The 72089-nt window shown below is 39.7% G+C and overlaps 1 long non-coding RNA gene across 2 annotated transcripts; it reads left to right on the forward strand.

Annotated features, from left to right (window-relative positions):
* The first annotated feature begins 20056 nt into the window (after positions 1-20056).
* On the forward strand, positions 20057-38937 carry LOC107310484. Of its 2 annotated transcripts, XR_001553605.2 has the most exons (5): positions 20058-20099; positions 24254-24361; positions 30404-30712; positions 31877-31961; positions 38153-38937. It is a non-coding gene; the product is annotated as an uncharacterized LOC107310484 (long non-coding RNA). The 2 variants fall into 2 exon arrangements; XR_004306288.1 differs by lacking the exon at positions 24254-24361 and having other exon boundaries at positions 20057-20099.
* Positions 38938-72089: the final 33152 nt, after the last annotated feature.

The following is a 72089-nucleotide window of genomic DNA, read 5'->3' on the forward strand; positions in this document are numbered from 1 at the left end:
TAGACACTGCAGCAAGCCTTCAAAGAATAGTTCCTTGATAATTGGCTGATAGACTTTTCCTTGATCTATCCAAAAGCCTGAAGAGTCAACCTAATCAGGAACAAGAAATCACGATTCCTTTCAGAGACAACACTGCCATTTTGAGTTTTCACTTGCTAAAAATAGTTTTTATTTCAGAGTAACTCCTGCTGGAAGCCAGACAGCCTACTGAAAGCCACCAACTGTGTCATTTGGAAAGGGACTTCTATTCTTTTGAATCTGTACACTTTTTTTCTAACATTCCCCCTTTAAGGAACAGCCAGCAAAAAATCTCCAGTTCATCTGTGTACCTACATAGATACTCCATATATTGCACAGGTAGTATAGTATACTCTAAAGAAAATTATCTGCTTGTGCCACAACATTTAATTCCAGAGATTAACCTTGAACCTACAGACAGATTTATACTCTAGTAAAATTCTGTAATGTTCCACAAAAGCCAGCAAAGCCCTGAAGAAGCTTTTAGTTCCTGCGTGCTAAGATGCCTAGGATCATGTCTTAAATGAGGACAGACCTAGCTAGCTCATGTGGTAGTGGTAAAGATTGGCATTCTGCTATTTGACCACCATCCTTAATGTCCCATGTAACTGCAGAACATCTTTTAGCAATGTTCTGCACATTACAATGTGTTCATCTGCTTAGAGAAAGCAAAATAAATAAACAAAATCAACCTACCAGCTCACAATTTACTTAAATCCTTTATGTTTCCTCACACCCCTGTGGTTCTGTGCACTTCTCAGTGCTTGCCAACCACTTAATACTGCTACTTTACTACCTCAGGTGTCACAGCTATATTTCATCTCCACGTGAAGAAAGTGTTAACGTGAAGAAAGTGTTAACATACCCAATTTAAATTAAGGGAAATGATGACAAAGAAGAATGATTACCAAAGTCAGGTCTTCAACCTAAATGCCTATGCAGTGAAATATATATTTCTTTTAAGCACCCATAACAGAGCTAAGACTCAGTAACATGTATTTGTGATGAATTTTAAGTTCTGCTGAAGACATATAGACTTCTGAAATAAAGCCATTACTTATTCAGTTACTGATGTAGGATAAGGTGGTTCCAGTGAAAATAATAAGATCTGAATTAATAATACCCTCCCTCTTCCAAATATAGTTTTACATAGTATTTAACAGAAAATGGTAGAACAAATTCTTGAAGGATAAAGGCTAGGCAAGCGTGTAAAAATGCAGCCCAGAATTTCTGACATCAGTAACTTACAGATATGACAATGAAAGGTACTTTTGATTTGCTGATTTAATGGAACCCTTATTAAAAGGAACATAATTCTGTAGCTGCAAAGCATTCAAAAAGGTGAACTGTTTTCAATGTAGGGATTTGAACCGTGATGTTATCTCCAAACAGCATAATAGCAAATATTATAAAATAGCTCTAAATATCTGTGTAGGCATTGAAATTAGTTTAGCGTAATCCATTTACATTCAAGTAAATAACTAAGAATTATATATTTTAATGAAACACATTACTAATTTTAATAAAAGTATTACTAGTGAGGTTGTAGATGGAAATCTTCTCTCCTTCAAACTGATTAACATGCAAATGGTGAATGAACAGACTAGAAAAAGCAAACAAACAGTGAAATCTGAAGACTTGTAAAGCAAGCCACCCCACTGTGGGGAATCCTCTCCATAAGGCCATTACTCTGCTGGTTTTAATCTATATAAATGACTGAGACAGATGGAAAACAGGACTCAAGCTGCATTCACTGATTATATAAAGTGATTGAACAGAAAAAGGAACTGGGCTTCCTCTGAAATCAGACTGCCATTCAGTAAATAAAACTCTGCATTGACAAACATAAATGAGCACATGCCATATGCAGCTGTAAACAGCACAGAAGATGAAATGAACCACAGCAAGCAAAAGCCAAAGAACCTGGAAGAGACCTCAGTGAATCACAGGTCTCATCTCAGAAACATCTTCCATGATCAATGTAGAGTTTTTTCCTGTGTATCCTGACATAGTGAGGCTTTTCTGGAGAGTGCCATATCTCTCTTTCCAATGCCCATTGGTGCATCATTAAAATAAAAAAATAAAAAAATCAGCTTGGTACAGCGTAACATCTTGTTAAATATTCTGAATAACAATTTCCCCAGCATTTCCAAGACCCAAAGCTGTTTCCCAGAAACATACAGTAGGTGTCAGCTGAAATAAATAATAAAAAGAAATAAAAAATATTGCCATTTTGTATAGTCCTCTTGAGGCACCAGCCTAAATTCTGACAGTGCTACAGCAGCGCTTCCACAAATCTCCCAATAAAAAGCTAAACAAACAGCACTTTCCTGAGTAAGAGATCGTGAAATAATTCTGGAATTATTTAGAAGACTGTTATTTCCTATCAACAACCAAAATTAGAATGCACACATGTGCACACATGTAAAACTACATGACTGCTACTATGACCTGACTTACCTTATTGAAAGAATAATCACAGAATTATAGAATCATAGAGTCATTAAGATTGGAAAAGATGCCTAGGATCATCTAGTCCAAGCTTAAACTCTTTGTGCTTCCCCACACCTCTGTGTTGTGAGGGCTGCTCACTTTCTGTGAACATGGACTGTGTTTCTGAAGCCTATCCATGAAGTTTCATAAAAACTAGAGGCAAAGACAGACTAGCTTATGAGTCCATAACAACTTTCTTCTCTGGATATAGTGTATAGAGTTAGGCTGAAGTCACGGTCACTGCACCTTAGTTCCACAAAAGTGCGTATTGAATGACTTTGGGAAGGCAGAACCTAAAAACATGTCTGAAAGTTTAGGTAGATTTAAAAGCCAGAGTAACGAAGCTAAAGGGTGAAGTTTTCCACAGTCATGATCATGGTCATGACCAGAAACCATAAGGTTGTGGACAAACCTGTGGTTAGATGCTAGATCATCCTCCTTGCTGCACTTTCCTATTGGTCTACCACCCACTTCCAGATGCCAGCAGGAAGAGTTTGTGTTAACACATCCCAGATCTTCTCAAAAATCTTCCTCCTATGCCATTCCATCACATCCCATTGCATCCTGTTGCATGTGATTGCATCTGATTGTATCACATTGCATCCCATCTTATCCCATCCCCGGCAATTCCAAGAAAGCCTCCTAAAATCAGATTCTCTGCATGACCATCCAAACACATGAAGTATAGTGAATGGTCAGGATTGGAACACGTGCTGATTGGAGAGGGCAGGCAAAGGGGTCAGTTGCTTAAACTAGCACAGCTGAAGTGATGTCATTAACAAACAGATCCCCAGGACCTCCTGGGGATTAGCCAGTTCATTCTCTTAGTGTGTGTATCACAAAAAATCTGAAGGAACTACTATTTTGACAGAAAAGCTTTAACCAAGAAGGGATTTTGATCACTTACATTTCTCACAAGTGCTGGAGTTCAGGAAATGATGCTATAGATGCCCATTATTGCTGTCTGAAAAATGGTATGAGAATGAGACTGTGGTTTGCCAGAGCTTTTGCACTCTCTGGCAGTAGAAGTAAAAGGAGTAAGAGGAGAACCAGTTCCCAGGGCAGATTAGTACAGAAGGAGCCTCTGACCACATGATGTATTCCACATAAACTCTTGCACCCAGAGCACTCACAATCCTAAACTTAAATATGGAATTCAAGAGCCAAGTGTACCACAGGAGGGGAATGAGGAATGAGGCAATGCTTTTCTCTGTCTTTTATTATCCAGCTACTAGGTAAGAAGGCAGAAAGTATAATGATGGACATCAGTGCTGTAAATGAGCACAGACAGTGCCACCCTGTGCAGAGCAGCCCAGATGAACAGTCTTGGGGTAGGGGGAATGATGGAAGTTAAAGGAAATTAAAGGAAAATAAATGCAGAACAGATGTCAGAGAGCACATTTTCCTTCAGAGAATAATAAATGCATGTGGTGGCCGTCCAGACAAGGTTACTAGGGAAGGAATAACAAGGTCATTTCATAAACAATTAGCTGCTCTTCAGGGTGAAAGTGAAATGCTAGCAGTGACCAAGTTGGACAGCTGACTCAGGAACAAAGAAGATATTCTTCCCTTTCCTTTTCTTTGCACTAGGGACATTCCTCTTTTAATGTTCTTGTTTTCATTGTTACTGTTTCCTTGCAAGAATTCCCTGGTAAACTTTAATCTTTCTCTCCACTAGGGCCATGAGGAAGAAACTCATTAGTGTCTGCTCTGATAGTTAGAGATGTGTGTGTGACCCCAAGGCTGCATGTGTGATGTGAATCCTTCTCTGTTAAGAATGAAAGACCACCAACATGTTTGACTCATGGGCAATGTTCAGTTTTCACTTGGTAATACATTGCTTCTGATCCTGTGCTACAGTTCAAAATGAGTTACACAGCTCCTCAATCAGGCCATAATAAGGACCTCAGTACTTCACTTAGGAAAAGGATTAGGAAATATTACGAATTTCACATTCAGGTACTGAGAAATCTGTCTAGTTTATAATTGTGTCATTCACCAGCTTATTTACCACTTTGCTATTGCTTAATTTGGCAATTTTTTGTGCTACTGTCTAAACAGTGCTTTCATTGATGAGCCAAGATGAGGTCAGGGAAGGAGGAGAGGAACATCAAGTTATCAAGGATATAGAACTGAAGAGCTTCATTTATTTTTTATTTTTTTTTAACAGAATGATATAATAAATACATTCCTAAAGGCTCATTATTATCATTGCAACTGAGAGTGCTTGGGGCAACAAGTCTCTCCTGCAAAAATCCCACTTAAAATATTGGTTTTAAAATATTGCTTAGTTTAGAAGCATCCAGCACGTCTCAACAACATCTAAATAGCTCTGTTTCCACTGTGAAGCCTGCATGCAATGTGCTATGTATCTCCTGGATAAGCCTATTTTTGAGAGGAAAGTAAAAATTTTTTTGTTGTTGTTTAGATTTTCATGCATGTATACATGCACAGCAGATCAAAGGATAGAAAGGTTTATTTTTCTTCCAAAAGTTTTGTCCAGTCCAGATAAGGAAGTAGTCTGCACTTCACATTGACATGAAGCAGGCTGAACTTCAGAACAGATCCTACTATCCAAAAAGATCTCAATCTGAATGAGAATCAGGTGCCAAGTAGAAGAATGAAAGTAAATTACTAACCCTAAGGCTCATCAGCCCTTGAACTTGGATCAAGTACAGCATAAAAAACAACCAACAAAAACACAGCAGCACTATAACCCATTGAGAAAGGAAAGCAGAGTTCATTTGAATTATATCATCTTGGCTTACTTGGCTTGGCCTTATTGCTCCATTTTTAAAAGCTACCTCTCCTACTTGAATACACTTATTGGTGCAAGGAAATAAGGGATGTAAGGACAAAGGGGAAGAAAGTCAACAAAGAAAGAGGGGAAGGAAAGCTAAATCCATTCTTCTGGACATTGAGGTGACTGATTTTTGATGACTGGGAAATGATGAGGCAGAGCTCAGCCGGTAGATTTGCCACACCCAAAACAAAAGCAGAACAAGTTAACGCTTTTTAAAATATAACTTTTCACTCAGATATTCCTCAGTCTCCCATTAGAACTGTAATTTATTTGCCAGAACTCATCCTTTGTAAATAAGTGAGACTAGGAAGAGGCTTCTGCTTTCTGAATGCACTTGCTAGAGGCTTTCCCATCCTGGTAAGGCAAAGGCTTCCTACCTTCTTTCAGTTAAAACCATAAGTCTTCATAGACAAAGTAGCTTGCAACTAAAGTAGACTGCTACATCCCATATTTTCCTTGGTTGATTTTGGGAAACTGGCTTTTAGGGGACTGGAGATGAAGAAACTTCCAGCAACAAATTTCCTGTGAAGGTAGATCTGATCCTGGGGGGACACATCTCTCTTGTGAGCTTCTGAGAAAGGTTAGAACACAGATGTGATAAAAAGGCAAAAATGCTCCAAATGCCTTCTACTTGAGGAAATCAAAAAGTGAAAAGTTTTTTTAAGTCAAAGGAAGTATAAGTTCTTTAATTACATTAGATCTTCAAAAATGTATTCGTCATAATTGAAGATTCTGATAAATTGGCTTTCTAAAATAAAGCAGTTTCCCTGTTTTTTGCTGCTAAGCAGCAAAATCAACAGTATTGAAAGTGAGCAACACCATGGTCTCTGTCTGGGGAGTAACTTTCAAAGTGCAGATACTGCACATCTACAGCCTGTGGAGGTAATTAAGCTCCAACCTAGAGAGTATGGAGTCCTTCCCAAGGCTCCCAGTTCACTTTGCACTACGACTTGCTAATAAGAATATAAAAATATGCTAAAAACATTGCACTTAGAGTAAAAATAGCTGATGTCATGGTATACTAGCAAGTAGATCTTCCTTGAGCTGGATGCATGGACAAACTATTCAAAAAAAAAAAAATAAAATAAAATAAAAAAATAGATATCAGAATTAATATGCATGCCAAAATTGCGAATAACAAAAGTTTAAAAATAAAAAATAAAAATAAATAATTATAAATAAAATATATAATCTGGAATATATATGTTTACATGAATTAAATCAGATATATAATATTTCACATAGAAACTTTCCCAGGCAGATAAACTTTATTATTATTTTAGAAGTCTGATACTTCTCAAGAAAATCTCACTGTAATGTCATATATGATTTACATACATTTCCATTCGTTTCCAAGGACTTTTTTTTACTCTCTGTAAAAAGAGATCCAGCTGACATCAATGTCTGAGTTGCATTCTTCTATATTGTTTCATTCTTCTATATGTCCTTATTCCTCCTCATTTTCATTCTTACTTTACAGAAAAACCTTCATAAACTTTGAGAGAATAGAAATAGGCAGATTCCGATTCAGACTGAAACATCATGAAGTGTAGCATGTGAAGACATTACATCTTTGTGTGCATGTGTGTGTGTTTTTAACTGCATCAGAATGACCTGAAAAAGATGCCTTTCTTCTAGTCAAATCTTCTCAGTCTATCTCATCTCATTCTCACTTCAAATCAGCTGCCGTCAGTGGAAGGGAACGGGCTATTTTAATTTCTCTCACATGCAAGATGGGTATCTTCCACTGCGTATCAAAAGCAGCTGGAGATGTGCAGTAGATGGAAATAGGCAGAGATGTGTAGGAATCTGCCAGCTATCACATGGCCCAGAGGTCTGCTGAACCAGCTGGTGCCAGTGTAAGGAAGTCCAGTGGGCACTTTTTTCACTGGCTGTGTATATACATGCAGATCCGCCACATCCAAATGGTTGCATAATAGACCTTAAAGAACAAAGGAGTACCTCCAACGAATGTAAACTCTCATAAAAATGTACAGACTGCCACTCAGACTGATCAAGTAATAGCTTGCAATTGCTAGAAGTCAGAATTGGGACCCAAAAACTGCTGTAACAAACTGAAAAGTTAAGGAAAGGGGAAAATATGGACTATGCAGAGCACTCTCAGAAACTTCATAATTTGTATTCATTGAAAGTTCTGATATTTTTTTCTGTGTCTAGACACAGTATTCACTATTGAAATTAGGACTTTTATTCAAAACCCAAGCACAGACTTTTAGAAAAACAGTCTCTTTATCAGGAAGTCAGGAACAACTGTGGATGTTTTTCATGAACGTACCAGTTTTTCAAATTAAGCTATGCTTGCAACACTTATAATCTGAAGAGGTTTCCATGCTCATCTTTTACAACAGTGCATTTTGCTTGATGATGAGATGAAAGATAAAGCTGAAAAACTGAAGCCATATTACTACATTAAATCTAAGCCTAGTGTCTGTGTCTGGCATTACTTTTTTGGGAACCTATCATCGCAAGTATGTCTGCATATACAATTACTGTGACTTGGTGTCCTTACTTTTTACCTCAGAGAAGTTTTATCTTCTTTCTCCATTGTGTCTGTTTTCTAAAATAAATAAAAGAAAACTAGGCCTGCCAAGGGCCTGATCCCAGGCAATGTTATCCTTGTTTAGGATCTGGTCCAGAATCAGTGAAGTGTTATAAATCTGATCATGATGTTATGCTATCTCATTTCATAAAGATCTCTGTATCTGGAAGTGATTTAAAGGATATGTTAGTCAAAGTATGATTGGAGTAGCATCTGCTATTGTATGAACTAGCTTCATTATAACTGAAATGGAACAACTCTTTCTTAAACTCATACTGTATGACAGTAAGTTCTCAAACACATCAAAGCCTCAAAGCCTTCCACAAATTACACATAAGGCCCACAATTTTACACTAAAATGATATTCATCATAATAAAAATATTAATAAAACATTTCTCATATCTGCAGCTGTAGCAAGTTTTACTGAACATCTTCTTCGTCAGTCACATAAATGTACCCTTTTGCATCTGGTGTATGCAGTTTAGCCCTTTTTTAATTCTTCATGTGACCTCAATACAAAACGTAAGCAGAAAACTTATCAGAGACACAATGTGAAATATGCAGTATAGGTTGCCTTTTAAGCTCTTAAAAAATCTAAATTGATTTTTTTCATAATGTACTAAATGTACATCACAGTGTTTGGAGGTTCAGTGGATAACCTCATGGGTTAAAAATGTAATAAGGCCCTCATGTCTATATAACCTTTACCTGAATTGAAATCCTTGTTACATATTCATGGTTTTTATCTTTTGAGGGATGAATGAATAGAGAATAATTATTTTATTTCATTTTGACACATGAAATAGAGGACCTCAGACCAAACTGGCCTGTTGTAGATTTGAAACAGGATATTGTGGGTGCTAAAAGTTTGCACAGATCCAAAAAGTAATTATACTAATTCACAGGACAAAGATCTGTTGAATAGTACTGAGTATGATGTCAAACTATGAAAGCCTTGGAGCCTCAAATCACCAGAGACTGGGAAAGCACCATAGAAAATATCAGTATTTGTAGTCCTAGTTCTTACACTATTCTTTAGGTATTTGGTTTTGGCACACTTAGTGCCAAGGCACTGGGGCATATGGTATAAATTATACAAGTACTCATCCCCACAGATAACTACCCTTATATCCTGGCACTACAGTTATGCCATCAGTACATTTCATCTGTCCTCCTTCAAGAATACACTGGCCTCTAAGAGCTCTTGGACTACATCAACATTGGTTTGTAAGCCAAGAAGGCATCTCGTCTTACTTATCCCCCTGCCCTTAAAGCATGATAAGTAACATCATCACTTAATGTAAGTTCAGAACTCTTGTATTGCACTGCTTGTGCTGATCCTGTTTATTAATTCTATTATCTGGAAGTAAGAGTACATCTTAAAAAAATTGTCCTAATTTTATGTATGAAATGGAAACGCCAAGGGCAGAAACACAGTCATACTTTGTTACTTCTATGGTCAAGGGGGAGATATTCTGACCTCCACAAGCTGATCCACCCTATCAAGCCTTCCTGTAACAGATTCTTTCATACTAAGTGTATTATATGTCTGAATCTCTCTGTCCTTTTCACTCTCCCATGGATTCTAATTCTAACTCAGTAGATCAGAGCAGATTGCAGTATCACTGTCATATGATCCCCAGTCTTTTCTGTAACTATATTTTTTTTTCCTCCAGGATAATAGGGCTTTTTGTGAAAAGTCTAAGCACTGACTGCCTCTTTGGTTCTTGACCAGTTGCCTTTGACCTGCAGTTCTGGTGGCTTTTTCAAATCTTTCATGTGGTATTACTTCTGTCCCACTGACCACTTCCCTGGGACAAGATCCTGTTTTGGCCTCTGATGGCTGTTAGTGTGGTAACAGAATCAAATCTCTTACAGAAAACAAAAATCACTCTCCACTACTGTTACATCCGGTATCTGGAAACAAATCTCTTAGTTTTGCAGTTCTTCTGCCATCAGCCCTCCTCAGCTTCTAACACATCTCACATCCTTAACGGTCTCAGCCTGATAAATCCACTGCTTGGGTCATGTACACCTCTGTGCTTCCAACCCTGGAGAATTAGAAGAACTTATTATTGCTTTACATTTTGCAATACACACAAATAACAGTATAAAAAGGAGGTGATTTCAGCTATTATGGAAGCCCATGTCCTGAGGAGTAAGGCTGTCCACAAGGAGAAAATTCTCCACTGCCAAGGACTTGTTCACTGGCAAAACATAAAAAAATAAATAAATGCAAGAGAAGAGTTGAGTGCATGTACCACATCTCCATCAGACATGGAGCAATTTCATCAATAATTGCTCTTGGTTTTGAAGACCTTAAACAGTGGAGCAGCAGAGCTCACTGAGTATTTTCTTACAAGGAAAATCACTTCTGAAAAATTTACATCCAAATTACAGCTAGCTTTGAGGGAAGGGCATCAGGTTATTATGCTGTGCTGAGGGTAACCGAGGTTTATCCTGTGCCCCCTGGACCTTGCATAGGTGTGTGGGATGAGAATGGAAAGCAGCAGAAATATAAGGGCTCTTTTTCCTTCTTTTGCTTTCACATGAAAAGATTGTTCAGCCTCTGTGGGATCATTTTTTTTCTGCTTGCTCTGTAAGCAGAAAGTCAGTTTGTCAGTGAACCTAGAGATTGTAGAAAGCTACCAGCTGCTTTCTGCAGGTCTGCACACCAGACCATAACCTAATAATAAACGACAGTTGGATGTTCTGTAATTTTGTATGCTCTGTATTGTCTCCTTTATGTTTCAGTAACTTCTTCCTTCTGTGTAAACCATTTCCATCATGCTAGAAGAAAGTTATAGAAGGTCTTATATCAATAATTGCATTTCCAAGCTAAATCTTTTCCCGTTGTATTGCATTTCAGATTAAAAATAAAACAAAAGCAGAAACAAACATAATGCAACAACAAAACACAACAACAAAAACAGAAAAGGAGATACTAGGAAAAAAACAAAGCAAAACAAAACAAAACAAAATTGTTTATCCTCTAAATCCACCTTACACCTTGAATCAATGCAATACACCTTGTCTACCATCAAGTTAGCACAGCATAACAGGAGCAAACAGGTAGAGTGAAAGAGGTGCCACTGAGAATTTGGTAGCTACTCCTCAGGTTTTTCTGGACAGGATGTCTTCAAACTACCTTTCAAAAATGATTGAGAGAGACTATGCAGCGGCATTGACTGTTTCCTTCAGCACTGAAAGGGGCATCCCATTAGGTCCTGCAGACTTATTTAAGCCCAATTCATTTAAATGTTCCCTAGACTGATCTTCCTCTGTTGAGAGCGTCTTCCATATTTCAGACTTTCATACTGGTGTCAGGGGCCTGGGATTCCTGGAGGATATTCTTGTGTATAAATACTGTGGCAGATTTTGGTCACAAGCATCTTCCTTATTCATGCAGGGTGCCTTCCACCTTTGTTTGACTTTCTGTATATCCAGATGGGCCTTTCTTGAGGCTGAAGGAGGTGAAAATCAAGCAACTCTCCCAGATCCCTCATTTTTCTAGGGCCATCTCCCATGAGATTCCTCTAAGCAAGTTCCTGGACAGGGCAAAATATTTTCTACTGACTTTTGAGGCTTTTTTTTTTACTACAGTATACTCCTAAAGAGCATCTGTTACACTTTTAAGAATATCTTTTTGTTGCTATTTCTGCTCTTGCATGACTCCTTTACAACAAAAATAAAAAACAGCAAACAAACAAATCAAACAAATAAATAAATATGGAAGGATCAGAAATCAAATATCTCCTTTTTTGTTTCAACTAAGCTACAGCATTATATTCCTTCTAGTTACATGAGTTATACATGTAGACCAGAAGGACATTTCTAACTCATTCATACATGCTTCAAGAAGTCAGATAAAATCTGATGGAGGCATTTCCATATCATTTCTTACTGGCTGGCTACAGTATGCCTTCTCTTCCCTATTACTGCTTATAAATTCCGTCCCTGGGAAATGGTACCTCCTTCTCATTCACTGCAGTTGCCACAAAAATATGATTTCTACTTGTGGCATTAGACTTAAGCAGTGAAATGTTTAGACTCACAGTGCCTATGGCACCTTATGAATCTGGATCACCAAAACAGATTTGATTATTTGGGCCACAGTAATATGGAAAACCATGCAAGAACTGAAACTATACAAAGATAAGCTGCATGCTGAGATGCTAAAACCTTTAGTCACTTTATTGCAACTCATTTACACAGCTCTGAAAAGGCCTCACCAGTTCATAAAATCCTGTAATCTGTTCATATGATACTCGGCAAATTTCCCTGTTCTTTTGCCTTAAAAGTGTTCAGATTGTCTTATGATGAGGATGAATGAAACATATTTAGTTTTGTTCAGAAGTTTCATGAGAATCTTTTTGGGCCACGTCTCCAATCACAGAGATTTATTTAGCCTTGTGCTTATACTACAGCAAAAACCTATACATAGTGTTTAGTGTAGCAGCAACCCCTTTTATCATCATTACCATCTGAAAGATAAGGAGAATCTATTCTTATATAAATAAATAGCAAAGTGTGATAAAGATTAAGTTGAAGTAGAGCTGACATTGAGCAGGGAATAAATCAGTTACTTACTGAAAAATACCTTTTGTGTGACTTCATGAATTCTCATTTAACACCCTCTGTCCCCTCAAAAAAGCAAAGATGAAAGAAGACAGAAAATGTACAGCCTTCAGAAAAACTGAACGGTGCTTTGTTTGAGATAACAGGTAAAAATGATTTGAAATCATTATAAAATTTGTAAAAGTTTACTAAAGAACATTCCTGAAACTTTTACTAGAAACGAGTAAACTTTTCAAAGTTTGAATTCTTGCAACTCTGAAATGACGGTTCCAAGTAAAATGTGGACCTGTAGCCTAAAAACCTAGTTGCCTACATTATTCATGTTGTTAAAAATGTCCTGCGTCCCTAACAGAATAGGGCATTTAACTGAGAAAGGCTTGGGCTGGAAGAGACCTCAAGGATCACTGAATTCCAAACACCCTATCACAGGCAGGGCTACCAGCCTCTAGATCAAGTACTAGATCAGGTTGCCCAGAGCCCCATCCAACCTGGCCTTAAGCTCCTCCAGGGATGGAGCATCCGCAGTCTTTCTGGGTAACCTGTTCTAGCACATCACCACTCAGAAAAAAAACATAATACCCTGACACTAATCTAAATCTCCCTTCCTGTAGTTTAAACTGATTCCCCCTTATCTTATCACTATCTGCCCTTGTAAAAAGTTGATCAGTAATGTAATATCATCATGTGGCAGCAGCCATGACCTCAGATCAAAAATCTTTACAGCATTTATGTTTTTCTTGAAAAGAAAAAAATCATGATGTATTTTTAGGCAGGCCATGAAATTGTAGCAGGCTGACTAAAGCCAAAGTGCAGCCAGACAAACCAAAAAGCTATGTGCATGTATACATTTTCTGATCTTCTCCAAGGTTTATCAGCAATGAACACAGACAAAACTCATTTAGATTTGCATACTGTCAGCAGCTGGCCAAGTGATGATGATTCTGGTTGCCTGTAAAGATAATTCCTGTAGTTATATGTCAGAATAACTTGCATCTCATTGTGTGTGTTTTGCAGGATGGCATGAGCCATGAACACTTGTAGTATTTATTGTTACCGTATGCTAATGCATAAGTGAATGGCCAAACAAAGACTAACAGAGCTCATAAAATAAAAAAGTGTTGGTCAGAGAGGATTTTTGGCATCTTTCACAGTTTCTCATGCATGAGGACAGAGCTCATTCTCTGGGAAAATATAAATAATAATAAGAAGAAAAAATACATACCATATGCAGAGGCAACAAGCATAATACATCACATAGTTTCCCCATAGAACAGCTCTCATACTGTAGGAAATGCAATTGTCTGTGGAAAATGAATAAGAAGATGCCAAAAAAGAAGCAAGACGTTTGCTGAGCTCCATCACAAGGATTTCACAGTTCTCGTGACCAGAAACGATTTCACACATTTCTTTGGATTAAGCAAGAAACGCACCCATTTTCCTCTAAGAATTCCCAAGACAGCAAGGAATATTTAGCTTCCATAGAATATACAGTGGAACTTCTAAGCTTCTTGAGAGTAGCCATAATCAGAGTAAAATCATGGATGTTCGGAAACAGTTAGCAATTCAATGAGCAAATGCTGGAAAATGTCAATCCATTTCTACTTCATGTAGAAAATTCAGAAAAATTCACATGGGCAATGAACGTTTTATCACATAAAAACTGTGGAATTTAATTTCATTAAATACACTGTCGAGAATTGTCTCCTGGTGACACAGATTTCAATTGCAAAAGGAGAGCTGCCCACAGCTGGCTGCCAATGGTTCAGGCTGGCTTCCCATGGGTTGGATTGCATATGCTCCACTGGGTGAAACACTGGCTAGATGGCCAGGCTCAAAAAGTTGTGATCAATGAAGTTAAATTCAGTTGGTGGCCAGTCATGAGTGGAACTGGGGCTGCTTCTATTTAACATCTTTATTAACAATGTAATCAAGGGGATTGAGTGCACCCTAACTAAGTTTGCTGACAACACCAAGATTTAAGGGAGTGTTGATCTGCCAGAGGGGAGAAGGGCACTACAGAGCAATCTAGATAGACTGGATCAATGGGCCAAGGCAAACTGTATGAGTTTCAATAGTCATCTTGCCCCTGTACTCAGCATTGGTGAGGCCTCACCTGGAGTACTGTGTTCAGTTTTGGGCACCTCAGTACAGAAAGGACGCTGAGGTGTTGGAGCATGTCCAAAGAAAGGCAACAAGGCTTGTGAAGGGCTTAGAGAATATGCCCTGTGAGGAGAGGCTGAAGGAACTGGGGTTGTTTAGTCTGGGAAAAAGGAGGCTGAGGGGAGACCTTATTGCTCTCTTCCAGAATCTGAAAGGTGCTTACAGTGAGAGCGGGGTTGGTCTCTCTTCTCACAGGTGACAGGTGACAGGATGAGGGGAAATGGCCTCAAGTGGCACCAGGGTAAGTTTAAGTTGAATATCATGAAAAAATTCCATACAGAAAGGGTTGTTAAGCATTGGAATAGGCTCCCCAGGGAGGTGGTTAAGTCACCATCCCTGGAACTGTTTAAAAACTGTTTGGATGTGGTGCACAGGGACATGATTTAGCAGAGAGTTGTTAGAGTTAGGGTACTATGGTTTGATGATCTTTAAGCTCTTTTCCAGCCTGAGAAATTCTATGATTCTATGAGAGAGCAACTCAACCTTTGGCCCCATAAAATTCTCATAAAATGATAAGAATTTAAAACAAACAAACAAAAAACAACAACAAAAACAAAAAAAAAAAAGAGAGAAAACACGAAAAGCAACAGCACCCTAAGAAAGAAAACACAAAAAGCAAGAGCAACCAACAAAAACACCAAAATGCTCCAAAACAACACTTTTAATCTTTACTGATCAAGATTTCAAGCTCTGAAGAATCCATTGTATACTCCTATGCAATGGATGCTATTTTCATTGTCTTGCAAATTGGTCCACTCACTGTCTTATATTCCAATTTAGGCTGAATTCAGCAGTAACAGCTGCATCCCGTCTAAACAGAGGCTCCAAAGGAACTGTGTAGCTTGAATGGGTCTTTGAGAATCACCCAAGCTATGCAAGGTGTCTGTATTCAGCAATGGACTTTACATCCTGTCAACTCACTCTAGAGTTCGGGTTCCTTTTATGGAAGAAAGAAAGTGAGATGCAAAGGACACAAAATTGAGGGATACGTCTTCAAGCCCCTGGGCAAGCTTTGAACACTCATTACAGAAAATAGAGGGAAGGCCCAGAAGATGACAAGCTATGAAAATTAAAGCCATACTAGGACAAAATACCTCACTTATTCCCTCATTAAAGTTTTCCTTGACATAAAATCACTTGAGCTGAGGGCATACATTTCTAAAATGGCTAAAATCCTGCTGGAGCAGATAGAAAACTTACCACACCTACTACATAATTCCAGAGCATGCAAAACTTTCCATGAGAACTGTACTTTTTGTTACCAAGCCAGAATGTGTTACCTAATTGTTTAAAAGTGACTAGCGATATTACAGAGACTTTATCTTCAGAAAATCAGGTTACTCTGAAGGAATGCCAAGTTAGACACTCAGAAGCCAATGAATTTTGACGTGCAACAGACTTTTCAAAAAAGCATCATTGGTTTTGATCAGTTGTATTTTCTGACTATAATCTTTTCCATATCTATCTGTATAATAAAAATTGTACTTTCAGTTACTACATAGTCAGCTAGGCACAGGTCACATCATATATTTCATATTCTTTTTAGCAAAAAAATATATATAAATTAAGCAAAAGAGAGGGAGGAAATTGATTACTTCTGTGCTGTACTTCTGAATGTCTGTGATTTTTTATTTAAGGAAAGATTAGGTTTTATCTGAGGCTGGATTGTGAGACACTGCTGTTTCCATTTAATCCACCCTGTAATAAACGAAAAAGTAACAACTTTAAATTCAAGCTTTCAAGGGTAGGATTTGTTTGTTGCAAATTGTCTGACAGAGATTACAATAACATGTAGCCAAAGCAAGTGTTGGAAAAAACACATTACATTTTTTGTAATTACGAACAGAGGCTTTACTATAGTTGTCACAGAAGTAGGCAATAGGCAGTGATTCGGGAACAAATCATTCAGTGAACTATCCAGCATTTTGCAACATTCAGGTGAAGTCCTAAGGGAAAGGAAAAAAAGGAAATATCACTCCCATTTGCAAGAAAGGGAGGAAAGAGGACCTGGGGAAATACAGGCCAGTGAGCCTCACCACTGTGCCTGGGAAGATTATGGAAGAGGTCCTCCTGGAAGACATGTTAAGACAGTAATAGGTTAGAGAGAGATAAAATGCCTTACAGTGGAGTAAGTATTGTTTTGCCTTTTAAATGTCCATACCAGCTCCCACCTTTATACTCTCTTCTGGAGGTAGCTATTGCAGCACTGTGCTACATCACTAACTGGAGAAGAAAGCACAGCATGTTTGCCAACTCCTTCCCTTCCAAGTTAAGAGACACAGTGTAAAAACACTATTGTGGATGTATAGACAGAAAAATGTCCCTTCAGTGGGTCAAAAAATATTTTCAGGAAACATTCAAATCCTCTGAAAATCAGCCCCTCCTGATATTACTTGTGGCTAGCACCAAAACTTCCATAACACACTGAGATGTTTTAGAGTGAGAAAAGAGCAACACTTGCTTTTTAATGAATTATTAAAAAAAAAAAAAAAAAAAGAAAGAAAGAAAAAAATTCTACCAAGTAGAAGCAGTTCTCACATAGCAGCTTATTTTCAATACCAAAGCTGTATAACAATAGGCTCATGCACCTTTGTCAAGTGCTCTGAGTATATGAGCTTTCAGGAGTGGAAGATTTTGGGCTTGGTATATTGCAGTGTCCCTGAAACTCAGTGTGCAATCAGCTGAGCTGACAACAACTAAGCATCCAAGCTTAGTCTTCTGATTAGCAAAATAAGAAATACAAATTGACTCTAAGATTCCTCTGGTTCTCTGGTGTCTAACCATTAGTTTGAGGCTTTATTGTAGCTTTGTATTAGTAGAAGATGCATCTCTGTTCTCTAACTTGAAAAATGAAGGAGAATATAGTATTCTGAGGCATATTTCCAACTAAAATTCCAACTAAACAAGTTCAAAACATACTGACAGACATGATTAGCAGACAGGAAGCACAGATGTAAATTTAATCTCTGTAGAAAACCACGGCAGAAAATATCAATATCAGAGTAACTGGATTATATAGAAAACTGAACTGTTATGTACTGTTGCTTTCACTTTTATATCTCCATAGTAACACACCCTAATAACAGTGGGAAGGTAGTTACAATGTATGTGACATATTTATGGGGATTCTGTTGGCAAATTAATTGACGTTTTCCCAATAGATGTCCTCAAATTTCTGTGGGTTATGGTGGTTCTAAACAACTGCAGTTGTACATAAAAGTTTCTACGTAAATGAATATCTATGCTCTCAATGAGTGTGTTCAATGAAAGCTTTGCTGTGATTGTTCTCAGAATTGTATCCTTAACATCTGTTAACATCAGTTAAGCCACTCACTCCACTGTGAGTAGGAAAATGATAAACTGCTGACTAGGTTGAGCTCTGTAACAGTACTTCTTTGATATATACATGTGCATATATATGCACTAAGCAACCCTAGTTGAGCTGTAAGTTTCCTTGTTCATTGCAGGGGTGTTGGACTAGATGACTTCTGGAGTCCCTTACAACTCAAATGATTCTATGATTCTATATTCTTTTATATTTATTAAGTGTGCATGTGAATATATATACATATATATATAGTGTATATATACATGGAATAATTTTAACAAGTGCAAAAGTTCAAGGACCTGAAAAATCTTTTGCATTTGAGGAAATTTTGGATAGATCAATACACAAGTCATAATGTCATATTTTAGATTTCAGACGTGAGTTTACAGCCTTGGAGTTACTGAAGATGCAACCGAAAGTATAATCTTGGAATACGCAAGTATGGCACACATTAGATGAGATGAATTCACTACCAGATGCAGTGATTAATGTACAGCTTTGATATGGGCTCAGATGTCAGCAGCAGTGTATGAAGGGAAGGTCTACACTTCAAGGTCATGCCTTGCATCTGGGTAACAGACTGCAATAAAGAATGATCTTCCCTTATGTTCCAGTTTGAAAGGGATGGAAATTACATTATTTCCATACAACGGCCTTTAAACAAAATGCTACTGGTTTTGCTCCTGCTGAACTAAGCGTGTTAGCTAGCCTTGCAATACAAAACAATTTACAAAGGCCAAGCTAATGTACATCTACAGTAATTTTACTCAACACTATTTTCAAGAGATTGGAAAAACACGCTGCTGACAACAGAGGCTTTTAGGCTATATGTCTATACTTACACACTGAGTCAGACAGACTCCACCCTACTGACCAGACCATTTTACCTCCAAAGCAGAGTGGTCACACCTGAAGCAGGAATGAGAATGGTCCCATGCCTCTTCTAACCTTAAGACACACTTGGGAACTGTATGCGAGTGTGCTCCTGTGGTTGAAGGTTGCCCACAAACAGGGCAGCCCCTTGCTCCACAGGGACTGTCAGAAGGAGTGACCCACCCTGTCAAATGCAAGAGTAAGTCCCACCTCTTGAAACATGTCCTAATATGACTAGCGAGGGACTTGTGCCATTCAACTTTCCTCACTGCTCTCAGCTTTCTGCACTCCTTAATACTCCCAAGACAGATGAGTGGCTGACAGGAGCCTGCTGCAGCAACGGAGGGGGACAAGTCACCCCAGAGAGTCACCAGGCCTGTTTTTGATAGTTAGTTTTTGATAGAAGTTGAATTTGCTCTAAGCGTTCTGTTTTTCTCCACTGACTATAAGCACACTCCTCTATTTCTGTGTACAGGCACACAGAAATAGTTCACGTATTTTCTATTTGGAAATTTGCCTGCTCTGAAACTGTGTAGATCATAGAGATCACCATGACCACCCAATCTGCTCTGTTCCTTCATAATCTGTTAACTTGAGCTATTTTAGAAAAACTACTTCTCTGATCTAAAAAAAAAAAAACCAACACAAAGTTTACCTAAATTTCCACACTGTTAAGTATGACTGGGGCAGTTTTGAAATTTCCAGTACCAACTTCATACGTCACCTTGACCTTATCTTACAGACTGAGCAACACAAAATGTATTTTTCTTCCTAGTGTCAACACTTATAAATTGTGGTAAAGAGCCTAACATCCCTCTCCATGGGGGTCCTGGGTTCTTCCTTCTATAAGTTGTTGGTTGTTTTTGTTTGTTTGTTTGTTAATTGTCATTACAAAGCCACTGTAAGTCAAATTTCAACATAAACAAATAAATAACATGTGTCCAGGTGGCCAAGAAGGCCAATGACATCTTGGCTTGTATCAGAAACAGTGCGACAAGGAGGAGCAGGGATGTGATCTTCTCCCTAAACTTACCTCTGGTAAGGCTGCACCTTGTGTACTGTGTTTGGTTTTGCGCCCCTCACTTCAAGAAAGACACTGAGACCCTGGATTGTGTCCAGAGAAGGGCAGTGAAGCTGTGAAGGGTGTGGAGCACAAATCTTATGAGGTGTGGCTGAGGGAGCTGGGATTGTTCTGTCATAGAAGAGGAGGCTCCAGGGAGACCTTATTGCTCTCAGCTCCCAGAAAGGAGGTTGTGGTGAGGTGGACATCAGGCTCTTCTCCCAGGTAACAGCAATAGGATGAGAGGTGATGGCCTCAAGTTGTGCCAGGGCAGATTCAGGTTGGATATTAGGAATAAAATTTTCTCCAAAAGAGTGGTCAGGTGCCAGAACAGGCTGTTGAAAGAGGTGGTGGAGTCACCATACCTGGAGATGTTCTAGAAATGCGTAGATGTGGTACAAAGCAGCATGGTTTAGTGGGAAAATATTGGTAAGTGGATATTGGGCTGGATGAACCTGGAGGTCTTTCCCAACCTTAATGATTCTATGCTTGAGAAACAGATAAGTGCAATGTTAAAAATGTTAGATACTGTGTATTATTTCTGTGTCAGGGTGGAGGCCGGTCACAAGCGGTGTCCCTCAGGTCAGGGTGGATAGTTATAGGAGAAGGGGGAATGGTTTTAAACTAAGACAGGGGAGGTATAGGTTAGATATTAGGAGGAAGTTTTTCACTCAGAGGGTGGTGACACACTGGAACAGGTTGCCCAAGGAGGCTGTGGATGCCCCATCCCTGGAGGCATTCAAAGCTAGGCTGGATGTGGCTCTGGGCAGCCTGGTCTGGCAGTTGGTTGGCCCTGCATATGGGCGGGGGGGTTGAAACTAGGTGATCATTATGGTCCTTTCCTACTCAGGCCGTTCTATGATTCTATGATTATTTTTATTATACATCCATTGTTAATAAATGCAGGTTTTTTTTAGAAGTCCAAATTTATTCAGGCAAGGGACAGGCAGAGTTTACTGAATTTACAAATCCTCATTATGTCCTTACCATGTCTCCCCTTAAAATTTACTGAATCTTAATTCCAAGAGGTAAATTAAATACCAGCATAATTACATGCAAATTTTCAGCCAGCCACTGTGTACCCTGGCAGTGAATGCATACTTTCATGAGTAGAGAGGCTACCTGTTTTCAGTCTAAATTTAGAGAGGTGATGTATTTCTCTCACAAAGTGTGGATTGATTTCTTCTCAAGAAGCAGAAAGCTGGTTCTCAGGAATAAATATCTATCACTTTCCACTATTACTAATTTTCAAGGGTACTACTGCTGTTTTCATGGCATTAAGGAGGATATGACCTCTGCTGATCTCTGTGGTCCTCTTTGAAGTGCATTGGTGGCCAGTTATTACTGTTTATGTGTATTTACACGGCTTGAGGGCTAAAGGAAAAGTAGGTCCTTTTAGTGCTAGGTGCTGTACAAATAGATCTGAAGGGTGGTCCAGAGGATGAGTCTGTAGTCCAGGAATGGCATCAGAATGCAGTGCTCTGCAAGGTTCCTAAAAAGAGAAAACTAATAATATTATTTTAACAGTACATGCATATTTACTTCAGTTGTTTACAAACTAACTTTAGTAACTATGACGGAAATGTTTCAAAGAGAAAAAGTTTATGTAGATGCCCTGCCATGAAGGAAAACCTATGTAAGTTGGTTGCCAGATTTCTTTTTTCTTCCAATTTCTTTTCCTCCTTCACCTCTGCAGGAGTCGCATTGCTTCCACAGAAGAATGGCCATACCTGAAGTGAAACACTGATTCTGTTTAACAGTTTGGCCATCATACATACTATACACAAACAAGAAGTTAGTAAGAGAAGGCAATTAAAAGTACCCAAAAAAAGACAGAAAAGAATTAATCTTAGAGTCACATGGATTGGAAACAGGACCCCCTTTTTTTTTTTTCTGCTGATGCTGACTGGTTTGCAAAATTACACTTTTCCAGCAATTTGTCTATGCTATTTACAAAAGCCTCAAATTTTCAGAACTTTTGACTCTCCAGAAACCCTAAATCTTCCCTAGATCTGTACAACTTTCAGACTTTCATTGCACCTTATTCAATAATGTCTAACTAAAATCCAGTAATTACATTCGAAAAAATCCTTGAGAACTTTTCCTCTCCTGCCAGAGAGAGATCCTTCACCCCAGGCACAACTTGATGAGATTAGGAGCCACTGACACAAGGTGAGACAGAGTGGTGTGTCCACCCAGAATCACTCCAGTCATTGATGCAGTGTAAGGGATAAGGTCTCCTGGACTCACCACAGAGCAGGATGGTCCTGCATCCCATCCCAGCCTTGCTAGAGCACTCATTTCCCTGAGAGATGGGTTTGTATGAGATACTTGGAAAGTTTTCTTAAGTTATAGAACCATAGAATGATTTGAGTTGAAAGAGACCTTTGAGATCGTTTAGTTCCAACCCTCTGCTATAGGCAGGTACACCTTCCTCTAGACCAGGTTGCTCAAAGCCCCATCCAGCCTGGCCTTGAATGCCTCCCAAGCAGGGGCATCCACAGCCTCACTGGGCAACCTGTTCCAGTGTCTCAGCACCTTCACAGTAAAAAATTTCTTTCTCATATGTAGAATAAATCTACCCTCTTTCGGTTTAAAGCCATTAAGTTTGTGGTCTTCATCTTTGGATGTGTAAATGCTTTCAGAAAGTGCCCAGGTTTCTTAGTGCCCCTGTACTCATCCCAGCCATGATCAGCAGGGAGAGAAACACAGATAAAAGGCAGTGAATCCCATCCAGAGCAGATGTCTACATTATCATGGGGTGTATAGCCTTCAGAAAAGTCTGTGGTTCACTTTAGAGAGGCTGAAAAGCAACATATTCAGGTAGCTGGACACAGCTGAGATGACTCCATCTCAACTCTACACTGTTAAAACAGTGATAACCTTTCTCTATCTGGCATACAGGATGTGAAAAAAAAACACCCTACATACAATGAGGTACTTCAACACTTAAAAAATAGCTGCTGTTTTGTGACTGTGCCTACTCAGAGTAAGAGACATGCCGGTAACAGTCCAAGAAACAGATCAGCAGCCAGTGCAGCTGCCACAGAAGCACTTTTTACTACGCTGCTGCTCACTGCACTGTGCATGGGGCCTGACAAAACATGGGATTTTTAAGTGCTTCAGCCCTGTTATAATTATCATCCCTCCGGGGTTGGTTTGCATTATGCTCCGAGACAGTCATCATGACCTGGTTGGTTGTCGCAGGATCTCACCTGGGTCATCATACAGGGGCCCCAGGCTGGCAGCCTCTCAAACGCAGCTGTCCGCCACAAAATGGGATTCATTAAGTGAGCTGTCCAAGTGGTCTGGAACGCATTAAGGTAAAAGGAAACAACTCCATACAGTGAATTTTCATTCACTGAATTGTGTCACAGTGCTTATCAGGTATTTGTGTAAGCTGGCTCTGCAGTAATATCAAGCTGATAACAATTTGCAGCTCCATTAACTGCTGTTAGACGGCAGAAAAAGCAATCATGCTGCAAAAAGGCAGCCACACAGGAACAAGGTTTGAAAAAGCCATTTACATGCTAAGTGAATTGCTTTTGCAGATATGTGTAATGATGGTAGCATTTTCCCAACCAGATAAATTGTCTGCTCTGAATATTAGAGGTTTATTTTTACTCGTTCAGCATTTGTGATCTGTATGTCCAGTAAAGGGCAGAGAAACAGTGCTCTCCTACAAATTGCAAGGAGGCAGCTTACCACCACTTATATTTTTTAAGTCTTTTTGTTGGTTGCTGTAACTACTCCTTTGTGTCTTAAAATATTAAAATATTGCAAGCAGTCCCTACTTCAAAGGGTTTAAAATTCAAGTGCATGTATAATGTAGTCAAAGACTACGTATGTCAGTGAGATGGAGATGGAAAGAGTAAGTTCATAGGGACTTCAGGAGAAATGTCTCAGCCAAGTTGTTCTGGCTCATATCACAGATGATGAAGTGTTGGAATTAAAATAAGCACCCTATGATAAAACTGTGTTAAAATCACTTCTTGGAGACCCAATAATAAAACACAGCCTAAAAGGTGAAGCTGGATGTGGGATTATAAATGGGCTTCAGACAAAGACATTGCAGTGGGTCAGATAATTTTGCATGGGAATGTGCCTGTTTTAAAGACATTTCTGGTCAGACCCTGACAGAAAGATCCATTTGCCTGAGCAGGGTGATCAGTAGTCATATGGTTAGGAAAGGAACCTTTACTCAACAGAAGGTAAACTTCGGTTTGGTTTCAAATCTTAGGCTGGGGTAGCTTGATCTCACAAGCAGGATGATGTGGTCATCAGTTCTTGAAGAGTCTGAGGGATCTTTCTTAAAGGGAATGGGAATTCTCCGGAAGGTTCCAAGCGCAGTGAAAAGGTTTCTTTCACTTATTATGCAGGACTTGGACTGTCACTGTCTGCACTCCAGAAAGGACGGGAAGTGACAAAGGATGCTAAATTGCCTTTAGTAGATGGGTGGGTGAAATGTTATAGAACACTGAAACAAGGTAACTGGCAAGGAAGGCTAATATGAAGATGAAGGAATATGCTGTAAACAGACTGCTGTCAAGGGAGATTTTAACAAGTTCATTTCAACAAATTGAAAAGGAGCAATGCTGAATGCTTGACGCTGATTCTTTTCACTTGACTTTCATGGATATTTGCATTTCCTTATATCCATACTTTTTTGTGCAGAGGCAACAGCACAACGTTGCAGTCCTACACTGCTTAATTCAGAGCTCTTAGGTCTTGAAGGTTGTCCCTCCTTTTCACAAGATGTCAGATTTTTTTCTCTTAGCTTCAAGCATCTAGTCTAAGCTAATTTTCCAGGTTCCTTCAAAATCAGTGTAGAGATAGACATTGCCTGGAGGTGACTTATCCTGCTGTGAGACAGGTACTTAACATCATATAGATGAAGGCCAGCTGCTTGCTTAGCTGTTAACAGATATTTGTGGCTTCTTTTCATTCTGATTGTCACCTTACTGGTCTTGATAAACCATAAGGGCTTTTGAGCAGCCAAGCTGAGCTAAGATATAAAGCACCAGTGTTTGTCTATGTCAGTCATGAATGCTTAACACAGAACACAAGGGCAGTGTAGGGATATATCTCCCCAGTGTATTCACCAAATTCCACAATTGAATGGCTCATGAACTTTCGGAGCCAAAGATGGAATCTCTGTGCTGAGTAGATTGCCATGATTTTTTTCTGCCATAAGTTTGGTTAGTCACCATTTGAACTCTCACAATTAGTGCAACTGTAACATCACACTTTTTGGTGAAATGCTTCCTTTTTATTATTGATGCTGTATTGAATAGACTTCTATATGTTACATCTGATACCCTTTACTGATTGTGTTAAGAGAGAACATTTCATACTGCTGTTTTGCACATATCTGATAATTTTATATACTTCTTGGAGGAGTTTCCAGGCTGGTGAAACTTTGCTTCTTCTACAACACAGTATCTTTTTTTTTTTTTTTACTATTTCTGATGAACTTTTATATTTAAGATACCTGTATCTATAAAAAATATATTTTTATCCTGTGGAAGAGAGGGAAGAAATGAGAAACTATGTGATGTATTTGAGATGAGGGCACATCATGTGTTTGTAGAGGAATAATTATGTCTGTTTTGTTCCATGTTTCATACTAAAAAACCCTACATTTTATTTTCTGATTTGTCTGCTGCTATGAGTACATAAAACTGACTGTGACAACTCCAGATTCTCATTTTTTTTTCATGGTAGTAGTAGTTCCGGGTATGTAAATACAGTACTCATTTTCTCTTGAGTGTCACTTTATAGTGACTTTAAATGGAGTTTCATCTGTCATTTCATCATCCAGAAATGTAGTAGTGTGAGATAATTCTGTTACTCTTTCTAGCTGTTCTTATCAGAAAACTGTCACATCATCTCCTTTTTAGATCTTTACTTAATATATTGAACACAATTCATCCTAACATAAGCCCTATCACAGCAAGTAACACAAAGCTTTTGATTAACTGTAAGTGATGCACATAAACGTGGACTTGCATTTGCATCAGAAATATGTCAGCAAATTTCCACACCACTGAAAGGCCTTAAAGCAATCACATTTCCATCCATGCAGTTAGCATTGCCTTGGAAGTCTCCTGTATAGCCCATAAAATGATAGATTTAATTCTAGACACAAAAACATTTCTGTCAGATAGATTTAAAGAAAAAAAAAAAAAAAAAAGTTAATGTGGACCCGAGAGAAATTTCTCTTGCCGTAAGAATAGTACTGCTGTATGACTATGGTCTGAATAGTTTCAAACTTCATATTTCTGGCACTCTGTCTAATCTATCATAGATTCCTCATAGTTGATCCTATGGTAATTCTAGATACGCTGTTTAGAGTCAGTAGGTATTTTCCTGGTTTAGCATTTATGATTTAACAACATTTAGTCAGCTCTGTATATATCCTCATGCATTTTTACAGTACTACCCCCCTAACAGGTAAAATGGATTTGGAAATTATTCTTGCTATAAGAGGCAAAACCTACGTTAAGCGTTATTAACTTTAATGGTCCTAATAAAATTTAACATGGATAGAGAAAAGATCAATGCCCGTTCTGCCACCAGGTCTTATCAAGAAGACATGGAGATAGACAATTCAGTCCACTCAGACAATTAATTCATTTGTTAACCCCAAATAGGCTGGTACACACAAAAGGGACAAAGCATAATGTAACCAAACAACTCACCAATTGAAAATAAAATACCCAAGTGAAGTTCTAAGGATATTACGATTGCAACAAAAATACTACTAAGGAACTGGTTGAGATCCTTCCACCAGAATGTCCATATTTAGAGCAAGACAGAACTGCAAACTCAAATTTATTCAAATAGCTTCTCAGTTATACTATTATCTATAAATAATCTGGTATCTCAGATCTGTGATGCGCCATTCACCAAATGTAAGCCATCATTTTGATGATATTGTCAATGTTCTGAAGAGTTTAATCTCTGCTAACAATTCGAATACAAGATTAAAATGCTTTCTACTGTAATGTTTTATCTAAATTAATTATAATGATATTACTGTAACTGCAAAATATGATTCTGAAGATTAGCCATCAACACAAATCTCAAAATGTTGACCACTTCAGTTGTCCTACGGTTTCAAAATTTCCTTCTCCTTACAGTGAAAAAGAGCAGAAGTCACCGTGAACTAAAAAAGAGTTACTGACTTCATTACATGGACAATGAGCCACATTAGGCCTTTGAAATCAAGCTGAGTAGCAGACCACTGAGTGGTAGCATGCTGTTCTATGCTATTTTATCTCCATGTTTTAAAAGACGGTTATGTTCTGCCAAGGACACAGAAGGCTTGCTCACAGTCTCTTAATTAATACAAGTTATTGCAAAAGAGCAGGAAGTCCACTATGCTCTGTATCTGATATGCTTAAAGAAAGGTGGAAAATTAAGGGTAAATATTAAACAAAGCTTTCTCTCGGTAAGGATAAATGAACACTGGAACAAGCTATCCAGGGAGACTGTAGGCTTTCCACAACTGTCATCACAGGACAGACAACATTTGCCAGCAATGTTTTAGGCTGACCTGCTGATGCCATTAAGGAAGAGGAGGAAACCAGGCAAGTCCTCATGATACCTTACAGATCTGTCCATTCCTTTGGATTTTTTTTTAACACAACAAAATGAACTCTTTGCCAGCTGCTGAGCCTTTCTTTCAGTCTCTTTCCCTTTTCTATGGGTGAGCATCTTATCTGTTTCTCTCCACTTCTATGGTTCCAACAGAATTCAGTAAAATAATTTGTTGTGTTTCAGGATATTTGCTTCTGACATTTGTGCAAAGGACCATTAGAGCTCAATCAACCACACTTATTTAATAACTAACAGTAACAAATCCTGCCAAATAATGTTCTTTAAGTGCTTTTTTCCCTTCTGATGGAAGCAGGACACCCAAAAAAGCAGAAGTTAGAGGCACTCACTACTCCTATCAGAGGGAGAGAGATTATTTGAAAGAAGGAATATGCCTATCTGCAAAGGAAAGATAAACTTTGACGGATATCCTGAGCATTTACCTACCCCAAGAGAGAGCTTTCCCAAGCTCTGTAGTTTACTAAATCTGTGCAAACCTTCCAGCATTCACCCCCTCTCCATCTCAGACTGCAGAAGTGCGAGTAAAGCAGCCAGCACCTGACTGTTTTCCATGGTGAGTTAATTGAGGAGGAAAGGGCTCATTAGGGTTCACTTTCTGAACTCACATTCATGTGGAGAGTTTCCAAGTGACTCCTTACAAGAGGCCAGGCTCTGACAGCAATTACAGTATGAATTCTGAGTAAATGCTAAGGAAGATTTTTGATGTGCCACAAAATTGGGAAACCGAGATAAAACACGCTAGCAGAGAGGCCTGCAGGGAAACAGATGTGGGAACCAAGAGGTAGTCTGCAGTATTTTCTCTGATTCATGATGTGTACATGTACATATACACACACAGATATATAAATAATATATAAATGTATTTAGGCATGTATATGTATACAAACATTCATTTATGTAAATACATGCATAAGAACACAGATCTACCTGTTCATATATGAATGTATATACATATTTTATACATATATATTTATGCACTTACATATTATATATGCACATATACATTATATTTGCATATATACTAAATATAGATGTGTATAACTCTTGAAGATACGTATAACTGTTGAAGATGTTTACATTTAATACTTCATTCAGAAAATAATTCAGTTATCTTGCATGATACTGATTCCTTTTATTTGTATACATAGACACAGCACACAGGGTGTGCTGTCCTTCACCGTCCACATCTGTAAACATGTAGACCTAATTCTAGACATTATTCATCATGCTCAAGAGATGCAGAGTCAGAAATGATTGATGATGGCACCGGCATGGGTTCTTACATACACACACTTGCTCTACCTTTTCCACACATTATCATAGTGGAAGAGATATGGCTGGACATTGTGTAGGAGCCTATCAGAACAAGTGGGATGCAGTTACAGCCTTCAGCCCTCTGGAGATTCGTGGCAGAGGTGGAGCCCATATGAAGCCCAGGGCTTGTTTCCATGAATCACAGAAACCAAAGATTGCTTCAGTTTGACCACAATACAGCTGAGCTTCAGCTGCTGCTCTGAAACTGTTGCGGGAAAAGGTGAAGTTCTTTGAATCCTGTGTCTGCCTGGACACATCACCTGACCCAGGGCATTAGGAGTGATTTTGTGGTATTTGTGACCTTCCACCACAGACCAGAGCTCTGCTCTGACGGTAACTAGTTTATCCCTACGTTTTTATATAGCTTAATCCCAAGAATAGAGAGACCCAAGAGAGTTGTACATAAACCATAAAGTCTGGGACTCAGGAAAGCATGTTTTGTAGTCTGGATGTAAGTTTTCAGTTGTTAGTACTTATGCTGTCAGTTTTAAAGTACAGACCATTAATGATGATTTGTGATCTGTATGCTTGCAAGTGAATACATTCGTTTAGGAGGTACTAGCACAATTTGCACAAAGTTTATAATATATTTTACATGCTGTTTATTTACAATAATATAAAACTAATGTAGAATATAAAAGTTACAAAATGATTCCCATAAATTGCACTCAGGGCTTCCTGGAGTGTATTCATAATGCACTATCCAGATGTATGCTGCAGTGATGTCATAGACAGGTTGCGACTTTAATAAGGCACGTATATTACAGAGGACAGCTAAATGTGGGGTTTTGCAGAAAACAAATGAAAGAAAAAAAACCCAGAAGTCAAGAGAAACAAACTTGCCTTAAGTTAGGTGCACTGCAGTGATCCAGTGATCAATATCCCAGTGAAAACATTCCCTGCAGTAAACATAACTTTGATTCATACCAATAGTAGAACCAACACTGTCAATGCCAAGACAAGGATGAAAGGGATCCCTTCAGCCTTCCAGAAACTGAAAACAGTCTGGTTGTATTCGACCCACTAATTTTTGTCTGTTTCCACGGTTACAAGAAGATAACAAACACCCACTCTATCGGCTCATTTTTGGCAGAAGGGAATATCTTAACAGCATTCCCCTCCACAGAGTAGAGGAATTAGGAAGCAAAATCCAGACACTACAAGAGGCCCCATCTCACTTCACACAAAAGTGCACTGGGAGGTGGGGACATGCTTTCAGAGTGCATTTATCTCAGGCATGGTTGTGTTTCATGAAGAGACAGTGTGTGTACAGAAGCTTGCAACCAAAGATTAGGAGATAACTGCCAAAGTGCTTAAAGACATAACCGCTCTGTTGGTTGTACGTAGGAGGAGGATTCAGAGACACCCTCTCAAATGGGAGAGGAAGGGTAGCAAGGCTAATGCTCAAGTAAACAAGAGAGCTGCTTTTGCTTACTGTTTTCATGGGAACCAAAATTAGGTTGCTATGCAACTTCTACCTACTGTCAAGAGGCCATGCTTTAAACCCTTACCTCATTACTGTCAGGCTGAGGATGTGGCCCACACCCTTATCTCTACACTTTCCCCATTTATCACTATTGACTTTTTCTGTGCAGGTTTCCAGGGAGCTTGGCTGTATTCAAAAGAGACAAACTAGCCTTTGTACATATGGGAAGATTTCTGTGTCAAACGTACAAGAGCAACGTGTTCCAGTCCTCCCCTGTTCAGGTTGTCTGTCTGTCTAAGATGAAGAGCCCCCGATGCCATGAATACTGTCTTCATCTTATGAGGTTCCCGAGAAAGACAACACTGGACCACCATGTTTCCCTAGTTCTAAGGGGGAGATTCTGCAAGAACTAACAGAAGTCCATTGAAAGCCTTTATGCTGTACAAACAACCAAAACACACACACAGATTCCCTACAGGTACATAGGCATAATTTTTCAATTTACTCTTCAATTTAAATAAGTATTGGAATAATCCAAAATTATTCAGGAGAAAGTGGGATGTTGTGTGAAAAAAAATAATTAAAGGGAAGATTAAGGTATTTTAAGCACTGTGCTGAATTGAATATTAGAACATCTAAATTTGCAGGCATAGTAGCTGCTGGATGCAAGGAAATCACAAAATTCAGGTCTGCCTCTACAAGGAGACTCGTGTCATTTTCAAACTGGTAGAGAAGTTTCAGTCTTACTTCTTGGAACCAAAAGACCAATTGCAACAATTGCTCTGGAAGTTGTGTCACCCTTTGACTTACTCAGACTCAAGAAGAGGCCAGTCCCTGAGCTCTAACAACATTTTAGGATATGGCTTTTCTGCAAACTGTTTTCCATAAAAGAAAGAGTGCCATTATTCCTGGAACTCAGTTCAGGAAATGGTACCTACACTGAACCTCTTCTGTACCAACAAGATATTCCCAAATGCCTTAGTGAACTGTGTTATTTTTTTATTATTATTATTTCAGATTTTGCTTCAGGCATAGCACAGTCAGATTGGGTGAGTTCTTTTGGCATCCCCAGAGCTCTGTTTCTGACACATGTCAGACTTGCGAAAAGTAAGAAGAAAATCAAGAATTGTCCACTTCATCCCAATAGGAACGAATTAATGGACAGCAACCTGCATTCTGACCTTTTAATGAGTCCTTGATTTGGCAGTCTTAATAATACAAGTATTTTTTCTTGTTCTTAATGTGTTGAAGAGATATTTCACGTGATCTCCTGGAGAAAATTACTAAGGAAATATCCTAAAAAATAATTGTGCAGAATCACATCAACACTTCCATGAAATATCAGCTGTGTTGGCACAACTGGCTCCACACGACAGCTCTTTATTCTTTTCTTTTTTCTTCTTCTTCTATTTATTTTTTTATTTATTTAATGTACAGAATGCCTTCATTTTTGCTCTCGGAAATACAACACTGAACATTCAACAAGACACTGTGGTTTACTAGCCAAATCTATCCAATTGTCAGGGAAAGAAATAGAGTAAGACTTTGCAGAATTAAGTCTGGCTGAAGTTTCTTTAACTTCACATTGGTGTGAATTATTGCTTCCTGTTACTCAGAATAATCTTTTACTGTATTTCTTCAGCCTGGCCATTGCTAGGAATAATGCTGCCAAAAGACACGGTCCAAGCTCTATTACAATCTCAAGTCATGAAACAAGAAGGCAACATGTAAGTAGTGCAAAATTGAACCATGGCATTTTTATGATGCTTTTGTATATCTTTCTTGCTTGCTTTGTCTGTCTCCTTTCTGTGTGTAAGTGTATATATACATTTATGCAGAAATATATATATTCCTATGTTTATTTTATACATTCATGTATATGCACACATGAATCATTTTGCCCTTCATATATCTCTTTACTTTGTGTTTGTGTCTGTTGTAAAGCAGTCAGTGAAGAAATTAATTGCAACAGTATCTGACTGCCTATTCCATGCTTGGAACATTTAAATCACAGACTTCGTGTATTTGAACAAATATGTGAACATTTTTCGCATGCAATAGGCATGCAATGGATACTAGGACATACCAGCGTATTAAATAGTTTGATAGTTTGACCAAGGAGCTACCAAGTCAAAAACCAGTGAATATGAGTATCCTCACTGGACCAATCACTTTCCATTGCAGGATAAAGGCAACATTATCTTAGTATCTTTTTTAAAGCATTTTGGCAAGAAGCTTCAGAGGAAGACTCCAGTTATAAAACTAAGTGTAGGAAAGAAAATATTTCAGGACCTCTGTTTCTAAGGCTGCTGCTGCCCACTTGCTGTAAGGCCCTTGTGTAAATATTGGGGTGGACCTTCCTGAAGTATCTCTGGTGGACATCTAAGTTACTATGAAGCTGTGTAGGAGAATGCAAGGAGAGGTGACAGTTTTGAAAAGTGACATACAACAGCCAAAGAACAGAGACAGCAATATCAATTATTTATGTATCATACTGTGGATGCCCAAATTTATTAAGTTTATCTTGGTTAACTTCGTGGAAAGTTTATAAGTGAGAGAAGAAGCAGGGTATTGGCCTCCAAATTCTAAGCACTCACAAAAGATCCTTTACATACATTTATGAAGTCAGGTGGGAAAAGCAGGCTGGCAGCTCCCCTTATTGCAAAGTTTTGGAGTATTAGACAGTTCCTCTCTTACAGACCTCTTAATAGAAGACCAAGCTCAGCTGTGCCACAGGTGAAGAAACTGCCAATTTCCCACAGTGTGGAGCAGACAGACTGCATTAGGCAGCATTGAACAGAAGAGACTGAGTGTTATGCATGCCTGGACTGGTATCCAAGCTTCACCTCTCTAATTAAGCCCTAAAAGTTAAAGTACACACAGTGTCCTGTGCAGAGAGTCTAAGCAGCTTCCAAATTGGGTCTGGTTCACAGCCCTTCTGGTTTGGACAGTCAGAACTGCATGTGTCCACCCAGTCACCCCAAACTCTGTCAACGGGGTGGCAGTCCACTGCCAATGATGATGTGCTGTTCCCCATCCCTTTCCTCATGCTTCTACCCCATTACATAGCAGGGAGGAGTATGGTGCCAGGAAAAGAGAACAAGAGCAGGAGGCTGATCCTGAGGTCTGTTCATCCAGGCAGTACCAAGATTATCATTTTAGAGAGTCCCACTTTGCTGCCAACATTCAAGGCCATGCACGAGGGAGCAGAGCAGCATAGACAGGAGGGCCACTGTAAGAATAAAGAGTGCTCTTAAAAAGCAGTGAGAAAAGCTTGCAAAAAGACAAAGGGAGAAGAGACAAACACGAGACACTGTCTAATTTTATTCCAGACTCTGAGTAGCAACTTCTTCCCCCTCCTCTCAATTCTAGAAAGTTATTTATATAGGCAGCATGTTAACACTTCTCATTTTCCCATTTGTTATAGAGGCATTAAAGCACTGAGTACAATAACTGCAAGAATTTCCATTTGAATTGGCTTAAACCATATTTTCTTTCTTCCCCAGTTCTGCCAGCTCTTTTTAGCCCAAGTAATCATGAGTGTAATGACATTAGATCTATGGCATTATGTTCTAAGTTGGGGCTGTGCTGCACAGTTAAAGTATACCCTTCAAAAGTTGCAAAGAATTATTCCATTTGCTTTTCAAACCGTGGTCCATTTGTATTTTCTATGTCAGTGTTCACATACGAGTTTCAAAGCCTAATAGGAAGGGAGCAGATATAAACACAGTGAGAATGATATTTTCTTGAACTATTGCCCAACTCAATATGGATTTCAACAGCATTCCTCTGGAACTGGCACTTTATTCAAGTAGTCTCTGGAGAGACATCTGACTGCCTGCACTTGGATGATACAGAGTAGTGAGGGATGCCTCTATGGAGGAGAATTTCTCTTCCAGTCTCCAAAGATGGGGATAATAAATTCACCCCTCTAAAAGCTGAACATTCATTGTAAACGGCTCAGATATAAAAAAATTGAAACATCACCAGTGAAACACTAGGTTTCCCTATCCTTCCTTTCTTATTTCTTTTTTGTATAATCATATTTTCTAATCAAGAGCTACAGCAAATACTATAGTTGTTGTAGAGTAGCACTCAGAGAGTATATCTGGAAAGGGAAACTGTTTGGTACTACTGTCTATCATTTGTCCAACTCAGTGGACTCTTGAGTTTATTTTATTCATCTAGTTGTTGCTGCAAGACAAACAGAAGGTAATTATGAGAGAAAGCAACTACCTGTCTGGCATGAAGTCTCATAGTTGCATAACATGAGTAAATACAGGTGGTCTACCATGATCGCTACAGACTCAGAGATGCCTGAAATCCACATCAGATTTTCCTCGAACCCCATGCCTTCGACGTTTACTGACAGTGTTTAGTCCAGTTGATCCAGTTTGGTGAGGCACTGGCACAACTGTCCAGAGAAGCTATGAATGCCCCATTCCTGGTGGTGTTCAACACCAGGTTTGATGGGGCCCTGGGCAGCCTGGTCTGGTGGGTGGCAATCCTGCCCATAGCAGGGAGTTGGAACTGGGTGGTTTGTATGGTCCCTTTCAATCCAAGTCATTCTATGATTGTATGATCCATATAGCTCACTGTTCAGGAGGTGCTGTGGAGCACATCCTTTCTGACAGTTCAGTTGGTGGCTAGGACTACATTGCTCTGATGTCAGTAATATAATTGTAACAGCATCCCTGGCTCCTAATGACACTTTTGGGGGCATTTAACAGTGAATGTTACTGCATGAACACATACATGTCATCCCAGATAGCAGTCCCTACATCTGAGGCCAATACTTGGTATGTCCGTGTTGCAAAGCATCTGACTGCACATCTGTTTTGGACTCAAGTCACAGTGGAGTAGCGGAAGAATTGATCTCAAAGTGTCTGCAGTAGTGTGATACAGTAGGGTGAGGTGTCCTTGTAGAAGCTCAGGGGAGCAGAGAACAAAGCCTATGGGGGAATGATGGAGGTTTGCACAGTGCAAAGGGATCCAAGGTGTGACCTCCAGAATACATAAAAATACATTAAAAATCCCCTCCAGAACCACACCAACATTTTGATTTGTTCACTGGAAAAGGAACCTCAGGAGTGAACTAACATTTCAGCAGGGGACCAGGTGTAAACTAGGCAGATATGTTATCTGATAGCATAAACACACTTTCTACATCTGCTTCTGAGCAGTAGTGAAGCAAAACAGATTCAAAGGCTGAATCAACAGACCAGAAACTCTTAGATCTAAATTCAGTCGGATGTTTGAACTTAAAGTTTTCAAGCAGTTTACTTAAGTCCTTGTTCACAGACCACACAAACAAGCTGGAAAATCTGGTACACTTAAAAAATGGGTTTTACCCACTTGCTGCTCCTCTGGCTATGTGGGGCTGTTCCTTTGCCATCTGTTCACAGGAGTAATTCATTGATATTACCTTACCCTGGCTGTACATTCAGAACCAGCTAAATAAATACCAACACTGTCATTAGGCAATGGTGGAAGGAAAAACAAACAGATTAAAAAATTCTGTTTATTCATGCCTTTGAATCCCATCTTTAAACAGATGTTCAGCATGCCAAGCAACTACTGATACATACAGACCTACATATCTATGAATAAAGATGTATGTCAGCTACTCTTCATGAAATTAAAACACAACCCAGCAAATTAATGAACATCACGTAACCAATCCACAGAATCTGTATTTGCTGGATTTGCTGTATCTAAAATGTTCAAATATTCATGCTTCAAATAACAAGATTGCGTTGCCATCAATATGAATATCATTTCAATACGACTTAGTAATTAATGCACTTTATCTGGTCTCCTCAGTGATACAGAACCAAACATTGGGGAAAGGAGTATGCTGACACAAAAGGGATGAAATTTCAAGTTTTTGAACCATATGATTTCTCAGAGATCTCTGTTCAGAAGTTCTCAAGGAAGTTCCTGTCCATCACGACTGGATCTCAGAGTTGCAGCTTAGCATATATTTTTCAAAGCAGATGGTTGTTCTTACGGCAGAGGACCTTCACACAGATGCAAAGCAAAAACAAACCAGTTGCTGGAGCACAGAGGGTTTCCTCCATCTGAAAAGCATCCCTAGAAAGCCTACAGATCATATAACAGCCTCTGTGGCATCTTTTTTCAGATGTCAAAATGAGAGCCAGGGAGTGACCACAGGTATACACCCAGCGTATTCAGTTGCAAGTGTTGGAACAAGTCCTGATGGCAAAGGGCTGCAGGCAACTCACACAGATCCAGCACCTTAAAACTGCCAAAAACTGGATCAGTATTGCAGCTGCTTCAGGCTGGCAAGCGTTGCAGCTGGCTTCCTCATACTTTCAGTTCTCAACAAATCACCAGAAAACAGCAGAAAGGCCAATTTCCTAATCTTCATGTAGCAATCCTGCATTTTGGCACACAAATAACTCCTTGGTAGCGTGTGCTGTCAGCTGCATCTCAAGGACTTCACAGGCTTTTTGAAAGCCTTTATGATCTCTCAATTCCTACCATAGTCCTAAAATGCTGGCAAACAGCTGTATCAGTCTTAACAGGGACCACAATGATCAGGGATGATAAGTCCCATATTAAATAACCCCCAGTCTCAGGTTCTTTGTGTTCCCAGCCCAAAATAGGACCTAGCTCTACCCCTAAACCCATTTGATCTATGGGGTCTAAATAAAACCTAAACCTGAGGGTACCATTAGTGGAAAAAAGGAAAACCTAAGCAACAAAGTTGACATTTACAACAAAATTATTTCTCCCTGTAAGCGCTTCTAACATTTTTAGCTATTCAGAAATGCACATGTGCATTGCCAGTGTGTCTTAGAGTTTTACATACCCGGTATATCCTATCTGGGATACTATATTTTGTTAATCCTTTGTCAAAATGCAAAAAAGCATGACCAAGGAAAAAGCCTTCTGTGCTCTCAAGAGCATGAATGATAGAAATTGGAGTGCTTAACACTGTCACCAAAGCAAGTGGGGGTGGTAATGGATGGAAACATGTAGCTAGTATCTGTAAGCTGGCATAAACAAAGCTAGAGACAGAGTGCTAGGTGATACGGAGACTGAGGATCAGTGGTGACCTGCCAGGCTGCCTCCTCTGCTGTGTCACAAGGGGCCAGCTCTGACCGGAACCAAGTGGTGACATGAGATAACACCATCCTGTAAAGACAAAACCTGCGCTGAAGACTGACAGCATGGAACAAAGGTCATGGAAACTCTTAACTCATGTTCTACAAGGAGATATTTTGTCTCATGTTCAATATCCTCAATATTTTCCCAAAGCACAGGGAACTCTACTTTTTTTTTCATCTTGTTAGTCTATTTATGAATGGTCTTAGCTCCTGCTCAAGTAGCAATAATCTGCTGCTCAGATCATCTGAACACAGCACAACGTGTGTGCGTCTATGCTATGTTTGATCTTCTGTGAATAGAAAACGCAATTATGTAAAGAAAGGTGGATCTATGTAGACTTAGCTGTTATCTGTGGGCTGGGTACACGCAGGGCGCAATGGAAAAACTGAGCAAAAACATGCTAAAAATGAGGCTATTGACTGATCAGCACATACCAAGTGGAATTTGGCAGACTACTTAGATCTCCATCTTTACTTTTCGTTATTAATAACAGTTTGTTATAGCATTAATAGCTGGGGTATAAGGACTTAATCTGTTAACTGTAGCTCACGTGTACCAAGATGGGCTCCGTACAGAAGACTATGCAGTCTAATCTTTTTTGCAGATGGGGTAATTCTGTTCTCAGTGAGCACTTTGTAAAATAATACTTCTCACTTTTGGTGAAGCATAGATGGGGCACTGAGGGACATAGGGGGCATCATGGTGTTGGGTTGATGGTTAGACTAGCTCATCTTAGTGGTCTTTTTCAATCTTAATGATTCTATGATTCTATAATTCTGTGAAGGGAGATGAGGATTGTGAAGGTCATCATGGAACCATGGACAAATCAAGGATTCCTGCCTGCGCTGATAATCTAATGTGAATCTTCATGATGTGAACATCCTCTTTTCCCCCCTGGGAAGTGTTAAGTGACACCTTCCTCATTTGTCAGCACATCCAATTGTAAATTCATTATGGAAAGGAAAATCATGTCTCAAAGCTTGGCTTACTAGCAAAGGAAACTCACACTCTTCCAGTGAAGTACAGAAGCAATGGTTAGCCCCTATTTAATCCTAGAGAAGAGAACTGCAGCTACTAAGCTAAATTTAAAGCTTTTGCAGCAATTGTAGTTAGTTAAAGGAGGTAGCCCAAGAAGCATGGCTGGAGGAAGAAAACCACAGCAACCTATGGGGAAGAGTTGGCAGCCAACAAGACTTCTCTGAGGTCCTTGAGGAGGCCACAAAGCAGCTAGAGTTACAGTTGGGTTGTAGTTTACTGGACCTGTGTAGAAGAGAGAAAAGTGTTTCTCCTCTACAGAGATTTATTTGCAGAAGAACTCAAAGGGAAGAAGATTATGGACACAGAACAGCATTCCCAGAACTGACTGCAGTCCTACAAACCCTGCCATACCTAAAGCTATGCAGTAGTGTTGCATTAGATAAATCATTCTTTTCTCCACAGGTTTTGGTCCTGACAGGTTTATAAATAAGATTAGCAAATTCACTTTGGTTTGAGATTAATTGGAGCACTTTCTGCACACAGCTAACCTAATTTCACAGAGTGGATTTTAAAAAAATAATAAATAAAAATGTTGCAGAAAAGCAAAAAATGGAGCCACTCTTTGCCCAGAGAATAAATAAATGCGACACTACAGCGTCCTTTTCAGAAGTGTAAGGTTTTTGCTTTTTCACTGAGTGAAAACAACTTTATTATAGCTCGAAACATCTATGTTTTTTTTTTTTATTTCTGTAGCTTCCACATCTATAAATATCCTCAAAATAAACAAAGTGGAAAAAGGAGAAGACCAAGTTGTTGTGGTTATGAAAGAGCTCTGTCACTTGCAATATAGAAATTTAAATGCACTTTGCGTAAAACTGGACTTTGCATCTGCTATAATCCTTGGAATCTGTTGATATCAATGATGCATTAGAGAGCATCCTTTTATAGATCCTGCAGATTGTTATGCCATATACAAAGAGTAAAATATTGGCTCTTTTGAAATGAATATGAAAATTCTCATTGCTTTCAGTGGAAAAGACTTTAACCTATTACCTCTTTAAGTTTATATTTGAGCTTATGCATTAGGCAAGCAATAAAGTAAACAGTAAATATTACTCTGGTGAGACATGTCAGAACAGAACAGGTCCTTATAGAGGAAGTAAACTCTGTGGTTTTAATATTACAACACCAGTTTCTCTGAACAGACTGTACACTCATGGAAGTGTATTCATACTTTAGTATGATAAAGTCTTCTTTATTGAAGATCAGACTGGAAAAAGAGCAAACATGCCTACTTTTTCTACAACCGATGCAGGAAAAGGAAGATGCAGGACAGATACAGAAGTTGCATATGAACTTCTGTCCTCCACATGTCCAGGTTCAGATGGTATGAGCTGCAACCCAAATGTGTCTCAGCAGGGCTAAGCAGAGGGAAAAGATCACCTCCCTTGACCTGCTGGCAATACTCTGCCTAATGCAGCTTAGGAGGCTTTTAGCCAGCTTCATCACAAAGCAGTATTTCTGGATAAACTCTGAGGATTTCTAGAGCCTCTTCTGCAAAGCAGCCTTCCTGCTGGTATGCCCCAGCTTGTCCTGGTTCCTGATGCTGTTTTTCCCCAGTGGCAGGACTTGGCATTTCCTTTTGCTGAACTCTTTTAGAGTCCAGTCAGTTCATTTCTCCAGCTTGCTGAGGTTCCTCTGAATGGCAAAACAGCCCTCTGGCAGATCAGCCACTCCTTCTCATTTTGTATCATCTGAAAAACTGCTGAAAGTGTGCTTTTTCCCTTCACCAGGTCATTAATGAAGAGGTTAAAAAGTGCTGGCCCCAATCTCAATCCCTTGAATACAGCATTAGTGACTGTTTTCCAGCTGAATATAGTCTCACTGATCACAATCCTTTGATACTGGAATTTCAGCTACTTCTGTGCCTCATCATTGTGCAGCTCTCTACTTTGTACTGCTTCAATTTATCTATGAGGCTGTTATGGGAGATAACATTAAAGGTCAGCTTAACATCAATTTAAATACCCACTATCCTCCCCTTATTGACTGAGGAAAATTATCGTTACAGAAGGCAAGCAGATTAATTAACTCTGATTTTTCCTTTGGAAATCTCAACAGAATAATCTCAGTCATCTTCTTGTCCTTCATTTCTGTAAATGGTTTCTAGGATTATTTGCTCCATCACCTTCCTGTGGAAAGATATGAGGCTGACAAATCAACTGTTCTCCAGACCCTATTTTTTTAATGAATAATTGCAATGTGTTTGGAAAGTATCAGTTCCACAGCCCCATATGCTGTGTAACTATCTAAGAGGAAAAGAGATCTGTGTAATAAATCATATCATCTAGCCCAATTCTGTGGTTTGATGCTGGCCACTATTTTCTGTAGTACAGAGCCAAAGGTGAAGGATGATGAAACATGATTCATTTACATCATTTGTTGGCTTTCCCTTTGTGAAAGAAACATGAATGAACTTTTCACTTTCACATATCTATATATATATGTAAATAAAAGAATGAAGAGATCATGTCCACACTATGTAATACATACAAAATATTTATCAATTATCAGTTTAGATTTGAGTATTGTGCATATTTGTTCTCAAAGCTGTTTAATAATGGTGGACACTGAATTAGGACTTAAAGTTGCCTACTGCTTACTTAAAGTCCATGTGACTCCACCATCACCTCATCTTAGCCAAAGGTACTCTCTCAAATCTTGCCCTAAAAAACATTTCAGATGAGAGTAAAATTACTTTTCCAGCAAGGATTTCAGAATCGAGATCTTAACTTTTTTTTTCCTAAGAAAAGCTTATTCACGTAAGCAAACCATGAGTGTGCCACCACAACATCGGTTTAACTGAAAACATCTTTTGCTAATGGGGCATGGTATTTCCTTGTTGCACCACATTAACTTCATTTCTTTGGATCAGGTAATTAAAGCTAATTGTCTCTTGAAAACAGCAAATGAATTACTCACACTGTTGCACTTTCTAAGATTATCACATCCAGCTGTTGCGTTTATTAAAAAAAAAAAAAAAAAATTAAAAATTTTAAAAAATATATTGCATGAGATTCACCAGACTATTTAAAGTCTCTTTATACTCTGTACATGCTGAATTATTTAGGAAAATGACAATTTGTAGTTAATATTTTATACAAATGGATGTAGGCAGGAAGGACCAAAACAATAACAGATTATATGTCCTCTGTCCTACACGCCCTTCTTTCAGCATGGGTATATTCAGGGCTGAAGAGAGTTGCCTGATACCCCCATCTTTCTGCTTCATGTCCGTGAAGGATGGGATACACCAGGGACATTTCAGCAGGGGATGTGATGCCAAATGCAGCAAGCTCTTGGCCACTAAAAATAACAGTGCAGCCCAAATACCAGAACATTCAGGTGATGGCTTTGTTCATATCTTGAAATTGGGTGAATATTTGGAAAACAAACCTACCAACAATGTCTTTTTCCCTTCTCTCTCTAAAATTTATAAAGAATATTTAGGCTCATGTGACTGTTCAGAAGAACAAAAGTTTATGTCAGGGGGTGCATGTCTGTGCTGGTGAGCTCAGGGGAAGGGGAGCACTGCATGTACAAGTGCTCCTGCTACCAATGAACTCAGCTCACACACTGTACGCCAGGGACACGTGCAGTCAACCCCTAAAGAAAAACATGCATGTATATTTGTATGTGTTCAAATAGTAGCTATAAACAATAAAGATAATGGAAAGAAATAAGCAAGTAAATAAAAATATATCATTTCTTGAATGTAGTTCAACATTGTCACTCAGAAGTCAGTAAGGCAGTAACTCCAATATGAAACAAAACTAAAAAATCTAGTTTTTGCCACACTTTGTTGAATAAAACACTGTGTAAATTTGGAAGGAAATCCAGTACAGTTGCCTAAATTTTTTCCTGCCGTGCCTTTGCCTTTCATTTTGAAGCCTACAGATGTTTGGCTCCACTCTGAGGACTGTTAGAGTAGCTTCAGTGTGTCAGCTCAGCTCCTACACTGGTAAGAGAAAATGAATAAAAACACTGGATAACAAAATGTTGGTTTGAGGTAAATTTCAGAGCAAGGGAAAGGGAAATTAGCATAGGAGTAATTACATCATTTTAATTAATCATCACAGCAGTAAAAAATATCTGGTTCAGATCTCACTTTCCTTCCTTTTTCTTCTCCATGACCTCAGCCTTTATCACATTGCCTTTATCTGTTGGTGCCCATAGTGACACGCAGACTTCCAGAAGACTTTGCAAAACACTAACCTCATTTAGTTGATGCAAATGCCCAGCATTGTTCTAGGGACGGGAACAGGCCTGCCGATGTAAAATTGCTCTGTTTATTTCAGGAAACTAATTGTCTCAATAAGCAACTTTCTTGTCCAGCCATTCTGCTCCTTGTTTTAGGATGTCAGTCAGTGTCAAAGAGTTGGCAATGGTGGGAAGATAAAGTCAGCTGATTGTCTCACCGAGCTGCATTGCCACTCCGCATGAGTATTAATGTTCACAGCCCAGACAAGTAACAAACAGAAACTAATTAACTTACAGATGCAGAAGTATTTAAAATCTCTCTCGGTTCTCTCAGCGACAAGCAAAAACCCCATCCATTCCCAGGCTGAGTTACAAGCCACTCATTCTAAAATGTAAGTTGACATGTTCTTCTAGATCATAAAGCAGTCATTAGAAAACACACATTTCCAAAAGTCATTCACAGTCCCAGAAGGACACACTGTGTTTACAGTCAACCTAAATTAAGGACAGTTCCGAACGCTCTCAATCAGACTCCACTGTCACACTAACAAATAAATTTCCTGAAAATCTTTAGATAATTTGTGCCCTTTCTTTTTAAGGTATCTAAATTTGTGTCACTTCATTTTGACTGACTCCAATAGGCGAAGGAAGGGGAGGCGGAAGGGGAAGGGGAAGGGGAAGGGCGAAGGGCAAGGAAGGGAAAGGGGAAGGGGAAGGGGAAGGTAAGGGTGGAAGGGGAATGCGGGGAAGGGAAGGGAAGGCGGAAGGGGAAAGGGAAGGGGAAGGGGAGGGGAAGGGGAAAGGGAAAGGGAAGGCGGAAGGGAAAGGGAGAAGGGAAAGGCAAAGGGACAGGGAAGCGGAAGGGCAGGAGGTAGAAGGAGAGGGAAGGGAGGAAGGGGAGGAAGGGAGGGAGGGAAGCAGGAAGGGAGAGGGGAAGAGAGAAGGAGGGAAGGAATAAGGCGAAAGTAAGGGGAATGGAAGGGGGAAGGGAAGGGGGAAGGGAAGGAAGGGGAAGGTGGACAGGAAGGGAAGGGGAAGGGGAGGAGAAAGGGAAAGGGAAAGGGAAAGGGAAAGGGAAAGGGAAAGGGAAAGGGAAAGGGAAAATGGGAAAGGGAAATGGAAAAGGAGGAGAAGGAAAAAGGAAGAAGGGAAAGCGGAAAGAGAAAGGGGAGAAGGGAAAGGAAAGTGGATAAGGGGAAAGGGGAAAAGGGAAAGGGAAAAAGGAAAGGGGAGTGAAGGGAAAAGGGAAACGGGAAAGGAACAAAAAGGTGAAAGGAAAGGGCAAAGGGAAAGGGTAAAAGGGAAAAGGGAAAGGGAAAGGGGCTTGGATGAAAGGTAAAGGGAAAACAGGGAAAGGAAAGGAAAAGGGAAAGGGAAAGGGAAAAGGGAAGGGAAAGGGGAAAGGGAAAGGAAATTGGGGAAAGGGAAGGGGAAAGGGAAAAGGGAAAGGGGACAAAAAGGGGGGAAAAGGGAAAAAGAACGAGAAGAAGAGAAGGAAGTAGAGAACGAGAAGAGAACGTATTCGAGAGAGAGGAGAGGATTGAGGAGAGAAGGACGAGGACGAGGAGAGTCAGGAGGAGGAGAGGAGAGGAAGAGGAGAGGAGAGGAGAGGAGAGCGAAGAGGAGAGAGAGAGGAGCGAGGAGAGGACGGAGAGAGAGGAGAGAGGGGAGGAGGAGGAGAGGAGAGGAGAGGAGAGGAGAGGAGAGCGAGGAGGAGAGGAGAGACGAGTGCAGAGGAGAGGAGCAGGCAGAGGAGGAGAGAGCGAGAGGAGAGAGAGGAGAGGAAGAGGAGAGGAGAGGAGGAGGAAGGAAGAGGAAGAGAGAGGAGGAGAGGAGAGGAGAGGAGAGGAGAGGAAGGAGGAGAGGGAGATTGAGGGAGAGGAGGAGGAAGGAGAGGAGAGGAGAGGGGAGAGGAGAAAAGAAAAGAAAAGAAAAGAAAAGAAAAGAAAAGAAAAGAAAAGAAAAGAAAAGAAAAGAAAAGAAAAGAAAAGAAAAAACAGTTTTATGAGTTCTTTCTTTCCTATATACATTTTCTATCAAGTGCATTGGTTATATACAACATCTGCTTCTGCACATAATAATCTTGTGTTTTTGCATGTCTTGTTGAGCATGAGCAGAGTGCTTAATTGCCCTCCCAGGACTTATATATGACATGATACTCTACATGTACATGAAACCTTATGCTATTATGCTCCGTTTATCTATTTTTCTAATGAAGTTTGTGCTTTTGGAGGATCTCAAGGAAGTTTAGAACATATATGCATACATATTGTGTTTATACATGTGTATTATAATACATATAAACATGTTTATATATACATGTAAGTATGTACAGATATATACACTTATACTTTTTTGTAGGCCTGATAATAAGTTTCTCTCTTTGACAATGACTTTGTGCCTTCACCAGTTCAAGTCAGTTGCTTGGCACTGCAAAGCCATTCACCATCTCAGTCCAATATATTCATGCCAGCAAAAATTCCAAAGTAGATATCTCTTCCTCTCCCCATTGTGGTGCCACCATAGTAGTAGAGCACATGTATTTATGAAGGTGCTAAGGGACATAAAATAACTCTTTTTGTAATATAAGTCGTGTATCCAGCAGGAGGCTTTTCTGGCAGAGTAACACTGCAACAGTAGCTGTAGCCAGCTGCTGAGTGGGAGCATCTGATGCCACAACATCTGCAGCAGTGCCGACTGCTTTCTGCCCATTACAAAGCACTCCAAAATCTCCTCAAAGAGGCCAGGGATTTCAGCAGTGCCAAATGCTAACAGTCTCCCACTGTGGCAGCAGTTGGAGCAATGAAACATGCAATTGGAGTGATCATTTCCTTGGAGCGGCACCAGCAACAGGAGGAAGAGTAAGGAAGAAGCTGGGACTTCCCCCCCCGCCCCTGGGTCTTCTGGGAGCCCTGGTGGGTTGGTAATTGTTTGAAGGCAGTGTTGAGAGCCTGGGAAAGAGCAATTGACATTACATGGGTTTTAAGTACATATCAGTGATATAAGAAGTGACATAAAGAATCTGGTTTTGGTTCTTCCATGTCCTTTGGAGTTCAACTTTATGCCCACTGAGGCCTGAGAGCCTGGGCAGTCATTTCATGTACCTGCACTCACAACAGATCCAATGTTTCTCTAATGAACAGTTTTGTGGAAAGGAAGACATTTAGTTGATTTTACTGTCTTTTTTCCTCCCCATGACATACTAATCCCTGGTACAAATCAGAAACTTTCCATAGCCTGAATACGGTCATCAAACAACAGAGTCAGTTTTGGGGCAAAGGACAGCAACTACACAACCATCTACATCTCTGGGAAGAGAAGAAGATGATCAGAGAAAGACTGCATTGGAAACTATTCCAATTTCATTGCAGTCCAAATGACTGGAATGCACATGCAAGCAATTAGACAAATGACTAACTTGTCATTTGCTTGTGGAATTATCCACTGTGTGTAAATACACTTTATCCCTCTGTGTACCAACAGTGTTGATTCTTGGGATTTCGTGAACTAAATGGTCACGTAGCTCACTGCCTTTCAGCCTGGTCAGTTTATTTCAATGAGACTTTGGCAGTGATTTTATCAGCGTGACAACACACATGGGCTCCCTTTTTTCTCTACCACATGGTACACAAAAACAACTTCTTTCTTACACCTCAGCTGAAAGAAAGGCTGAGTGAGGAAAGGAAGTCTTCCTGCCTCTCATCATTTACACTGCTAAGCCAGAACAGACAATGACTTCCACTGCAGACTGCAGAGAAACAGAAAAGCAAGAATCTCATTTAGAAACTCATATTCTGCCCGTGCAACAGAGCAGACTTTGTTCAACTGCAGCATATTCTCTGCTATAGTAGATGGCATTTCTGGCATTGTATTCAATTAGTATAATGTATTTTCTATTTCAACAAAAATATTTAACAGAAGGTTAACAATTGAAGAAAACAGATCAGTCCCATAGGAAAATATGCTCTTAGAAAGTATTTTCAGATATTAGCATTATCAAAAGAGCAGGAAAATTAATTCCTTTACAAATATAAGCTTCTTAAATGCAGTCAAAAAGGATTTAGTGAATTCACCGAAAGCCTGAATAGACTCCATTGTTCAGAGTTAATTTAAACCATCCTGTGCAGTTTCAGTAATTTAAATACCACTCGCATACAAGTCAGAGAAGATCTGCTTTCTTGTCCCTGAGTCATATGAGAATCAGGAAACAGTTTAGGTTAGAAAGCATGCTTCACAATTTCCAGAATATCAACATATATTCCCATCTCCAATCAGCAAAGAAGCATCAAGTGCATACTTTTCTTCATTCTTTGGATCTGTTCGCTCTCTGAAACTGCTGCTGGGAACACATTACTGCAAGATAGAAATGCAGAAAAATTCATTCTGTGTTTATGTAGGCCCTGGTCCTGCTAAGAGCATTTTGTGGGAAATGTCCCACACTTACATGGAGTCCTTCTGACTCCAGCATTCCTCACTTGGGCTCTGGGACCTGCTGCATGGAATTTTCTGCAGAATTGGAAGCATGTAGCTGTCATTAAATGCCTTTCTTAAATATGTGGCTGCCTCAAAAAATGCTGTCTGCCTCAAAATAACATAAAATAAATAAAAAATAAAAGTTTCTTTCAAAGTAAGCATTTAAATCCATGCTCAGCTATATTCACAATTTCAAGTGGCATCTGAAGGCATGATAGTTTTCTAAGCTGGAGGTGCAGAAGAGATGAGACAACTTCAGGTCCAAGTGATCTTGAAAATTTGTTGAGAACTGTTCCTTCTTACAGTAGCCTTTGGTTTTGTTCTCATGGCTGAGAAATGGAAATCAATTTGAGCATTATGCTGCAATGAAGTGACGAATCAGACTTCCAAGCCACTGTGACCCATCATTCCCCACAAAAGATTCCTATATTCCTGATACAGTAAGTGATTAAAGACCCTATTTTTCATAGACTACATACACTGCTTCCTTAGGAAAATATTCATTAAGATCCATTAAAGAAGTCATTGGCAGAAAGCAGAAATGACAGACTGGCTTGCATGGAATCTGGGTAAAGGAGTAGCTGTTGGAGGAAGGGGAAGTTTGGAGAAAATACCTGTGCATATGGCAACAAAGGCCATCCTGAATCCAACACTTCAGCAGGTGCACATCATTGTAGCTTCAGTTCTGAGGCAGAGTAGCAAATTGAAGAAATACGGGGAAAGTCATAGATCAAAGAGCAGAATTTTGGAAGAGTAAAGCCTATCAAAATGAAGGCATTTGTCACAATATGTGGCAGCGTTATTGAGCAACTTGTGTGAACACGTTATGCTTCAGAAGGAGTTTAGGATGTAGTTGTGTAGGACTGTAGGCTATGTAAAGTCAGCTCACAGCATTTGATAGCATGGTTCCACGACAGAAGGGAAAAGTGCTCAGAAAGATACTGGGATAGGGGAATCAGTCATAATGTTTAGAATAGGAGTCCCTCTGCTCACAGATATTAGGTAAGGGGCACAAATTGTTCTAAAGTGCCATACAGTAGTCATCCACAAGAGTCTACAAGTGACCACATTTTATGGAGCTTCTCCAGGCAGGAGGGGAAGATATACCAGTAGGAATCTTTCCAGGACAAGGCTTTACAGACATAACAATTTAATATTTGCGCCTAGCTGCATGGTAAGAAAACCTAGCCTAGAACACCATATTATACTGCAGTGACCATGAAATAAGGATGTATGTTCAAGGCAGGACCTGTTTCTAGGTGATTTAGCAGTAATCCCACCAAATTTGAGATCTAACATCATAGAACAAATACTGCATCATACCTGTTGATAGAGGAATGGCTGAACTACACCAGCAGGGTGTGCATACAATCTAGTCCTGAATATTTGACTGTAAGCAAAAACTGCATACCCATCATGTGTATTTGCAAAGAGATTTAACAGGAAAAGCAAAAAAAAAAAAAAAAAGGACAGATTTTTGAATGCTCAAGTGGTTATAGTAAGAAAAGATCAGAATCAGCATATCCTCTCTGTATGACAGGACTTGACATTGCTACAGTTCCACTTTGGGAAAGCGGACCACTGGCACTATGCAGGTATCAGCTGTGGTTGGAAAACTGAGAGCAAGTTTTGCAACATCATTTTGTAAGAGTAAGAAGCCAGAGAACAACACAGCAAAATTAAACTCCCTAGTGCCAAATGGGTATTTGAGCACAAGACACGCCAGACAATAAAACAGTCTTAAAGCAGAAACCATACTAAGAAAATTTGACTGCAAAATCAAAATAGACAGAATAAAGAATACTGATTTATATTGCTATGTACTCTCCTAACTACCTGACTGTAAGATTTCTAAGAGCAATAAGAAAGGGAATATAACAAAAATTAGGAGAATGATGGAGACTGAGCCTAACACTCAGGCTGTGAAGACTGAGCCTGGTCTTGAAACAAAGCAAAAGTAAGATGCAGCTGGTAATTGAGCTAACTACAGGTTCACTGGATGTGAACTTGAACACAGCATAGAAATACAGAGCCATGGTCACATCCAGGAGGACTGTGAAAGAGGTGCTGTCATCAAGGGAAATAAAAAGCATCAGCAAAAGACACATTTTTGCTGGTCATTCTCCACCAGAACAAAAGAAGGTATCCAGTTCTAAAACAAGAGTAATAACAGAGGCAAGATGAAAGAGTTGGTTGCAAAGGCAAAAATAGACAAAACAGGCAAACAAAAATGAAACAAAACAATTTAAAGGGCCAAGTGGAGCAACATATGCACACATGAATGTACATGCTCTCCCATCACCAGATCCTACCATTGCAAGTCCTGAAAAGTTTATGGCAAAATGAGGGGGAAAGGAAGATGGAGCAGGAGGGAATTACAAAGTAATGCAGATCACTGAACTAAGAAAATCAGAATAGATGAGAGATACTTTTTTTGTTAAAAAAGAGTAAAACTGTAAAAGTAAAAGAAATGTCAGAAAAGTTCCAGAATGGGCAATTTTTCTTATGAAAAAGTACATGTTTTGAACAACAGATTTTAAATGAAAAACATATGTTTTTTGTCTGCTTTTGCTGCTTGAATTCTGCAGAAGCCTCAAGTGAAACCAAACCAACAGTATTTGTTTATTACTGATGTTTCCAAGACCTCATAGAATCGTTTACAGTGTCAAAGGAACACAAATACTGATCTGATTATTTCTATTGTCCAGCAATCTAGAAAGCAGGAAGTAATGGTTTGTATTATTACATTGCAATTAGTAATTCACAGAGTAGTTAAAACTTAGTGGATAAAAAAAAACATCCCCTCAGATACTACCTACCTCAAGCCGTGCTCCCCTACAAAAGCAAGGAAACCTTTCAGCTTTATTGCAGTACAAGACCTGCAGTAGCTGTTTCTTTTATGTAGGAACTGCACAAAGGATCACCTTTGTTCTGTAGCACACAGGGACGCAAAGAACAGCTTTAAAGGACTGCTTTAAACTGCTTTTAAAGGCTTGGAAACTAGCCTTAAGGACTCTGGTGGCTCAAGGGCCTTGAAGAGATGCTTCTGGGCTTGCTGAGACACTGTGAAGTTCCTGCTGTGTCAGTTCAATCCTGGCTTCAGTGCCAGATGAAGAAACATGGCAGGGGATGAACAAGCTGAAGCTATCCAAAGGAACACCTTCTTTATAACCATCGTACTTGTTAGAGTGTGCAAACAAGAAACACGCACAAAGAAAATTTACAGGCAAAGGAAAGTAAACCGGAATGGGACTTCAAAGGCCATTTAGACAATTCCCTTGTTTGGAAGCCAAGTCTCCCATTTGCCAAGACCATCCCCAACAGATGTTTGTCATGAAATCTGCAAGTGTACTTCACTGGCTCCCTTGGTAGTATATTAGAATGCTTAACTCCGCTTATAAAAAAGCAAGTTCCCAAAATCTCACTTGAATTTTCTTGCTGAAAGGTCAATTCCACCTTATCTGCATCCCAGATGTTCACAGAACAATTTATCACTAACCATAATAATTTTGTACATATCAGAGACCATTATCATCTGCTGTAGTATCTACTCCTCTAGACTAAACAGTCTCTATTATTTAAACTTTCTTTCAAAGGTCATGTTTTTCAAACCTGGTGTCATTTTTGTATGCTTCTCAGGCCGTTCAGCAATGTGTCCATAGCTCTTAGAAGTTTGGGCCTTAAAACTGGACATGCAGGTGAGAGATGACTGGTGCCATGCAGAGAGAAGAAAATTGACCTCTGGTATCTTACACAGATTGCTTGGGTTAATATACACCAGAATGAAATTTGATGGTGCACTGGACAGAAAAAGAAAAAAAAAGAAGTTAAATATGAATCAAGTATCTGTGCATGTAAGAACATCTAAGCATGAGTCTGTATGTATTCATTGCCTGCATGTGGAAAACTCTATTTCCACGTGCAAGGGGTTGTGTATCATAAAACTTTATTCCTTCCAGTTATACTTAACACAAGCCAAGATTTTTCAGAAGCACATGCCAAAATCTGGGCTCCTCAGCCTCTGTTTGGTTGCTGAAATAACTGTCTTTGATCTTCGCATACTGTCAAGACGCAGTAGCACCTCGGTCGGCAAGCTCATAATCTCTGTAAACCTTAAGTACAGCCTCTGAACCTTAATTTTAAGCACTTATTTAATACTAAAGGTTGAAAACAAAGCCATTACTCCTTGACGTTTAGTGTAACGTAACCAAAACTCTGCAGTCCTGGTACACAGAATATTCACCTTTTCAGTTCCCGCACAGAAAGATGGGGAGAATGTGGTCAGTTCCTGGCTTCTCTAACAGCAGGCCTTGCTGCAGTTGAAATTAGCTCTGAAATAATGTTGACTTTGAAAAAGAGTTGAATTTACCAAAATCTCGATAATAATTGGTCTTAGAAGAACATCAGAGTTGTCATGGTTTTGGTGCTGTTGCTGTCAATATTCTACATCATAACATCATGTGCGGTATGAATCATTAATTGAGGGTATAAATAGTGGAATCATGTACAAAGGAAAAAGGGTTAAAGAGAAAGTAAGCAATGTTTGGGAGCTTTGAAAATAAGTCTACTTGAGAGGAACAAGACTTAAAGTAGTGTTCAGAGCTTATCATGTTGAGTCAATGTACTTCTGCCATTCCTCTGCTTTAAGAGCAGGGGCAGATGATGCCAGCTCTGCTGAAGAGATTGCTGGAATCACCTTTTGTATGCAGAGTGCTACTACCTAAAATGTACGCAGGGAATTTTTTTAGAGATAAAAATATGTAGAATCTTATCTCTGTTGATGCAATCACAGATTGACAGTAAGTATTGCTATTCTGGAAGATAGCTTGAGCAGCAGGAGAGCAAATGTTGGCTTGTTGACCATGCAGCGCTTACAGCGACTCCTGCTCTCTGATGACATACTGTGCTTGAGCCAGGGTATCCCATCCAAGCTGTTGTGGCTTTTAAATATATGAACAGTACTAGCAGACCGTAGTTCGTATGCTTTCCTCATCCCCCAGCTCCATGTTCATATGTTGCATCACTGAGAACAAAGAGACAATCATTTGGTGTGAACAAACAATGCTCTCATGAAGGCAAATCTCACTGGCATCGCCAACATGAGCTTCTAAAATTAGTAAGCAGAAGTCTGGACTCCATGAACACTGCAGGTTTGGCAATGATAGAATCTACAGCACCTGAAGCTACTTTGAAAAAAATAAAAAAGGAGGGTGAAAAATTCTTTTCAGAAAAAATAATATATATATATATATATTTTATAATAGACTTGTCCTGAACAATACTTCATATTTTGAACCACCTTTAAAGTTTATATTGTGTTACAACTGCATTAACTATGTGAAAAGAAATGTCTGCACACTGCTGACAGAAGAGTGAGGAACACTGTGAGCTATGAAGCTGTCACCACAGCCTTCGGCCGCCTCCCATGTTCACTGAGCCCTTAATCCCTTCACTGAACTCCCCTGTGATATCTCCTTGTTTACTTTGAACCTAACACGAAGGCTGCTGTATAGTAAATCTTAGATCACAAAGGCTTTATTATTATTTATAAAGTAATCATTGGCAAGTAGACAGATCACTGAAAGAGCTTTTCACCCTCATACCTGTGGCAGGAGGAATTCTCAATATATGATTTGGCTGGAGCAAAGTAGGCTACAGTCAGGATCTACATGATGCTTTGCCCTTTTATGTTCAGTAGTGGAGTAAACACTTCCCTCAGACTAGTAGGTTTCCACATCACAACCATTTCAAAATCAGAAAGTCTCTAATGTTCCTCGGTGTTCTTTGATCTGGTCATTTGCCAGCAATATGCATGTCTGACATGGAATTATTTGGAAGCATTCTGATCTAAATGCCTGCATGGGTATTTTATTGTTGACAAGTGGTTATAAAAACTTTTGTCCCAAGGAAGTTCTCCTACTGTCATTCACTTTCCTTTTCTCTTGTTTAGAAGCAGGATAAGAAAATAATCAGTTGCAGGTTAGCCATCACCTTTCTGCTCAGTTCTCTGTAGGAGTGATGACAGAAGTGGCATTTGCATTCAAATCAGTCTACTTGTTCTATCAAATGTAGAGTACAGCAGCAGAGAATGTAATCACAAGGTGAGAGATGGAAGACAAAAATCTATGCCTCAGTTTCTAAAGAAGTATAATTGATTTTAGCACATTCACTCCAGTGTTGCCAAGATGAGACTAGGGTCTTCATATTCTGAAGGACTGATCAAACTCCACATGCTTTGTATGGACACAGGTTTGCTGTCTGACCTCTAGATGATGGCCCAGAAGGACATGGAATCTCCATGGAGTTCTCTGTCACATCCATCTATTGGATCTGGAAAGTCAAAATATTGCAAAGCATTTCAGGTTATTCTAGATGCCTAAGGTGAGGCAAATAAAATTCCTGGTATTCAACAGACTGTCCTTAATTATAGATAGATGGTTACACACACCTTTATCTGTTTGCACACACAGACAAGCATATCACTATAGCAGATCAATGTAGATGAGGGTACGCTGAATCTCTCTTAAGAGCTCCCAGACTATTTTCATTTTCAGCAGTTTAAGCAATTTTCTATATATTTTCACCTTTATATTTCCACAGCACAACAAGGACTCCCATCCTCCTACTAATCATGTGTCCTGCCACGCAAGTGAACAGAATACTTCATTTTTCAGTGCTGTACATTTTCCACAAGCAAAGAAGTGCATGCAAGAGCACAAATAGACAGTATCAAAGAGGCTGATAATTATCTTCCAAACAGATGGATATTGTTTGTTCTACACATCACTCAGGAACAGTACATTGTGTGTGCACAAACATGCAACGCCATGAAGGAAACGTTTGTTTATTCCTCTTTCAAGAAGTGTCTCTTCAAAATGTGTGTGTAAATTTAATATAAAAGAATAGCACTTGGTAGAATAAGCAGGTTCAGAACTCTTCCCAGCACTAATCTGGAAGCTTGGAAATAAAGGAAACCAACGTTGAGAAGCTTTCTTTCCACTTTATACTTCCCCTATTATTTTTCTCACGTGCATTTTTGTTAAAGTCTTTATCGTAACAAAAGACAGTAAATGAGTTATTTGACAAAAAAAAAAAAAAAATTCTTGATTTTTTTTTTTTTAGGATTTCAGGGAAGGAAATTATAAGCCCCTTAGCTCCTCAGCTTCTTCTGAACTGCATTCACTTTCCAATTTGACAGACTCCAGCTGGGAACTTGTTTGGGCTTGGATAAAGGGGAAGGATTTTACTATCTCAGTACAATTCAGTCACAGTTACTCTCTGAAGATCAGCATTCCCAGTCCCTTCAGTGAAGGAGTGAAGGGACTTTCCATCCTTTTTTTTTTTTTTTTTTTTTCCAAAACAAGGAATTCCTTTGGATCGAGCCCTTAGGGACTCTTTCTCAAGGTTATTTATTGCATATCCCGTGGGATCTTCCAGATATTAACTGTTCAAACTTGGCAGAGGAAAATTTGTAGATTTTCCTCCTCTCTGCAGAAATTTCTATTGTATAATTCCACATTGTTGCAGAAGTCCGTCTCATGGGAATCTCTATCTCAGAGGAAATACAGAACAGCTGTGATTTGGCAAGTGGTTTGCTTCTTCTGGATTTTATTCCATGAATTCATAGTTTATAAAACTTCCAGCAGTGCAGTTGCTCCCAAGCAGAACTGGAAGAGATTGAAACCTTACTCTTGCACGTGTATCTTGCAAGATTTCATGAGGAGTGCAGACGGTAGCTGTTTCTTTCGTGCCACTTGAATCCAGCCATTTCCCATATCTTCTACAAAACTGTTGAGATTCTTTGACAAACTTTCTTTGGGCTTAGTAGCACAAAGAAATTCTTCAACAAGAGTGATGCAGATGAAATTTAGTCTAAAATCAAATGGTTTGAGGAGCTGGTTGCCATTTTCTTTTAATTAAATTGTCCTCACTAAATTCTTTCACACACTGAATATCATCCTTAAAAAATGAGTGGCCACCAAACAGGTTATGCTGGAATAATCCTCTTACATCTTTTTCAGTACTTCCAAATTTAACATCAGGGTATTTCTAGCATGTCAGGAAGAGTAATAATTTCTAACTACAGGATAATTGCTTCACCATTTAAATACTGAAGTTTCCAACAATGTTCTCATCAGTTCTGGTTTTGTTACCTCTGTAAGTGTGAGAATCTATGCAAATACAGCAATCAGTCATGGTTGTGCATTTTAAAAAGCCTACCACATGCTCTGTGTCTGTTTGTCAAAAAGCTGGCCTCTTAAATACCAATTACCAATAAAACTGATTAATACCATTTGGAATAGTATTTAAGAGTGGTGACAACATGAATCATAGAATCATAAAACCATAAAACCATAAAGTCACAGAATAGTTTGGGTTGGAAGGGACCTTAAAGGTCATCTACTCCAACCACTCTGCCATGGGCAGGGTCATCTTTATAGATCAGGTTACTAAAAGTCCTATCCAGCACAATTTTGCACACTTCTAAGGACAAGGCAACCATAGCTTCCCCAAGCAACCCAATTCAGTGTCTGACCACCTTCAAAATGAAAACTTTCTTCCTTATTTCTGATCTAAAGCTACACTATCTCAGTTGAATACCACTGCCACTTGTCTTGTCACTACAGGCATTTGATAAAAGGTCTTTCTCCGTCTTTCTTATAAGCACTTCTTTATTTAATGATAGGCCACAGTAAGTTTTCCTAAGAGCCTCCTTTTACTCCAGGATGAAAAACTTCAATTTTCTCAATCTTTCTACAAAGGAAAGATGTTGCAGATCTCTAATTCTCTTCTGGACCTGCTCCAACAAGTCCATGCTTTTCTCAGCCCCAGTGCTGAACACAGTACTCCAGAAGGGGTTTCATGAGGGTGGAGTAGAGCAGGAGAATGACATCCCTCCACCTCCTGGCCAATCTCTTTTTGTGCACACCAGATTATGATTGGCTTTCTTGGCTGCAAGAACACACTGAAGACAAATATGCAGTTTTTAAACACCAGTATTATTGTGGTCTAACACAGTAGGAAGCTAAACACTACACAGCTGTTTGCTCACTCCCCACCACCGGGCTTGGGGAAGAGAACTGAAAGGAAAAGTGCAGGAACTTGTACTAAGATAAGGATGAGAAAGAGAGAAAGGGAGAAAGGAGAAAGAGAGAGAAAGAGAGAGAAAAGGGAGAGAAAGGAAAGAAAGAGGGAGAGAGGGAGAAGAGGAAGGAGGTGAGGAAGGAGGTGAGGAAGGAGGTAAGGAAGGAGGTAAGGAAGGAAGGAAAGAAGGAAGGCAAGGGGAAGCGAAGGATAGGCAGGAAGGAGAGGAAGGAAGGAAGGAAGAAAGGAAGGAAGGAAGGAAGACGGAAGGAAGAGGAGGGAAGGAGAAGGAAAGGAAGGAGGAAGGAAGGAAGGAGAAGACAGGAAGGAAAGCGAAGGAAGGAAGGAAGGGAAGGAAGGAAGAAGGAAAAGAAGGAGGAAAGAAGGAAAAGAAGGAAGGAAGGAAGGAAGGAAGAAGGAAGGAAAGGATAGGAAAGGACGGAAGGAAGGAAAGGACCGGAAGGAAGGAAGGAAGAAAGGAAGGAAGAAAAGGAAAGGAAGGAAGGAAGGAAGGAAGGAAGGAAGGAAGGAAGGAAGGAAGGAAGGAAGGAAGGAAGGAAGGAGGGAGGGAGGGAGGGAGGGAGGGAGGGAGGGACGCAGTTGGACTTCGGGGCTCCAAAGCCTTTACTGTTTTTCACAGTCCTTTCCACATTCAGCTTCTGCTGTGCCTTAGTATTCCTAATCCCATCCCTATGTGTCCAGGCAGCATCTCTGTATTCCTCCCACTATGCATGGAAATACTTGAATAGCCTATTGTGCATATACAATATGGATACATTAAACTTATTTCTCCACTTATTTAATACAGTCACATGTAATAAGAAATTGTGTTATGTATGATCCAGATTCTGTCTCTCTCTGGAGGAATAGCAGTATGTGGCTCTAAGGGTTGTATAGCTCCCCTGGATCTATTCACTAAACTTGAATGAGAATACAAAGAGAAGAAGAATACAAAGACAGTGTTCTTATATTACTCTTACCCTTTCCCTTCAGATTTATTTCTGACATTTAAAGCATAAAGTCAATCATTTTGAGTCTTCATAAAACACTGACCTCTTGATTCTCACCTGCATGAGAACATATACTCCTAATGACATTAGATGATGTAGTTCTTTACACTTGGCTCATTGGACTTCTTCAAGACTCAGAACTAACATGCTTGCAAGGTACAATGCACTTGAAAAGAAAATAGCAATATGTTATGAATTTAGTAATTATAGTAGGATTTCTATTTATACTTCTCAGCTTAACTATTGTAGTATATTGAATAAAAGATTGCTCTGGAGAATGAGACGTGATTTTTATTAATACTGAGCACTTCCATGTTCAATTGGTATACTTTAAAGGGTAGCTCATGGACAGCATTCTGAGTGTACTGCAGTATTTGAAAGGATGGCTTTTATTAGTAAAAACTCTTCAGAACTCCTGTGGAATCATCAATATACATAAAAAGTAACTGTCACAAATAATACTTCAAACAGAAAAGTGCTGAACAAAAAGCATTTAAAGGAACTCCAGAATTCTCAGTCTTTAAAAGGTAAATCAGATTAGTTGCTCCATTAAGGCTTATTACTGAAAAGCAAAACTGGCAGGCTGTACTTTTGCAATTATAGATGAATAATAGCCATGAAGTCAGGAAAAAAAAAAAAACAGTCCTATACATATTGATCATAAATATGGATGTACTTATAATGACCTATTCTCAAATGAACAGTTAAATGTACTCCATCACAGTTTGTTTAGCTGCACATAAAAGACTTGTACACAGCACAAATACATCATAACATTGTAAAGTATGTAACACTGCAACCTCTAGGAAGCTGTCATCACTTTAATTGCATATTTAGGAAAACATTTTTCAAAGTGTCACATTTTGCAAAGCACTTGCAAATTCTGGAGCTCTGCAGTTTATCCTGCAAGATTTGCCAGTGTGGTGAGATGAGCATTTTATGCTTTTCAGACAAAATGATGCAGATAAAGGTCCTTCTGTGATGGAGGAAGGAGGTCTTACTGAGCAGTGCTGAGTCTTTCTCTCCCTGAAGTTCCACTGGAGGTAGAAGGACCAGATCTGCTGTCCCTGGCTAAAATGGAAGTTGTGTTAGGAAAGACACCTGCAGGCAGATGGCAGTTGAGAGCACAAACTGATGTATATTAACAATTTAAACACTGTGGACTTCTGCTTCTGTGCTAAGCCCAGCAGCCACAAGGTAAAGATGAATACATTATTGGGTTTGAACTGGTGTGAATTGGCTCACCACTCATGTAAAGCCATGATGGAGATGCACCAGTTACATCTGTAGAATCAGAGAATCACAGGATGGCTGAGGCTGGAAGGGTCCGACACCCTGCTATGGGCCAACACCCTACTATGGGCAAGATTGTCAACCAATAGAATAGGATGACCAGAGGTGGCATGCGGAATTCAACTAGCAGTGTTATTACTTTCTTTTGCTATTTAAATGTATTCACTTTTCCAGACTTCTTCAAAATTATCTGCCTTAGCCAGCTGTTAATTCCTCAAAGGGCACGTGGCTTTTATGGACAAGACATGGTCATGTAGGAGATCAGCCTCTGAGCAGATGTTTGGCCAACTGCATGTCTGGGCTTACCTGGCTTTTCAGACCACAGTGGTCTTGCATGTTAGAGTACATCAGGTGCATGTTTTGACTGTCAGACCTATAGTGTTCATGTGCACTGAGCCAAAAGGCTGCTTTTTAACTTTTTCAATAAATCCTGTTTTCAAGGTATGTTTTGTTTGGCATTTCTGAAATATTGCTGTCCTGGCAAAAGCAGGAAGCACAAGAAAATGAGTTGTGTTGTCCCTTCTTAGCAAGATTTTTTTGTGCAGTGACAGTGCATTTGCAATCGTAACGTGGAATAAACTTTGGCTTTACCACTCTGAGAAAATAACCCCCAGCCAACACAAATGAAAAAACAAAGCCCAGCAGTGCCCAGCTATTAATGCCCAGGAAGATGTCATGGAGCATCAGGTGCCGATGTGGTTAAGACTTTATAGCTCAGAGAGCTTTTTAAGTCATTGTTGTTATTACAAAGCAGAGAAACTGCTGAAGTTCCCAGCATGAATTTATCATTGCCCACAAAATTCATTCCACATCATTTTAATGAAGAGCAAGTTTTTCCTCTCTGTTGGTACATAATAATAATGACTCCCTATGGTCCTGTCCACCAAATGATATGGAGCTAATACTAGGAGTGGAGTTTTCTATAATGTTTGGCAGTCTGATCTGCCTTATTGTTATCATTGTTACATTGTTACACTGTTAGCAGGAGGATCAGACACTATTCATGCATACTTACGCTCCTCATACATCCCCGCTCTTAAGGATTACATTATATCAGTCAGGCATGATTGTGACCAACCAGTAGGGCATGAGTACACCATAACAGTAGTTTTGACTTTCCAATTACACTTATTTACTAAGAAATATTTGCTCCCTTACTCATTGATGCCTTATTTGATCCTGCAGTTGCAACATGCATATGCATATCTCTGCTACTTTGTGTGTGACCGTTGTCCAGGATTTACAAAAGCAAGGGAAGATCTGTCACCACTCAGAAGGATGTTAATATTTGGAAAGCTGCAAGAATTATCTTGTATTTACTTTACTACTTTTTTTCTTTGCTGTATCTTCACTGTCAAAAACTGGTGCTTTTTCATTTTCTCTTGGCCTCATTAAATGATTGACTTAACTTCCATTCTTTAATTCTACTGAACTGAAAGAAAGCAAAAATTCTTGGAGAGGAGTTAAAATACTGGCAAGCCTGAACATCTGCTGGCTTTAGAGATCTGAACTAGATGGGCATCTTTCTTAAACCACCACATCCAGTAGAGGATGGTTGCCATCTAAGTGTACTGCAGAAATAGATACATAGACACATATATATATACACATATGTGAAGAGGACTAGAAGCTATGGATGTCTATTTTACAACTTGACATTGAGACATGTCTTTGAGACATTGAGACATAGCCTTTGTCTTCCAAATGAAGATATTATTTTGACAGTTATATTCTTCTGACTGTTACACTGGGTATTTTTTCAGATGCAACTGTAGCATTACAGGAAATCTTCACTGCCAGATTTACAAAGTGAAAAACGTCAGCTAATGCTGGAACTGATGATTTTAAGGGAAAATGCTGCTTCACATGCTGAAGGAAATCTCCATGCAAATAACGCAGCTATGACCCACAGGGCAAATAAATTGATTTTACCCCTTCCAGATATCAAAGAAGGAACCAGCATGATCCTCACTGCACCTGTAAGCTGAATGTGGAGCTCTGAAGATCAATTGCTGCTATGAGACACTGAATAGGCAGATGTTTGCAGTCAGAGTAACTGTTTTCTTTTGTTTCTGGCAGTGAATGTCAAGCAGCAGAAGGACTACAGACAACAACAAAAAATAATAGCAAGATTCATCCTGAATGTGCAGATTACAGTAACAGATGCACATACAAAAAGCCCCAGAACAAGCTAATGCCAACAATAAATTTAAACTAGAGAAATTATGCAAAAATTAATTGGGAAGGGGGATATCCAGAGGCAGACTACCAGCAGAGCCAAGAACAACTGCCATTCACCTCCCTCCCACATAGCAGTATCTTAATAAGTGATGAAGCCAGTCATCTCACCTCCATTCTCCAGCAGTGCAACTGCATCCAACTCTGATTACCCAGCTGCTTCAGCTGCTGCTCTGTGGAGACACTTTTTCCTAACCAACTCTGCATCATTCTGCCAGAATGATGTTCAAAAATTCACTCCACACAGGTGCCAAAAAGTAGAAAACCAAGCTGTGGCATTTTGTATGATAGGTTTTATTTATTTATTTATTTTTCCAAATTTAATAGATGAGTTAACCATAGAAACAGAAACCTCAGAGTTGGAAGGGACCTTTAAACATCATCCAGTCCAACTCCTCTGCAATGAACATGGATGTGCACAGCTAGATCAGGGTGCTCAGAGCCCCATCCAGCCTGACCTTGAATGTCTTCAGGGACAGGGCATCCACCGCATCTCTGCCCAACCTGTTCCAGTGCCTCAGCACCCTCACTGTAAAATTCTTTTTCCTTATGTCCAACCTAAATCTCCCCCCTTCAAATCTGAAACCATTTCCCCTTGTTTTTTCACTACAGGACCTGATAAAGAGTCTGTCCCCTTCTTTCCTGTAGCTCCCCACTGGGAGACCGCTATCAGGTCACCTTGCAGCCTTCTCTTCTCCAGGCTGAACAGCTCCAGTTCCTCCCTCACCCTGCTGGCCACGCTTCTTTTTATGCAGCCCAGGAAATGGTTGGCTTTCTGGGCTGCAAGGTCACACTGAGGGGGTCAGGAGCATAGGCCTTATGAGGAGTGGCTGAAGGAGCTGGAATTGTTCAGTCTGAAGAAGAGGAGGCTCAGGGGAGATCTCATTGCTCTCTATAAGTACTGGAAGGGAGGCTGTAGTGAGCTGGGGGTTGGCCTCTTCTCTCGCGTAACTGGTAATTGGACTAGAGGGAATGGCTTCAAGCTGCACCAGGGGAGACTTAGGCTGCATGTTCAGAAATAATAGTGCTTCTCTGAAAGAGTGGTCAGGCAGTGGAATGGGCTGCCCAGGGGAGTGGTGTAGTCACTGACCCTGGAAGTGTTCAAGGAATGTTTGGATGCTGTGTTGGGGGACATAGTTTAGTGAGAACTACTAGGTGACATGTAGATGGTTGGACTGGGTGATCTTGTAGGTCTTTTCCAACCTGGCTGATTCTGTGATTCTGTGATTGCTAGCTCATGTCCAGTTTCCCATCCACCAGTCCTTTTTGGCACAGCTGTGCTCAATCATTTCATCCCACAGCTTATACTGGTAATGGAGGTTGCCTCGACTCAGGTACAACATCTTGCACTCCGATTTACTGAACTTCGTGACATTCAACAAGATTCGCTGCTCAACCTGTCTGTCCCAGAAATCCTTTGTTGGTATAAAACTTTTGGAGCAACAAGCTCCCACCTACTGCTCACTCTAGGTAGTTGGTATACCCTATTAAAACAACTGATGTGTGGGTAAAATGAGTTCTCAGTCATTGGAATGGGGTCTTCCAGATACTGGGGGAATAACCTCAGCTGTGAGTTTGATTTTCCTAGTAAAATGAATCATCTTTTTCTTGGCCTATATTCAACCACACATCTTGTTTAATGTTATAGGGCAAGTCTGCACCAGGAGTCACAATTTACTGCTGATTTCTTTTGCTTTCCTGTGGGAAGCTCAGCTCATATTGCAAGCAGTGATGTGAACCTCAGTGTAGGTATCAGAACCATTTTGATTCCAGAAATTCAGCAGTCTTGTATTGTTGTTATGTGTGACAGGAAATAAAATTTACAGAAGAGTTTACAAATGAAACAGTGTAAGGTAACCAAAACTTAACTGGAAGGGTCATTAAACATTTGAGATGAAAACACTCTTCATCAAAATGTGGATCAGATCCAAAAGTATTCTTAAATCATTTGACTTTAAATATGGTTTAATTGCATTAATACCTAAGGCACTTCTGGAATTTGGACTCCTGAATCAACCTAGAATCAGGAAAATACAATCCTAAGAATATTAGCAGAACTGCTGCAAGTCTTCTTCTAAGCAAACAGAAGCTAAAACCAACACCTCAAGGATACCACAGAAAGAATCATGAATTTAGCAAATATGAGAAAATATAGTGTGTGGTGGCCAATAGCAAAATGACTAATTAATAATTACAGTAGTTAGTGCTTTGATTAAAGAGCTAAGATCCTAGTAAGACATGTTAAGAAGAAATCCCTTGAGATTTTTTCAGGCTACAACTCAGAACTGTGGGGAGGGTTCTGTGGTTACAGTGAGCCCATGTACTGTCTTGACGTTCTTTGGGTGTACAGCAATCCCAACAACCAAGGAACTGAGAAGCAAAAAGTATTCTGTATCACAACATTAGAGCACATAATGACACTAATTAATGGAACTTCATCATACCGCTCTGAGTTGTACAGTAGAGATACTTGCATGTTTAAAACTAAGCATGTGTATAAGTATTTGTAGGACTGAGGCCAAAGGTTGAGACAGCAGCCAAGGGAATACCTGATCAACCTCTTCAAGGCAAGGATATTTTGTTTGTAAAAGGATATTTTAACCTTCAGAGGCCACAGACTACATAGTGGTAATATGACCTTTAACTTCTCTGGATCAATTGTTTATACAGGTGTTCTCATTTCCTGAAAGAGGAGCAGAGGTTTGAATATTGTACAAACACTATTAATTTAAATATTTTTTCCCAGTTCCTTTTTCATGTTATCAAAAATAAATATATTTACTGTTTAGTCTCATAGCTATGCATCTAGCATAAGATTTTGAAAATGGTTGTGGTCATCTGGTGGAGATCATCAGATTATTATGGAATAAGAAGGCAGTTGCTATCATAGCTAGAATGTTAAAGATTAAAATAATGAGGAATTTTACAGGAAAAAGTAAAAAATTCTAGTGCTGCTGTAGAAGCAGATGAAGTGAAGGAAGATCAGAAGGCATAAGGCTGGGATTCCTGTGATTCCGCTGTCATTTCTGAGATGGAAACTGAGGGGTTTTCCTTTTCCCAGTTTTGTGGTGATGAAGTCAGCCTGCAGCAGGAGCAATGTCCTTCCAGGAAATGTCTCAGATCGAGTCTGGGAAGCAGACAAAAATAAAAACTTTGAAAAATGTCCCATGTGCATTTCTTCATTTCCAACCACGCACTCTTAGCTTGTTAAGCAGTGAGATGGAATTCTAGCTTCTGTCTTGACAACTTGGAGCCATGTCTGAGATCTTCAGGTAGTTGATTTGAAACAGATACTTCAAAAAGGGCTGTGTGGTACAGCTTGTTTTCTGCACTTTTTTAGGCAGGTTAAAAGTTAAAGCAAGCAATCATGCTGTCTTGCAAATGCAGGCAAAACCAGGAGTGTGCTTTTCTGAGGTGAAATATATAGGAAATATGTAGGAAACACAGACATCAAGTCTAGGCTGGATGGGGCTTTGAGCAGCCTGGTCTAGAGGGAGGTGTCCAAGACTATAGCAGGGGGTAGGAACTAGATGATCTTAAGGGCCCCTTCCAACCCAAAACATTCTATGATTCTATGATTCTACGAAATGTGAGTTTCTTGTAAAACGGCACATCTGCTGAGACCTTCCTTCTGATAGCAGTAAGGACTTCTTCTTCTGTAAGTAAGGACTGCTATCAGGGTGGTTATTCTGGTAGTTATGGTAGAACAGGTATTTGATATTTCTTGTTGTCATTTGATTTAATGGAAATCCAATGTTGACATTTTCTGCAGGAGGCAGAAACACCGCAGCTTTCCAATTTCATGGTGGTTTTTCAAATAATGCACCCTTTCTTTCAACACATACAGCAAAAGAATGTCCTACTCAGACAGCTCTCCCTGCACTAGTTATTCTGGATCTTGTCATCAGGATGAATGTACTGTGAGTCTCACACCATTCATGTTGTCATTATGGACTTCTGATTTTCATGGCTGTCACTGGTTACCTAGATTTACCTATGCCCGTGACAGGGGGGAGCCACCCTGTAGGGCCCCCAGGGTCCGGAAAGGAGAGGGAAAAGGGAAATGGGATAAAAACAGCGGCAATCTAAGGAGGAAAAACTTATTTTACTAAATATGATACCGGAATACAAGATAACACAATACAATATAATTGAGGCTAATAAATCGAACGAAACAGAGAGAGTGAGTCCCCAAAAACTGAGAGGCCTACTGTGAACTCTATGCGACACGGCTGGAACGCTTCCCACTCTCCGAGAAGTTCGAGAGAAGAAGGAGGGCACTCCAGCCTGGGAACGAGATTATATAGCGTCCTGGTCCCGTGACTTATCATTACCCCTGTTGTTCTCTGGGATGTGTAGTCTTCTTCTGTGAACTGCACACTCGATAAAAGTATTCATGATTTACATGATGTTATTATGTGGAATACTGATAGCAAAATTACAAAATTACAAAACCATGACAATGGCTTTCCAAAAGCCTTGGTGCCCTGACATTACAGTACAGCTCTCTGCAGGTAGTTTACTCACTAATGGCATGAGCCAAACCCCTCACGAAAATCACTGATTTTCACAGAGCAGGGGATCAGTCTGTAAGTGCTTTATGATGAAGAGCATTAGAAATATATCAAATGGGACACTGTGAATGAAAGGTATATTCTTAACAGATTTGTGCTACTTTTGTGTGCAAAACAACAATCTCCCAATGCATACAACGAGAAAAGCATTTGAATAGGATTCAGAGATTTTATCTAGTCTGAGAAGACTCAGAAGGAGACATAAGGCTCTGAAATTTCACTCAAAATAAGAAGAGGGATGATGCTTATCTCTGATAATCCACTAAATACTTCATAGGTCCCATATCCCCAGTGCACGCAGATAAAAAAGGCATCTTACCTATTTTAAAGTAGTTCAACCGTGATCAGTATACAAATGATACGTACCACTTATTACGAGAGTATTTTAGGATGTAAATCATTCAACAAAGACTGGTGAAACACTTCACTTATGCAATGTAAGATGAAATTCAAGCAGTGCTTAAACATCCTGAGGAATGTACAGATTTGAAGTTCACAAAGCCCTTCACAGATACTGATGAATCTGCCTGGTTGTTCTGGGAGGTACGTACCCCAAGTTAGCATCCTGTTGCCATAGAGTCATACCATTCTACTTGAATATGTGATTCTAGCAAGGAAAACAACTTGTCTGAAGCAGCAAAGAAAGTCTATGCTGAACCCCACATGTGAGCAGATGATAAACCAATTTTACCTGTATTCCTCCAGGCCATAGGTCATAGGTCTAAACACCTTAATGCAAGCCTAAAACCTTTAGTAGCTGTTGTCTTTCAAGCTGAAGAGATGTTTGTTCCTACACTTTCCCTACTATTGATGAAAACTTTCACTGCTCTGACTTCAGTAGGGATCACCAGGGGAGAGGGCACAGTAATGAGTTAGCATTAATTCTTACACTCTAAGGACTGGCTCATCTTCATGGCAACAGTGACATAGATTGATCCCAGGCTGCAGAAGAAAGCAAGAAAAATACAGATTGTTGGGATCTACTCAAACAAGGAGAAAATTAAGAGCAAATCCCTCTGCTCCAGTGAAAGCCAAGTAAAGCAGACTGGGGACCATCCAGCAGGGACTGCTTTATCAGGACTATGCCACTCAGAAATGGGAAAAGAAAACCATTCAGTTACAGATCTTCCACCATCTGCTCCTGTGCTTTTGGAAACTTTACCAAAAACTTCCAAAGTGCTGGCTTTCATGTACCCAAAACATGACACACAGGTTTCCTACTCACTTCTTGATATGGACAGAAAGAATAATTTCATCTGCTTGTATGTTTCCAAAAGAGGAACCATCACTCGTGTTCAACATCATCAGTGCTTTCTACCTGTTTTTGAGCAACGGTCACTGGACTCAGATCCCCTCCTCTGAGAGGTGAACCCAGCCTGACACCCTCAGACCTTCTGCACCTCCAACACTTTGCGACAGATCCATCACAGGAGATACTTCATGCAAGAAGGCTCTACTTTGTATTTTCTTTCATGACATGTGCCCATCATGGAAGCCTGCCCTCTGCACCTTGCTGCTGCAGCTCTGGATACAGCCCTCATTGTCTTCCCAAACCCTTCTACAAAGTTCAGGTGATAGGAATCACTCCCAAGGGACTCTGCTAGCCCCCTTCACTGCCTCACCCACCCACTTCCAGCCTTTTCTGAGTCACCACCATTTGCCCGAACACATGTGATGCTTTACTCTTAACTATCAGCAGTTCATTGCTAACACTGCCAAAGAATCATGCAATTGCTTTTTATTTTTCCCTTTCCCCCTCTCATTTTAAACAAGGAGCATATCTGCCTGCAATTGGCAGGGACAAAGGGGGAGGTGACAGGGTGGGAAGGGGAGAGGGTCAGGGAACATCTGTTTCACATTTAACCTGGAACCAAACTTTTTCATAGTGCTTCTCCAGCCTTGCTTGTATATTGATTCAATTACTGCACTCTGCTGGTGCAAGAGATTTATATTAAAGCCTCGTACAAAGCTATTGTGTTTTGTCACACAACAGTCCTGAATCAATTACAAACATGCTCAACACAATCCCTTTCAGTCATAAGCATTAGTATAGGGAGAGGCTGCCTGCCCAAGACACCCGGTGAGCATTAGCTGATCTCCAGGAAGGTGGGACACAGCCAAGCTAGTTGATACTTTCTAGCAGAATGACCTGAGTTTGGCACATCTCCATCAGTGTCCCCTAAGTGCCACCCATAGTAGCTTCTCCTCATTAAAAGTTTGCATGGGATGGAGAAATGAGGCTGAATGCACATACACATGAAAACCCGGGAGGTGAAGTTCCCTTGATAGTGCGCATGACAGCAGTGCCAGCTCTGGGCTGGTGTGAAGTAACCCTGTCCCCAGAGCAGGGAGAAGCCAGCCAAGGCAATCACTTCATGAAAATGAGGGACTGGATGGTACCAGGGGAGGAGAGGGACAGAAGAACCAAGTGATATATAACTCTAAGTCCCTTTTCCTCAGGAAACCAGCTTCCAAGTAAGGAAAAAATAAATAAATAAATAAAATAATTAAAAAAAAAAACATGATCACACCTTACAGAACATATCCCATATATAAAGGCAACCTTTTGCTTGCACGGGAGGGCTCTTCAAGGCTTGACACTGCTTGATATATATCCAGAACCAAAACGTCGTAAGGATTATCTTTCAAACATGGCCAACGATCTTGAATGCTACCAGAATTTCTGAGCCCTCAACAAAAGCTTTCTGGAGAAAACCAACAGAATTGAAGACATCATTAAGAGATTTTTCAGGAGTGCCAGAATACTAATTTCTTTTGGAAATCACCCAACCGTTCTCTCCTTCCTACTTCCCTTTACCAGTTCCTGCACTGGAGATCACAGAATCACAGAATTATCAAGGTTGGAAAAGACCTAGAAGATCATCTAGTCCAACCATTACCAATACTTCCCGGATAAATCATATTCCTCAACACCACATCCAAGCGTTTCTTGAACACTCCCATGGTCGGTGACTCCACCACCTCCCTGGGCAGTGCATTCCAGTGCCTGACTACTCTTTCCGAAAAGTAATACTTCCTAATGTCCAGCCTGAATCTCCCCTGGCACAGCTTAAAACCATTCCCTCTAGTTCTATCACTGATTACACAAGAGAAGAAGCCAACCCCCAGCTCACTACAACCTCCCTTCAGGAAGTTATAGAGAGCAATAAGGTCTCCCCTGAGCCTCCTCTTCTCCAGGCTGAACATTCCCAGCTCCCTCAGCCGCTCCTCGTAAGGCCTGTGCTCTAGACCCCTCACCAGCTTTGTAGCCCTCCTCTGAACACATTCCAGGGCCGCAATGTCTTCCTTGCAGTGAGGGGCCCGAAACTGAACACAGTACTCAAGGTGTGGCCGGACCAATGCCGAGTACAGGGGAACAATTACCTCCCTGTTCCTGCTAGTAACACTGTTTTTGATGCAAGCCAGGATGCACACTGTTCAGCCGAGCATCAATCAGTACCCCCAGGTCGGTTTCCTCAACACAGAGATGGTATCCTTAAGGAAACAGAGCAAAGCTCCTATCAAACAGGCTGATGATGCAAAGCAGATGCCCCTGGGCTTAACCCACCTACAGAAGCAACTCATAAAGGAGAAGAAACACTCTCAGCAGAGCTGTGTCCTGTGTATTAAAACTAGAGGACCCTATACCCTTGGGAAAGGTGGAAAACATTTGAACAGATGGGGAATTTAGTACTCAGAGATTATGAGCTAAAACTAGCAGGGTTCATTCAAAGCCAGACTATAACTAGCTCTGATTAGAGCCTTTACAATGAGCTTTAGCTAATTTGAGCTTTAGCTTTTTGAGCTTTTCCTTTTAAACAAGTGATGTGTAAAGAAAGGTAGCAGCTGTGTGCACCTCTGTGCACACTGTGAGCCAGCTGGATACTAGCCAGCTGTGGTCCAGAAGCCCTACAGCATTATCCTAATGCTGGCCTTTAGTTATTATACCTTATTTCTCAGCATGGCTGTATTGCTTCGGGTTGAGCACACTGTTAATGTGTGACTGCTCAACTTCCTGCTGGCAAACATTCTGAGGAATATTGTGAGACTGTTGCTGAAGCTTGCAAAACTACAATGTGCACTTCAGTTGGCCATCTAGATGTAGCTCTGGTATATCTGCCCTGCTGAGCACAAAGAAAAGCTGCTGTATCATGGTTAACCTATACAAGATTTCTGTCTTCATTCTTGACACAAATGGAGCAGCACAGGCATACTTGAATGTCAGATTGTTGTCATCAAACATGCACAGTGTTCCCATTACTAAGAAAATGAAGATTCTTCAAAATTTAGGAAAATACAGCCCAGGGTTAGGCATCTTCATCTGGTCTGCTGTGGTAGGTGTGCAGAAGGAGGGAAGAGCTGAAATGGGGCTTCAAGAGCAGAATTTCTGAAAAGCAGTTGTGAAGCTGTTTGAAGGAGCCACATCAGAATTTTGCTCACATCCACAAACAGGGTCTGTGAGTTTACTTTCTGTTAGTTTCAGTACATCTGTTTAAAATAAAGAGCCTTTGTTGGAAAATCATGTGTCATAAGTTGACATCTAAACACTTGGGAGACCACTCCTGTTCAAGTTAAATAATTTCAAAAGTTTATATTCCTAGAAGAAGATGAGAGAAATACGATCAAGGAAATCCATCTTGATTAATTGCTGCTTGATTAACCTCAGTTATAAGGTATCTACACTACAGCAATTTGTAGTTTTACATTCATGGTTGACTGGACATTTTCTTTTCTACCTGAGTCATCTGGTTTTGTTATAGAATATATATATATATATATATATATATATACACAAAATATATAAATATTCTAACATAGTGTGTGTGTATATATATATATATATAACATAGCTATATATCTATAGTATATATATATATATCTATAACATAGTGTGTGTGTGTATATATATAAATATATATGAATTTACTAATGAATTATCTTGTATTTTCTGTGTCAAAATAACATTTTTGCAATGGGCATTTAAATTAGAGTTGATGACAGAAGTCTCCTAATTCTTGAGAGCAGACAGCAGCTTTCTTATATACGATCTAGGTGCCACAGGCTGTTAAAGAGAATATTAAGTTTTAGGAATTATTGAGAAAAACCAAACTAGAGCCCATCTTTATGCCACTGTATGTGTCTGTACATCTGNATATATATATATATATACAAAATATATAAATATTCTAACATAGTGTGTGTGTGTGTATATATATATATATATATATATTAAAAACACAGCTATATATCTATAGTATATATATATCTATATATCTATAACATTGTGTGTGTGTGTGTGTATATATATATATATATGAATTTACTAATGAATTATCTTGTATTTTCTGTGTCAAAATAACATTTTTGCAATGGGCATTTAAATTAGAGTTGATGGCAGAAGTCTCCTAATTCTTGAGAACAGACAGCAGCTTTCTTATATACAATCTAGGTGACACAGGCTGTTAAAGAGAATATTAAGTTTTAGGAATTATTGAGAAAAACCAAACTAGAGCCCATCTTTATGCCACTGTATGTGTCTGTACATCTGTGGATGGAATATTGTGTAGTATGGTCTCCTGACATCCCAGCTATAGAAGTATATAGTAGACTGGAAAAGGTACAGAAAATAATAACATGATAGTAAAAGTCATTTGAAAAACACAGAACAGCTTCTTTATGAACACTGACAATGTGAGGTGGGAGGCATCATCCTGGAAAAAAGACAGATAAGGGGAGATATAATGGCATCCTAGAAAATCCAGAAGAGCATGAATGAGAGCTGAGTACACACTGCCTGTTGCAACTCAAGACATAGAGTACATGAAATGAGTGGAAAGCAGTTTCAGATCAAGTGAAGAACATCAAGTGGAGCTGTTCAACCTCTGGATCAACTTCCCATGGGTGTCACTGATGATCACATTCTTATAAGGAGTTTAAGAGATTAAGGAGATTAAGAATCAAAAGCAACTAAATATACAGACAATACCTCTGGCTTGGCAGGACCATGAGCTGTGAACTATTGAAGACCAGAAGAACATTTGAAGTAATATATTTATTTTTTCCTGTTTTGTATAATTTCTTAGCTGTCTACTTTTGCCACCATCCAAAATTAAAAAAACTGAATTAGACTGTTTTCTGTAGCTCAGTGTATCTGCTTTTTGTTCTTACACTGAGTCTTGACCACTGGTTAAACTGAGTTCTGTCCATCTGAGGGAATGCCTGAGTGATCCAGAGCCATTGCTGAGTGCAGAAACTGGATTTCCACAGCAGCAAGGCCAACGCACGAGATCTGCTGCTGACACCGCAAGGTGGGGATGTGTGCTGTTGCATGGTGAATTGGACAACTGAAATTAGCTCTCACCTGCAGGAGCTCTGATTTACTGCCTGGAGCACAAGATGGAGGTATCCGTGCTCACTCTGCATTGCTCTTCAGAGCAAGCAGGAGAACCCCCCACTTCTTTCTTAGACACCTAGCCACTGATTATTCAAACTTCATAAGTTATGATTTAATCCTCTTTTCTTTTTTGCAGTGAAACAGAAAAAAAGCAAGAGGGTTGTAAATATGGAGATGTTTGGAACTAGCAACCCTTCCCAGTCATTATGATGGATGAGGCTTCAGGAAGTTCATTTCCCATGCCCTATTCTCAGACAGTAATAGAATGGCTTGGATTGGAAGAGACCTTACAGACCCACTGAGCTCCAAACCTCTGCAGTGGCCAGGGATGGCACCCACCAGCTCAGGCTGCCCAGGATCCCATCCAACCTGACCCTGAACACTGCAGGCACATGGGTTGGGGCATCCACAGCTTCT

The sequence above is a fragment of the Coturnix japonica genome, chromosome 2 (assembly GCF_001577835.2).
Source record: "Coturnix japonica isolate 7356 chromosome 2, Coturnix japonica 2.1, whole genome shotgun sequence".
Taxonomy (NCBI): domain Eukaryota; kingdom Metazoa; phylum Chordata; class Aves; order Galliformes; family Phasianidae; genus Coturnix; species Coturnix japonica.